The following is a 72,089-nucleotide window of genomic DNA, read 5'->3' on the forward strand; positions in this document are numbered from 1 at the left end:
GAGGTCTCACCTGCACCTTGCTCATCTTGCAACACCAAAACTGCGTAAAAGGTTAGTACGACGGCATGCAATACACACACAGAGAGCAAGAGTGAGCATAGAGAGGTCTCACCCACGCCTCTCACCCCGCAACACCAAAACAGACAACTCGCATCACAGATGAAGGTTAGTCAAAACACATGACATGCAACACACACACACATAGAGAGAGAGAGAGAGAGAGAGAGGATCCTTACTAACACTAGCAGAACGTGAGGGGAGCAGCAGTCGAAAGGCAAGAAGGAGTAGTCAAAGATGATGTAAAGTAACACCAAAGCAAAGACAACCTGCATAAAAAACACAAAAAAGGACATCAAAACGACATGCAGAGAGAGAGAGAGAGGGGAGAGAGAGAGAGGGGAGCCTTACTAACGCTTGGGTGCGACCAGTAGAGCATAAGGAGCACTCGAAGGCGAGAAGGAGCAGTTAAAGATGATGCAAAGCTAGAAGCTAGACGAAGGCACTATGAGAGGCGCATAGCGAGAAGGATGCCTCACCAAACTTGCCACCCCCTTCATTGTTGCTACGGATGCACCCCCTCACGGCGGCTGCATGAAGGCACGACTTGCTATAGGTTTTGGTGGCACTCGTTTGGTTCCTCGTCGAGGATGGACGGTGCATACATGCGAGAGGGGCCAAAAGAAGTTGCTTGGCAAAGAGGAAAAGTCAACTCTCCTCTCCCGTTATATTATGTAAGATGCGTATGTACTACTTCCACTAATACATCTTAATGGTACACATATGTACAGCCTCCAACAATACAGGGATAATGTCCAAGGATCTGCAACATATCTAATCATCAAAGAATAACATTCCAAAGTTTACGTGTATAAAATCAAATGGTCTAACTTCAATGGTATGATGTACAACTTGAATGGTATGCATACCATTATAATGGTGTCTGTGTACCATTACAATGGTTCGCATTGCAGGAAAAGTAAAAAGCTGACATGAATCTCCTAGATATACAGTCTTTCCCTACTATTATACTAAAAAATTATTTGCTCATAGTCCCCATCACCATGTCCATGTAGCTAAAAGGCATTCTGAGCATAAGCAACAACTTTAAAGACAAGCCTTGCCTTCTGGGAAAACATGAACAAACCCCTCATCAACTAGATAGGGGAGTCATAGCATAGAAGCATCGCCACCAAGATTCCCCAAAAAAAGGGATAAAGGATAAATGTTGAGGAAAGAAGGAAAAACAATCAAAGAAAGCATATGTGAGATGGAGCACACAAAAAGAAAGTAGCAAAAATTGGAACCATAAGATAGAGGAAATGTCAAGAATTAAAGGAGAACACACAAGAGCATAATCTAAGCATAATATGATCCTGAATCAAAGTAGGAGAGATCTTGAGCTTCAACAAGAGTAGGGAACTTAAAAAACTATAATGCTTTCATTTTCCTCACCTTCTTTATTCATTTTCATGGGAGCTTTTACTCCCTTCATTCATGACTTTTTCTACAGACTTGGCATTCTTTTAAGTCTTTTTAAATTAAGGCTTATCTCACCTAAGGTTTCCAAAGCTTATTCTTTTGCTTCAAGTTCCAAGGTTTCATGATGATTCTTCTATTTACCTCTACCCTTACTATTCCAAGGAGATTATAAACTACACCTTTTTCACATAACTTTTCCTGCTTTTGCAAGGTCTACCACTCCTGAGAATTACTCACAAAGCTTCACTTTTGAGTCTATATTTGAAGTAGAGAAATTTAAAGAGCTACGATGAGATTGAGGATGGTTTTAGATGCCTTTCCCATGCTCTTAAGTAGCTATTAGGGGTAGATGTTCATCAAACAGTCAAAGGTGGTGAAACATCGGCCTTATGAGGGAGGCTACCAACCCTATTCTATGGTTCTAAGGCTATAAGTCTTTAAGAATTGAGCCAACATTTAATTTTCATCAAAGGTGGGTCCTCTATATAAGACTTTCAGACAACTATAATTTACTTTACTCCTTATATCAAAAAGTTCTAATATTACCTTACTTTTATTTAGACAAATTCAAGGACTTAAGTTCACATTCTCGATTTTTTTTATATGTTTTTAAAATATTAAGATGATAAATTTTAAGAGGTAACATACCACAATCTAATCTTGAATGATAATTTTTGAGGATTTCATCGACTAGGTTAACTTTATGGTTCCATCATAGATGTACCTCACTTGTTTGAAGTCAGATTTAAGTTCTGATTGCATAGCTGAGTTTCTAAAACCAAAATAAAATTTTTCATTCAAAAAGAGTTTGAAAACTTAACTTTCTCTCACTGAAATGAATTTCTCTCTTTAGATTTTTACTTTGTAAATGTAAAGAATTTTACATATTTGTTGTGGGCTTAGGAATGGTGTTAGCTCATAGAATGGAGCTAAACTCACATGCATATAATGCTCAAAGAGAACAGAACACACATGTGTAGAGTGTGGGAGAGATTGGTGTGGCAAGCTAAAAAAAGAGAGATGAAGCTCTCTACAAGTACAAATAGAAAGTACAAAATGTTCAGCCACCCTAAATTAAGAATGAGGTTGCTTATATACTAACTAACCCTAAGGTGCACATTCACACCTAGATTACATACCTTCTGTTCTTGAGAAGGTTAGGAAAAACCATCTCGTTAACTCACATAAACTTCTTCTTATAAATCACCATTCAAGAATGTTGTTTTGATGTTCAATAAGTGCACTTTCCATCCATGATGAGCTGTAAAGCAATAACAAATAAGATAGTGGCCATACAAGAAGTGGGTGAAAAAGTTTCATCATAATCTATTGGGAATAATCTTTTCCAAAGTCCGGCCTCGAATCTATCAATGGATCCATTTGCCTTTCTCTTGATTTTGAAAACCTACTTAGTACCAATAGCTTTTTTGCCAAGTGGTAGATCTATTAAATCCCAAGTACCATTTTTTTGAATGGCATGGATTTAATCCTTCATGTCTTTTACCGAATTTGGATCTTCTTGAGACTCTTGAAAAGACTTAGGTTCATCTATATCATGTAGAGAACTAAGAAATGCAAACTCAACAATTTTTGCCAAAGAAGTGGTTCTAGAATTGGATCTAGTTTTACTTTGGAAATAAGCAAACAATTTTCTATCCTATAAGGTGCTTCTAACCCATCTAGACATAAGCCTAGATTCATTAATTGTGTTGATCTTTTAGCATTAACTGCGCACCATCCAGCTGATCTAAAGTTGGTGCATTAAATCCTTGAGCACTCCCCCCTTGCAAACAAACAAGGATCTGTAGGCAAAATCTGTTGAGAATTAACAGATAGTGGTATGGGCAATAACCTATTAAACGTGTCTAGGGAATTGGCATGAGCATGATTATTAAATTCCATCAAGAGATAGAAAGAATCCTTTGTAGAAAAACGTCCCTACTGATAATAATCTTCTTTGTAAGAGGATTATAGATATGATGACTTTTGCTTTCACCACTATAGCCAATAAAAATGTATTTCAGCATCAATGAAGGTAACAAAGCATGAGTTTCCTCCCACAGTAGTAGTCCTGATTGGACCACACATCACTATGTATGAGTTGTAATTTGTGATCATCTCTATCTGCTATATTATTTGGGAAAGGTTGGGGAGAAATTTTGCTAAGGATGCATCCTTCACAAACATATCCTGGTGGTGGATAAAGTTGAGGAAGATCCTCTAACATCCCGTGATTCTGCAAAAACATTAAACCACCAATAGAAGTGTGGCAAAACCTAGCATGCCATAATTGGGCATCTTTCATCATATTAGAAGAAGTGTCTGCTAGATAAGCAACATCACATTTATCATGGATGCATGTCCAATTTTAACAAACCACCAGTGGGTTAAAGATCCAATAGGTACAATATGTTTAGATCCTCTCTATCACACGGACAATGCATTTATCATTTGCAAATTTAACATTAAGACCCCCCCTTGCTAGAGTGGGCATAGAAAGTAGATTCTTTTGAACTCCTGGAATTCTGAAGACTAAGATCCTCACCACTAATAGTAGTGAGAGAACCATCTTACCAATATCTTTGGCTGGGTAAGAGAGGCATTATTGTTACACATAACAGTGTGACCACCTTGCATAGTCTCCATATATTTGACGAAAATTCTTTGAGAAATTATGTGCTTAGAAGATCCACTCTCAAGAAACCAGTTCTATTAGAGAAAATTTCACTGAGACATACATCTTGTTTAGGATTATAATTGTAAATATCCTTAAGTGAGAAGTCTTCACAGACATCGACATTAGTAAAGTCCTCTTTCTTGGAACTCTGATTGTCAGAAGTAGAACTACTGAATCCTTGTTGGATTCTTTTTCTTATTTTCTTTATTTTGAAGTTTGAAGTAAATTTCAATTGTATGGTCGGGATTCTTGCAATACCAACAAGTCACATTCTTGGGCTATTTGAAATCACCGTTAGCATTAAAAGTTTTGTTTGAATTGGTCTTCCGCTAAAATTTATTACCCTTATCCTTGGTTGTGAGAGCCTAATCACTGCTAGAACTCTCAGAAGTAATCTTTCTAGATTGTTACTCCTGTAATAGTAAGGTTAACAAGCTCCTGATAGGTAAGAGGGGCTGCATTGCCTCTCAAAAAGAGAGCCAGAGGGAGGTATTCTTTCTGGACTATTGCTCTTGCATAGAAAGATTAACAAGCTCCTGATAGGTAAGAGGGGTTGCATTGCCTCTCAAAGAGAACCGGAGGGAGCATTGAAACTCAGATAATATTCTTGCAAAGAGTTAAGTGTGACGTTAACCACTTTCTTATCAGGAGCGATCTTATCAATGCTGAGAAGCTATTCTCTTAAGTGCAACTTGGTTAAGTATTCATTCATGGACCCCTTATCCTACATTTTCTCAATATCAAGTTGCCTTTTGAGAAACGTGTTCATTCATGGACCCCTTAAGAGTGATGTTAACCACTTCCTAATCAAGAATGATCTTATCAATGTTGAGAAAATTGTGAACGATCTAACTTTTGGAATCATGAGAAAAGTGGAATCGATTGTTGTAGAATTGGGTGATTGCACCTGAAGATGATTGCTCATAGAACCAATCGATTCCATAGTCGATTATAGATGATAATTATTGCACGATTAAGTGATTACAAATTTGGGTGATTCAAGATGATTGACAGTAGTTGCTGAGATGAGTCATTCAATTGAATGATCCAACCGTAGTAAACTGAGCCAACTGGAATCATTTTGAAGAATCAATTGACTATAGCTACTGTAGTTAGGTTGAATCAATTGTGAGGATTTCACTGTGAATTAAAAAAGAAGAAATTGACTATAGTTAGGTTGAATCGACTATGAGGAGCTCACTACTGTGAATCGATTGTGAGGATCTCATTGTTAATTAGAAAATAAGAAACTGACTATAACAACACTTTTGTTTGAAGTAGAATCCTCCTTCACTGTTGTTATTGGGAGAGAAAGCTTCAATGGAAGCTTGAACAAGAAACTTCAAGTAGCACCACAATAATGAAGAGCTATAAATTGAGCAACCACTTGATGAAAACCAAAAAAAAAATCTATGGAAAGCTTGAAAATAGTGAAGATAAGAACTAGAAAACAAGATGTGGAAAGCTTTGATGTGATACCACTATTAGCTCATAGAATGGAGCTAGACTCACACACACACACAATGCTCAAAGATAAGAATACATAGGTTTAGAGTGTGAGAGATATTTGTAAGCTCAAAAGGTGAGACATGAAGATCTCTAAAAGTACAAAAAAATGTACAATCATCCTAAACTAAGGATGAGGTTACTTATATATTAGCTAACCCTAAGGGGCCCATTCACACTAGGATGGCCTCCTGGGAAAAACCCCAATGGGACATGGCACAAGTACATGTCCTCCTAGTGTAGTACTACCATATCTTTAATAGAGGGATCTTAAATCCTACCTCACTTGAAAAGTCTAGATGCCCTCCATCTGGGGATAGTCTCTGAGCGAATCCTTTTTGATTTCCTAATTGGCGTCGTCAATTGGGTAAAAATTCCATTTGGAATCCTCTTAAGGTCATGTTCTTGAGAGGCTTCTCTCTCCCAAGCATCCAAGATTTAGAGAAGATTTCACTCTCTGACTCTAACTTTCCAAGATCTGGGGAAACAACTTGCTCATCATTTAAGTACATGGCTAAGATTTGGCACATAATTTTTGAGTAAAGTGACATGAAACAAGTGGACTTTAAAATGTTGGGGTAGTAGAAGTTCATGTGCATGTTTCCCTATTTTTCTTGTGGGGTGACATATGGTCCATAGCATCTAAGAGATAGTATCTTGTACTCCCTAAGGATAGAGAGCTTCTCTGGTGGGTCATAAATTGGAGGAGTATCATGTATCCTTCCTTCAATACTCAACTTCACCTCTTTTGATCGGCATACTACTTCTGCCTATCTTGGCTGCCTTAATGTCCTTTTGGATAGTCTACATGTGATGATCCATCTCATCCAACATTTGTTTGGATAGCTCAACCCTTATAACTAGATATGACCAAGTAAATGGTGTGATGATATCCTACCCATAAAGAGCTTTGAAGGTACTCATTTTGATGTTGTGGTGATAGGAAGCATTGTAAGAAAATTCTACTATATTCAAGTAATTCATACATCTTCAAGGATGTCGACCACGAATGTCCTTGATTACTTGGTTTACTCTTTCTGTTTAGGTGAAAGGCGGAGTTGAGATCTAAAGAAGTTCCTACTACCTCAAAGAAAGCGGTCCAAAACCTAGAATTGAGCTTGGTATCTCAGTCACTTAGTGGAACACAGACCCTTGTTTGAGGTGGATGATCATTGACAGTTTAGCAATGTAACACATTTGGTGTGCTCTTACTTGCTCTACAACATGCATATCGAGGTTATATAGGGTACTATCACATTAGCTTGCCTACTGAGTCCATTTAGAGCATATGGAAAAACATCATAGACACCCTCCATGGCTAGTGGGAGAAGTTGCGAGGTAGCTCTAAGCATATGCAAAAGTGCCAAGAGGCTTTTCAGTGGATTTGGAGTAACATTCGTTTCCTCAAGGTCACAGATAGCGAGGTTACTTGGCATTACATGCCACCTATTTGGCTATTCCCCTTTAATTGTATGAGATAGTCTTCCTCCAAGAGTAGATAGAGCAAGGAAAAGCCCCTCCTCTATCCCTAATTGTTTTTCTTGTCTCTCTTAATTAAGAACTTAATTAAGAAGGGGTCATGTACTTAGCCATTTTTTGCTATATTTTTGGTAACTAATGGAAGGTTCTTTTCTAGGGGGAAAAAAGTAAATATTTCTAATGTTTGCAATTAGGCCATCAAATCAGACACTACCCATACAACAACTAGAGACATTGCAATTAAAGGCAAGTCGTCTCCTTCTAAATAAACCAAGTACTCTTGCTGAATCGGGGAAACTTAAGAGGTATGTTTCCTAATTAGCTCCCTAATTATTTAACTGCTTTGAAGCCACAATATAGAAGAAAGAGGCCAGATCCATATGGCTTTAAAGCATCATAGCTAGAATGAGAAATTTGTAGTCCCTTAGATTACTAGAGTAAGAAATTCAATCTTTTGATTGATTCTTGTAGTACTAATTATTTAATATCTCCTGGATGTTTACGTAAGTTAGTCCTAAATTAAAAATTGAGAGAGCCTATTCAAGTAGAGCTAGGTCCAATGGGAAACTCTTTTCATTTGCCATGAAACAGTCATGAATTAGTTTCTTCAGGATGGGAATTCTACTAAATGAGAGGCCAGATTCATGCGACTATAAAGCACAAAGGTTAGAATAAGCAATTTGCTGTAATTCAAAATCCTACAGATTATGATGTGTCATATGAATCTAGAATGCTTAGACCTCATGCAAGGAATTATGTCATCCATGGTTTTTATTTACTTGCAGAGTAATGGAGTGTATGCATTAAAATTATGGAGAGATTATCTCTTGGGGTAGAGATTCGCATTAATGACTAGTCATAGAGTCATAAAATGGATCTTTACTCAGGATGATCTTAATAATATGCAACAGAGAAGATGGATGTAGACCTTTAAAGAGTTTAATTTTGAGATCAAGTACATGCCAAGAAAGAAGAATGTAGTTGCCAGTGTACTCAGTACAAAAGCCTCCTTACTTGCAATATATATGGGCTCAAATCCCTTGTCAGCAGAGGTCAAAGAGATAATCAACCAGGATAACGTATTTGCACCCATTACTTCTTTACTCCTATAGGATATCAAAACTCCCAATGAGATAAAGAGAGTACAAGGGTAGATGGATGCATGCATTTCAATAATTGGCTGTGTATTCCCAATGTGGATGGGATAAAAGGAAGAATCTTGACTGAAGTCCATGACAACCCAATAGCAAGATATCCTATGACAACCCAATAGCAAGATATCCTAGTTACATGTAGACCTAATGTCTGTGAAGAAGAGTTTATTTTGGCATGGAATCAAGAAGGATGTATATTACACCACCATGTATGTAAGTGCCTAGTCTGTTAAAGAGTTAAAGTTAAACAGATTAAAATGCCTTGAAGGTTACACCCATTAGACATTCCTCAAATGAAATGAGAATGCCTAGTATGTTAAAGTTATAGTTAAACTCTCATCACTTTAAACAATTCATGATCACTCAATGGGGCAGTTATCGTTGTACTTGTTTATGAAGCCATAAAATCCAACGATTTTGGGATGTTCCAGTGGGGCAAACTCATGACCTCCTTTCTGTAAAAAAGATATTGGTTGTGGGACTAAATAATACATCTTTGATATGGGCTTAGGGTTTCCATATGATAATTGTCCCTTGAGCCAATTAGGGATAAAAAAAGAAATATCCACCACAAGATATATATATATATATATATATATAGAGAGAGAGAGAGAGAGAGAGAGAGAGAGAGAGATCCACCATAGGATTTAAAGAGAGAAAGAGGGAGATTCTACCAGTTGGAGAGAGAGAGAGAGAGAGAGAGAGAGAGAGAGAAACCATAGAATTTAAGATATGTATAACAAAATAAAAGAGAAAATAATTTAGTAAAAGATTGCAAAAAGAGAGAGATATTGAGAAATTATTTGATGGTCCATACCTCTAGAACTGCATGAATCAGATCGATAACCCTCCTTCTTGACCTCAATAGTTGTGTAATCCAACCTCTGTACCATGGTGACCTTGAAGGTGTAGGGAATGGCCGACCCATGGCCATTCTTGGCCGTCATGGGCAAGGGGGTGTGGGAGGATTTTGGAGTGCTGATGACAATGTGAGTATTCCAGTTGCTAAGTTGTCAGCATCTGCTTGCATTCCAGCCACTCAGTTGTGAGCATTTGCTGCATTCTAGCTGTTGAGTTGTCAGCATCTGCTTGCATTCCAGTATCTGAATGCATTGATTATTCTAGATGTTGATGTGGCAGCATCTTGTTGATTATGTTCTTGTATTCTGGAAATAAATGCTTGCTGAATGGACGGCTCAGATCCGCCCTCCCTTGACCCCTAACCATGACGGGTGTGGTAGAGCGATGAGTGTAACGATAGGCATAGCAGCTGCTGAAGTTAACGAAGAGGTGGCGGGACGGGTGGGCAGACGACGCAAGTGGGCGTCATAAAAAAAATCATCACCGGAGAGAGAGAGAAACCACATTGGAGAGAGAGAGAAACCACAAAAATTAAGAGATGTATAACAAAATAAAAGAGAAAATAAAGTAAAAGATTGCAAAAGATATAAATTATTTGATGGTCCACACCTCTAGAACTGCATGAATCAGATCGACAGCCCCCCTTCTTGACCTCAACAGCTCTGTAGTCTGCTGACCTTTGCACCATGGTGACCTTGAAGGGTGGTAAAGCGATGGGTGTAGAGATACGCGCAAGGCGTGGCAAAGAGAGGTGGCAAGTTCTTGGAGGCCGGATGCACTTTGGAACGGGTGGCCAATGTGTGAATGGGCCCGCGATGTGGAAAGCGCGCCAAGTATGGGTGGGCAGACGACGCTGGAATCTGTGAAAGCGCCACCTCGAGAGATTGATGTGTGCGAAGGAGAAAAAGTGACAACAATCCACACAAGCCATCGACAACACACTACCCCCTCAACACATTTCCAAAGCAGGCATGCTGTTCTACAGGTGGTGGGTGGGTTGATGCCGGAGGAACGTGGGATGCCGGCACAAGGAAGGAATAGAAGCAAGAAGGCGGCTATGCAAGAAGAGGGGCTACTCTACTGAGAAAAATAGAAATGCCGAAGCTGCTGGTGAGGAAACACGTGGGGAGGCGGGAGGATGGAATTCACCCCCGTCTCACCAGGCGTCCCAGAAAATCTGTAGCAGTCTTTTATGCCCAACAAAGAATTGGAAATGAATAGAATGAACGTTAGAACCCGAAAAACTTACACGTGCATGAGTTTTTTTGCACTACAAACAACTAATTACCTTCGTGTGGCCTAATAAGTGGGTTTTAAATAACTTTAAGGCTTTTAGACACCCATTTGCATATGGGATAACTCTCACGCACATCTTCTCTCGCCCATTTGCATATGGGATAACTCTCACGCACATCTTCTCTCTCCTTTCTTATTACAACCATGATTACAACTCACATTACAACCATGATTACAATTGACACATCCAACTCGCACATCCATGCAAACCCCTTGCTACTATAAGAATCTAGATTTTTCAAGATCTTCCTTTGCGTTTGACTACTTACCCCAATCATGTTTAGGGATGTGATGATGGGTCCCATATATGGACTTATCATCACCGCATTCTTGTTGGGGTAGTCCTTAATCCAATTTAATCTATGCCATAATGGTTACAAGTAGCTGGTGGCTTGTTCGAGGGCATAGCTTGGTTGAGTTGAGGAAACTTTATAGGATATTATGAAACTCGATGGGAACCTTGACAATGGTAACATTGAAGAGGCATTATCTTTCTTGTCGCATTGATGTCCTGGCCCCTTCCCATATGTAAGATTCCTCCCCAGTCCCTCAAGATGTCCAGCTTCTTCCCCTGTAATCAATCCCCTTTTCAGAATAATAAAAGATCTTCTTTCTACCTGTTTTGGCCTAGAGAGAGAAAATATTCTAGAGAGAGATAACTCAGTTTTTAGATATCTTTGGATGGAAAAATATCCTTTCTTATTAAACTAAATTCTCCCGAAACAGAAGTTTAAAAAGAATTTTCGAAGGTGCATTAGAGATAAATTATAATCTGCTCAAAAGGCCTTAGCCTAAGGGTCCAGATTTTCTGAAAAATTTTAGATTAAGGTTCTGAGGGACCAATTAGATTAATCCAAATGTAGGGAGGAGATAAATTGAAGAAATAAAGAAAAACCTCCCAAAAATGAGTAAATACTCACATAAGATGAAGAGTGGACTAAGGACCAAGGAAAATAGTTTAAAAACTGATTTTTGACACCTCAAAATGGGAATTTTCTCTCATGAAGGAGGCACCTTTTTTCTCATCATTACTCCCCATTTTAAATCAATAAAATGAGATATTTCATCTCCCCTCTATCCTATTTCAAGTCTAGTTCCAAAAAGTAAGCTGAACTGACCCAAAAATGGTCAAAAATTGACCAAACTGATCTGGAAAATTCTAGAATCAGTTTGCTTGGTTTGAAGCTCACTTTTTCCTATAAATAGAAGCCTCCCTCTTTGTAAAAGCTTAATAGTGTTTATGTACTGTTACTCTACTTCTCCCCAAAGCCAAAAACATTGAATTCACTTGTTTTTGACTAATTCCTCTACAAAGAGTTGGTGGCTACTCTTGATCCAAACAAGAGTAGAACCCTCAATCCCTCAAGCCAAAGGAAAGCTCACAAAACTCCATGTAAGTTATTAATTCTACTTTTTTTTAAATTCTAATCTATGGTTTTTTGAATTCTTTGCTTTTTAATGTGATTATGGATTATAAGCCTTCAAGAAAAGGCTTCCCCCTTCTCTTCATTAAGAATTTCAGCCTTTCTTTATCCTAAAATGAGTAACAATTAAATTGAGTTAAACTTTTTCTATTGATTACTCTTTAGAAGTGAAAATTTGATTAGATTAGAGTGCTTTATTTTATCTTGGGATAAATTTTAAAGTAAATTTAGAATGTAAAAATTGAGAAATGGTCAGCCATACAAAGGAGGTTATGGCAAAATTTTCTTAAATTTTATGGAAATAAGTTTTATCTTTATGTTATTCAAAAAGAATAATCCCCACCATTTGTGCATTCTAAAGGAAATTCTTTTTATTTTAAAAGTGTTATTCCTATTTTATGCATAAATAGATGCATATTGGATATTTTTTTTATTATAAAAGTGTTATTTTCATTCGATTCAATTTCTATGCATAGAAAGATGCATATAGGATATTTTTTTTATTATTAAAGTGTTAATTTCATTAGATTCAATTTCTATGCATAGAAAGATGCATATTGGATATTTTTTTATTATAAAAGTATTATTTTTATTAGATTTAATTTCTATGCATAGAAAGATGCATATTGGATAATTTTTTATTATAAAAGTGTTAATTTCATTAGATTCAATTTCTATGCATATTATATATTTTTTTATTATAAAAGTGTTATTTTCATTAGATTCAATTTCTATGCATAGAAAGATGCATATTGGATATTTTTTTATTATAAAAGTGTTATTTTCATTAGATTCAATTTCTATGTGTAGAAAGATGCATATTGGATATTTTCTTATTATAAAAGTGTTAATTTCATTAGATTCAATTTCTATGCATAGAAAGATGCATATTGGATACTTTTTTATTATAAAAGTGTTATTTTGATTAGATTCAAATTCTATGCATAGAAAGATGCATATTGAAATTCTTTTTATTTTAAAAGTGTTATTCCTATTAAATTGATTTTATGCATTATAAATAGATGCATAAAGAATTTTTATATCAAACTTAGATTCTCTTTAATTCTATGTTTAATTTTCATGAATATTTGATAATTGAATAAGTAAATACTCTGAAAGGGAAAATTCTATCGTTTCATATTCACTCGGTTTGTAAATAGAAAATTTAGGAAATCTATCGAAGTCAAAATATTCAAATAAATGATTAATTTATTTCTCATCAAAATTCGTTATTAATATAGAAATCAGTTAAGTGAATATTCAATGAATGAAATTCACTAAATTAGTAATTGAAATATCACCCCCTTTTCGAGAAAGATAATTCAGGAAGAAAAAGAGATGTGAGGTAAATAGATGTGAAGAGATGTGTGATGAGAATCAGATAGATATGAATGAAGGGATGAATAGATGTGATGTGAATAGAGATGATGAGATGTGAGGTAAATAGATGTAAAGAGATGTGTGATGAGAATCAGATAGATGTGAATGAATGATATGGGATGTGAGTGAATGTATGTAAAAGAATATGATGTGGATGTGTATGCAAAGGAATGTGATGTGATGAAAAATGATGTGATGTGACATGAATATATATGGATGTGAAGTGATAGATATTAATGTATGAATAGATGCAGGCAGTCGTACAGGTGAACGATTGGATGGATGTGTATGAATGAGATATGGTGTGGATAGAAGTGATGTGAAATGTGGATAGAATGTATGTGATGGGATGGTTATGAAAATGTATGTGGTGGTATGAATGAACGAATGTGATGGATATGAATGAATGAGATGTGATGGGTGTAAATGGATGCGATGTAATTGAATGTGATGGACGAGAATTGATGTGGTGTCATGTGAATTGTGATGTAAATGATTATGATGTGATGAGAAAGGGAATACAGATGAAATAAATGAGGAATGATGTGGAAAGATGAGATTTCGCTATAGAAACTGTATTTATGACCTGTTTTTTTTAAATGATTGTTTTACATAAAGAATGCTGGGGAAGAATTCTGACCGTCTTATGAATGAGGTCGTGGAGACCTAATCTAATAAAGTTACAATAGCTGACGGAGAGTCAATGGAGGATGTCTCCCGTAAGTAGCAAGGTCGGCCGAGGTCTTGACCAGCCTCGGCTCGATTAAAATGGTGAGCTTCCGGAATGGTGGATGAGGGACCAAGGAAGCAACCTCCTATGAGTGAAGCGCTAGGTGACCTACGAAGGATCCTAGAGGGTGCTGACAATACAGTGCTCGAGGGTCGCCGAAGATACCGACACGTGTGTCGTGGAAGATATTGGAACAAGGAGTAAGAGTTGTTTTCTGAATTCAGGCATGGATCTGGTTGATTGACCTTGCTGGTCCTCAACAGATGAGTCCATGGTTCTTTTATATGGATCTATTGGTTGATCTTGTTGATCTTCAACGAATATTTCATTTTGATATGTGAATATTGCCGAGTACTATGAGCTAGGAACCATCGAAAAGATCTCTAACTGGAAAGGTGGTGAGCGTTCTGGTTGCCAATGATGCCATAGGTACACTGAGGAAGGAATGATTGGAAATTAGAATTCAACCGAAAATTTTTGGAGGATTATGATCAGTGACTATGATTTCATTAAATGATTGTTTTAAAGAGAGCTGAATCTGTGAAAAAGGCAATTTGGGCGGTTGGAAGATGAGGGTACTCACTTTCGTTCACTCTCTCTAAAAGGGTGCGTCTATTTAGCGAGCCAAGAGCAGTGAGCACAGAGCAGTGAGTAGAAATAAAGTCCTTGTGAAAGTGAGCAAGTAGGGGCATGGTATGATGTTAAGCGAGCATGTAATGTTAAAGAGAAGAGTGAAACCATAGTGCAACTCTATAATGAACAGAACAAAGAAGACTAAAAAAGTTTAAAAATGACTATTACAAATAAAGCATTTTCAAATGAATGGTGCGGATATAAAAAATCACTACAAAACTCATACTACTTGGCTCGCTAAAAAGACGTTGAATTGGTCATTGAGCTACTAATAGAAACAAACTATTGTTGCAACCACATGGAAACCACAGCGACCAGAGAGCATAGAAATCAAGCCATTAAGATGCACACAAATTTTAATAGCCATACCACTGACACAACAATATAATACTCTTTAGAAACCATAACCATAGGATTTAAAAATTTTATAATCCAAATAAAAATTGTCCAACAATCAGCTACATGCTATTGTAAAAAACATTTAGAAGCATAACATCCATCAAAACATTACTTCCAATAGTCCCAAAAAAATAATTGTCTCAATTAAAAAAAAGACTATCTCTAATGGCATTTTGATGTAGACATGTGATCCTCATAACTGCAAGAGACACAAAGAAAAGAAAATAAGCTTTATCAATACAAAATTATTCTCTACTAACATATTTATCTTTTCAACATGCATACCTTTGCTGAGTATGGTTCTAACAGGTGATCATAGATCCGCTCATCCTTGTCTAACATTATGACATTGCGATCCATAAATGCTGCCACTAGCCCAAGAGTTCCAGTGCCAGCAAACAAATCCAAAATCGTGTCCCCAGGACGACTGAAGATGGAGACGATGTATTTGCTAAGCCGCTGACCTCTCTGACAACCGCCCCGCCATGGTCTACCCTTTCTCTTCACCAGATCCTCCGATGGCACTCTTGAAAATGCACACAAACCATTAACCATATGCCATAAAGATCACCGAAAATCATTTTAAATTCTATCTTGATTTGAATGCATATACATACATGTCAAAGATAAGATCTTGCCCTACATCAAGATCATCACCTAGTGCCAAATCCCTTAGTTGATCCCCATGCATCACAAAGCTTGTAGCAGGAGATGTTGAGCGAACAAAAACAGCCAATATTAAACAAGTGACCTACAAGCAAAGACGTTGTTCATGCATTTTCACCTTAAATGGGACAAAGAAGATTTGCACAAATGACAGGCCCAAAGAGAACAACACCAATACCTGGGTAGTAATCATTTGCCCCATCTTCTTCCCAATAGGTGGAGTACACCTCACAACCTGTCTATGATAAATGCCAAACCCAACGCTCTGTGCAACCTGCTCAATGGTCACTCCTTCTTCCATAGTGTAAAGGCATGTAAAAAAGCGAGAGACAAGAATCAACAACTTTAAAAGTAGAGTCATACATGCCATCCCCAATCTTATTCCAATATGGAACCTTGTTTGCAACACAACCTCCAATAATGATATTTTAGGGGAAGTCTGCAAATATCAACTCCACACAGTAATCGGACCCTCTACTCTTGACATTCCCTACTGTGCAAATAACATTCATGGCATCAAGCACTTGCTTTCCCAATGAGGATGCATCCTCCATGTTCACAAAAGTAGCTGCAAGGTCCTCAATACTGACATTGAAGGCATAAATGGTTCCTATAGACAGGTTTTTGACATTTAACACACATAGTCTTAAGTCAAAACAATCGGATCACGATAGAGATGAAGTAGGAAGCTCACATACCTGGAGCTTGCAATGTCTTGGTTATGATGTCAGTTGGTTGTATCCCGCCTGCACTACTATTGGATGTCTGTTGTTGACTCTGCTTCCTATTTGCTTCCATTGCTCGATTCACCTCCAATGCACGATTCACTATTTCCCTCCCTAAATTCACTGGCAATGACTTACGAAAAGAAGTCGATGCAATCGATGTTGCATGTGATGTGGATGTGGCCTCATTATGATCAATTTGCTGGCTACGAAGCTCCAATATAGACTTATGTTGGCGATACAGATCAAGCTCCTCCTCAGGCACATGGTTTCTTTCAAGGTCCAACCACCACGGGCAGAAACGAGACTCTATGCTTGACATGGCCTGTTCAATGACAAACATGGGTAAACACAACTCACCCTCAATATGAACATGTTTCTCAATCATGGATTCAAAATGACAAATTCAATCACTTACTCTTCCAAGCTTCAAATCGGCATACATATAAGATTGATTGTCAACACAAAGCCACACACTAGCGAGAGGGGGTAAAATATCCAATTGGTGCTCCTCAATTTCAGAAAGCAACCATCTGCAAGCCAAAGCCCAAATGATAAAACAACACACAGAAAGAAGCATGCATGTTTTTTAACAAGGAATATCTGGGTTATGTTGTAGGAAAACCTATAAACGACTCGCCGTGCAGCACTTTGTAGGCCTGGTTGATGGTCAATATCATGGCTAAATTTTATGCCTCCTTCGTGCACTTTGAAAGCCCTTTTGAAGTACTTTCTTCTGCATAGAACAACAAAAGAGGTGAATCGGCTCTCACCTAGCAACCTGACTCGATCGGCATTTTTAATATCATTTTGGATTCTCAAACCCAGCTCCGTGATCTGAAGCCAGTAGGAGTACATGTGCAGCCATTCCCTAACCTTTGTCTTATCATTTGGCATACCCTCAAGTGATCGCACTGCAGCCTGAGAGTTGTCCAATAGCTTGACAATGTGAGCCTTATCTATGTCTCTGATGCAAGCAGAACCTATCATATTGAGCTTTTCCTCTGTGGCCACATGATTGGTTGACGCGTGCCATGGGAGGGAGAGCATCGCACACCAAAAGGCCTCACCATTTGGAGGGATAAGCAATCCTTACATATTTTGATGTTTTTCCTCTGTAGAGAACTTCTACCTTTCGGAGTCACATTCTCCCTAGTAGACTCGGCAAGTGGTCCATTTGATGCCTCATCAATTTTTTGCTCCATCTCGTCCTTGAACAAGAGCCAAGTCATAATCTGGATTGGCAAATGAAGCCAACTAGGCCTTCCTCTGGTAGATGCACTCTGCATCTCTCTCTCAACCCACAGCTTGTCCTCATTGTCCAAATGTGCCATGAGAGTTGTTAGGTCGGACTCTCCCAATCTTCTTAGTTGAAATAGACGATCACCAAATGTGGTTGGCACAAATGCATAATCATGCGTCTTACAAAACAAAGAAAAAATATGTTAATATTCTTGAGTACAAACAACTTAGTTGACATAGAAGGAGACTCTGATAACAAATTAACTTACTTGTTCAACCTGGACAATGAAAACAAAAGCTCACCCACATCCCTCCGCGCTCGAACACATAAAATTTGCAGAGAACACAACAATGCATGGACAAATCCCCTTGAAACCCTGTAATAAAACACAAAATTAGGAAGGACAAAGAAGCATAAGAAACTATAACATCCCAATGAGAACTCACCTGTAGAAATGCAGTCCATCCAAGCATTGTGTCGATTATTACCATCAAGAATATGCACCATTTTTCGGCTCAAGTGTACGGACCCCAATCGGAGTCAAGTGCAAGAGTTTCCTCAAACTGTTGATTCACAGTCCTCCAATGCTCATCCCAAGATTCCTCCCTCTCTTGTGTCAATGGTGTCTCCTCCCCTTCCAAGTCCATAATTGATACTGTGAAAGCTCCCATGCTCTCAATGTACCCACCTAGTTTTTTGAAGCTTCGAGTAAGAGACTTATCTATTGAGGGAGAAACCTTTCGGATTGCCTCCGTCTGGATCATCCTACAGAGAGGAACACGTGGAGGTGGAGACCTAAATTTGACTCCTATCCTATCTAAAAAGGCTTGTGGAGTAGATGTCTCAAGAATCTTCCCAAAAATATCAACCTTATTTTTTTTCTGCTTGCTTCCTTCAGTTTGGGTTGTGACAACTGTTTCTTCTTGATCCTCTAGTGGATGTGTGTTCTCTTCCCCCTCTATCTCTCTCCCACTATCCTCAGTATTCTCACCTTCATCCTCATTATCACCACCTTGAGTATTCTCACCCTCATTTTGATCACCTTTATTTTCCTCAATTGCCCCCACTACATTTTGTGCATCCTCCTCATTTCTTTCATCACTATGTAGATGCTGCCTATCCATATCCACCTCCAGGTTAGTGTCATCTATGATATGTACCGCATGCTCCGTAGTAGGGTTTGAGGAGGCGGCTTGCTCCAAAGTGCTGGAAAAATCAGCTTGCCTCCTTGTGTGTCTCAATGAGCTCTCACCTGGGCCAACCTGTACACTCTTTTTCCGTTTAGCAAGAGGTAACTCATCCATTTTTGCACAACAAGAACCTTTCAAGCAAGATGCTCTAGTGAAATGACTCGAACTCATTTGAAAACCAGATAGCCATGCAAAAATACAAGAACAAATCTTCAAATAGTATTCTACTCGTATTGTATAATTAATTGATTATTTTAACAGCAAATTCAGTAATACGACACAAACTTAAAGAAAAGGTGGCACATTCACTAAAGAGATTAAATTCAGTACTGCAACACAATCATCAAACAAAGGTGGCACATTCACTATCCAACAAAACGGCCAACTCATTAACGAACACAATATCTTTGAGATTATCATATGGAGTGCTTTGGCCCAAATTCCAAGGCATTCAAAGCCGTATTGAATATTTTAAAAAAATCTTCATTGGAAAATATTTATGGAGCCCTTTTCAGGTGTTCAATTCAAGGCATTCAAATTTATTGGAAAATATATAAAGATTCGGTAGCCCAAATCTGAAGGCATTCAATATTGAGTACTAATAAAATTTAGAAGTGATATTTCGCAATCCAACACTTTTTTAAGGACAAACTTTTTTCTTTTTGTGCTATTGTTCTTTAGATGCACATGTTTGCTGGTCTCCTCTCTCGACTGTGTGAGCCGTTTCTCAATCAAGAAGACATCAAATGTGAGTTTTTTGAGCTTCTTGTATACTCAAAGTCTGCATAATATAGACAGTAGTAAGAGAGACAGTCTATGCAATGTGTTTGAGACAGCACCATATAGATAGCATGTTCTTACACTACTCTCTCCAAATTTCTGCCGCCGGGGGGGATCCAAGCTTGAAACGAACTCAAAATCGTGATGATTTTTTCAATGCTCAACAGCAAAACATCCTATTATTTTGTGCGCTGAGCGCACAAATTCATTCAAGAAAAATAGCAAGAAGTAACGCCGCACATCTCATACTGTGTCTGGAGTGTGGCGGCAGTAAAACATCCTATTATTTTGTGTGCTGAGCGCACAAATTCATTCAAGAAAAATAGCAAGAAGTAATGCCGCACATCTCATACTACTGTGTGTGGAGTGTGGTGGCAGCAAAACATCCTATTATTTTGTGCGCTGAGCGCACAAATTCATTCAGGCAAAATAGCACAAATTCATGGATGATGATACCTTTTTGTGTCTCTTTGTTGGGGAGAAAGACTGGAGTGGGGAGAGGGCCCTGTGCATGAGATCAGCATTCCTTTGCTGGGGAGGCGTATGATGCTTCATGATCGCTTCTCTGCGTGTGTGTTCGAGGGAAGATGCTTCTGTGCGGAGGACGACTAAAAGCCTTAAGTAATTGCTTCATAAGAACTAGCCGACTACTAAAAACCCTAAGTTAGGCACTGGACAAATTTTTTTATCCTAACACTAATGAATTTCAACACTAAAATTTAAGGGTTTGGTCAATATTTTTCTGATTTTTTTAAATCTATAGCACAGTTATGCTATGGCATCCAACTGGTAGAGTTTTTGAAATCTAATAGGAGATTATGAAAAAGCGCAAGAACTAATACAAAGCAAATATGTGTGTGTGTGTGTGCGTGTGCGTGTGTGTATGTGTATACATACACACACACACACAAACATATATACATATATACATGTACTCTTTTTGATACCCTTCATTATGACTATTTTTGCAATAAATATTTTTATTTGCTTCTACCCATAGTCTTAAAATGAGCCTGGTAAAATTGTATTATGGCTAGTATATGCTATTGATTATAGCAAGAACATCTAGTATTAAAATATTTTTGGCTAATATTCAATGTAAATTCCTTAATTGTTGTTGTGATTGCATTATGCAGGGAGGCTCGTGTTTTCCTCCAGACTCGGTGCATGCATCCGAGTCCCCTTCTCGAATGGCAAATGTCTTGTGTCAATCAACATGATCCGGGGGAACCTTGGAACTATTGGTGGGATAAATGTGGAGGCCTTACTTGAAATTGGAGGAGAGTATGAGCCCATTTGTCCTTTACACTTGTATGCAGGGATTGGAGATGAGGCATATTTTATCCTAGAGCATTCATTGTCCTCTGTATATATTGCCAAATCAGAGAATTATTTTGAGACCCCAGAACAAGGCCCCTCAACTATATTTCCTCCCGGTTCTCGAAAGAGTACTCCAATGTAAGTGGCATTAACTTTGACTTTGACATTTTTTGTTTTGCATTGTGCATTGAATTAGAGAGCATTGTGCTTTGCAGTGACTTGGACACTGAAGAGATAGAAGAAATCAATGTCCAAGCACATGGGTCATTGCAAGAGGAGATAGAGGACTCTCCTGTGAAAAAGTGCTTTCAACATTTGGAAGAGGAAGATCTTCAGTTTGATACTGCGGTCTCTTGCTTTCAAATAATCCGCATGTTACCTCCTACTGATGTCTTGCACACTTTAATCCATGATTGTGATTACAAAGGCAAGGTAAAAGAGCTTCCCAAGGTGTACCCAGAGTTCAGTATATATGAGCTTGAAGGTGGGAAAGGTATGGAAGGGATGGAGCAAAAATACGAGGGCAACATTTGGACAAAGCCACAAACGCAAACTAGGGCTAATAAAACTTTTGTTCTTAGGAAGAGCTTCTGTGGGGGAACCTTCCAGAATGAGCACTGCTCCTTTAGGACACGTATGAATCAACCAAACAAACTCCATTGGAATGGGCAGCTGATAAAATCTCCAAAATATGGGAATTTAGCAATTGGGAGCTTCGGGAACCTTGAGTGTTTTTTCTGCAAGCATGTGCCAATGTGTCTATTATTTTATGCCAAAAGAATCAATGCACAACAGACTATTTATTCATTATGGCAAACATACACACATGGTTTCCAAGGGAATGTGCTGAGCATCGATACGAAATATCAAGGCCTTTGTAGCACGTGCAGTGGGCATCGACCACAACGCTGGGCCCAGAAAGGTACAAATGATTGTGGCAAGGGAGGTGGTTTTAAGAGCATTCACTGATGATGACAAGGCACAGGGAGAATTCATGACAGAGAGGGAGCTACAGGAGATGTTGCAAGAGTTGCAAAGTTTGATAAATGTCAAAAAGTACGTAGGAAGTGCAATTTAGCAAAGAATAGTATGCAATTATCATCTTTAATACACTAAGTATGCTTTATGAATGCAGGGTGAAGCAGATGGTAATGCAAACACGAAAAACAACACGGCCTCTGAGTGAAGGATATGAAGCCATTCTTAATCTAAAAAGAACATGCCATTTTGAGTTCTTCCATGGTTCTCGATTTCCATTGCAAGCCACCACTACTACTGAGCGTTGCTTTATCTTTAAGATGTCTACTACTGGACCTGGTTCTGGGATTGACATTGTTCGACAAATGGACAAGGATGGTAATGGGGATCTTAATCAAGCATGGGTCTGCTTTGATCATGTGCATCGAGTTGATGGATGGCATACAATGGGAGCACATGTTTATGACCACATGTAAGTTACAAGCGGTAGAGAGCATTGCTTAATTTGTGTCTTTAATATAACTCTGTTTCCATTTGTGGCATGCAGGATTGGTGAGCTATTGACAATAGCAACTTGTGAATTTAGAGAAGAGGATGAGGATGCTCAAGTCATGTTTTGGGAAAATATGAATTTGGTAATTGTGGAGCACACAGGGAAGGTAGCAAATTTTTTTGGGTTTATGGGGCGGATGAGGTTGGCGCTAACTGGAATGTAGTGAGACGTGTCTTCAACGACGGAAAGGAGATGATTGAAAGGGAAAGGTCATGTTTATGGCATTGGGAAGACAACCTTCGTGTCCACACGCAGAGGTACATCTATAGCCCACATCAAGAAAAGCACAGGGAGATGTGTGAGAAGTGGAGGACTACCCCAAACAAAGAAAGTGCCCTTCAGCAATTTCGCAGGATACGAACATGGTGGGCAACTGGCAAGGCAGCTGATAGAAACATCCCTAAGCTTCTTAGCTGGTTGAGTTGGTGGCACTATAGGGTTAGTCGATGGGGTCATTTCATTTTAAAGGCAATGTTTGTAAGAGATTATTCATTGTATTATTGTGTGCCTCCTACTTATGTGCACTACATTGTTTTTAATCAATTTCTACCACTCTCTTGTAGGATGGAGAGCCTATTGTCAATGCTCTTGTCCCAAGGACAAATATGTCAGAGACCAAGCATGCAAGCTGGTTGGCAGGGGAGGGGTATAGGCAAAAGATTAGTCTTTATGATGCTTGTGTGACAGATCTAATCAATGCTTACTTCCAATGTGCCCGACAACTGGCTTTCTTGGAAGGAAAATACACAGGTTGTGGGCCTACTGTAAGATTCCTCTCCCAACCCCTTTTTGATGTCTAGTATCTTCCCCTGTAATCAACCCCTCTTCAGAAATATAAAGACCTTGTTTCTAACTATTTTAGCCTAGAGAGAGAAAATATTCTAGAGAGAGAATATTCAAATTTTGAATATTTTTGGATAGAAAAATATCTCTTATAATTCAGATGAGTTCCCTTGAAACAGAAATTCAAAAAGAATTTTCCAATGTGCAATTGGAATTAATTGGAAATAGGTATAAAGAACCTTAGTCTAAGGGTCTAGATTTTCAGAAATCTTTAGACTATGGTCCAATTAAGGTTCCTATGGGCCAATAGCATCAATCCATGTGTAGGGAGTAGATAAATCCAATTTGTAAAAAAGAAGATACCCAAAAATGAGTAAATGCTCACATAAGGTGAAGAGTTAAAAATGTACAAGGTTTATTAGTAAAAAACTATGAGCAATATTAAAAATATGAGATATTTTGGGAATAATGATTTTATTATGACACATATGTAAGGAAGGGGAGTCCCTTAAATGCTCACATAAGATGAAGAGTTGAAAATGTACAAGGTTTATTAGTAAAAAACTATGAGCAATATTAAAATGATTCCATTATGACACATATGTAAGGAAGGGGAGTTCTTTAAAGGATGTGCATATTTCACATAAGATGAAGAGTTGAAAATGTACAAGGTTTATTAGTAAAAAACTATGAGCAATATTAAAATGATTCCATTATGACACATATGTAAGGAAAGAGAGTTCTTTAAAGGAGGTGCATATTTCACATGCTTGAATGAGTTTTAAACTCATAAAAATTGAGATATTTCATCTCTCCTCTCTCCTCATTTAAGTCTAGTTCCAAAAAGTTAGCTTAACTGACCTAAAAATGGTCAAATATTGACCAAACTGATTTAGAAAATTCTAGAATCAGTTTGTTTGGTTAGGAGCTCAATTTTTCCTATAAATAGAAGCCTCCCCCTTGTTGAAAAATAGATAGTGTTTATGCATCGTTACTCTACTCCACCTAAGCCAAGAACTGTGAATTCATTTAATAATTCACTAGTTTTTGGAGCTTCCCTCTTTCTTCAATCCCCATTAGTGGCTCCATCAACATACTTAACCAATTGATTGGTTGGGGGCCTCTACCGTGAACAAAGAATCAAGCAAGTTGTAAGGTAATTAGTGAATATTGATCTTTCTATAATTTCTCAATGTTTCTCTCTTCTCAACCCCTCTCAAGCTTGAGAAGTTTAATTGGTATGGTTTTTTTTAAAAATGCTATTGAAGTTTGAATAGTAGTGAAGAGTTACATAATGCTATTGAAGTTAATTTTCATTTATGTTTAAATTCTAATGATTGTTATGTAAATTCTCTCTCTCACTCAAGAAATGGTCATACTCATGACCCATTCTCAATCCAAATCAAGCTTTTCATAAAGCTTTTCCTTAACCCAAGATTAAGCTATGCTTGAGACCAAATTAATGGCTTTTTTCTATGCTTTTAGTTTATGTATATTAATGATTCAATCCATTATGGATTAATAATCCAATTAGAGATTATTTTAATTATTTTCTTAATGATAAGCATTATCCCTTAGAAAAATTGAGATTTATCAGTCATAGCAGCGGAGCTATGGCAAAATTTTTATAAAAATTATGCATAAAATAATCTCATTCAAAGCATAAAAAGAGGACTTCCTACCATATTCTAGGAATTATCATCCTAGATTAATTGAAAGAATTTCATTACAATCATGGAGAAATTGAATTTTAATATCATGCATAAAGGATAAGTTTTTATATCAAAAGTGTTATTTTTACCATTTTTATTTCATGCATAGAAGTATGCATAATGGATAAATTTTTATATCAAAAGTGTTATCTTTACCATTTTTATTTCATGCTTAAGAGTATGCATAATGATAAATTTTTATATCAAAAGTGTTACTTTTATCATTTTTATTTTCATGCATAGGAATATGCATAATGATAAATTTTTATATCAAAAGTGTTACTTTTATCATTTCTATTTTCATGCATAAGAGTATGCATAATGATAAATTTTTATATCAAAAGTGTTACTTTTATCATTTTTTATTTTCATGCATAGGAATATGCATAATGATAAATTTTTATATCAAAAGTGTTACTTTTATCATTTTTATTTTCATGCATAAGAGTATGCATAATGATAAATTTTTATATCAAAAGTGTTACTTTTATCATTTTTATTTTCATGCATAAGAGTATGCATAATGATAAATTTTTATATCAAAAGTGTTACTTTTATCATTTCTATTTTCATGCATAGGATAATGCATAATGATAAATTTTTATATCAAAAGTGTTGATTTTATCATTTTTATTTTCATGCATAGGAATATGCATAATGATAAATTTTTATATCAAAAGTGTTACTTTTATCATTTTTATTTTCATGCATAGGAATATACATAATGATAAATTTTTATATCAAAAGTGTTACTTTTATCATTTCTATTTTCATGCATAAGAGTATGCATAATGATAAATTTTTATATCAAAAGTGTTACTTTTATCATTTTTAATTTTCATGCATAAAAGTATGCATAAGAGTTGATTATTTTATTATAAAAGTGTGACTTATATCATAATTGAATTTCATGCATAGAGGTATGCATAAAAGTTGATTATTTTATTATAAGAGTGTTACTTTTATCATATTGGATTTCATGCATATAGGTATGCATAAAAGATATTCTTTTTATACTAAAAGTGTGATTTTTCTCATAAATGGATTTTATGCTTAACTTAGATGCATAAGAGAAATTCTTTTATTCTAAAAGTGTAATTTCCTACCAAACTGAATTTATGTATAAGAAGATGCATAAAAGCTTGATTTTAATTTCGAAAGTGTTAGTCTCCTTAAATGGAATTTATGTATAAATAAATGTGTAGAGAAATCTTATATCAAATATAAGAATTCTCTTTTTTTTTAAAAAAGATATGAAATGTGATAAGATGTGATAAGAGGTGTATGAGATGTGATAAGAATTGATAAGATGCGTATGGAAAGTGATAGGATGTGATAAGATGTGTATGGGATGAGGTAAGAAGTGTATGTGATAGAATAGGATGTATATGGGTTGTGATAGGGCGAGAATGGATATGATGTAAAAGATTAGATGTGAAGACATATGGGGTTACATGAATGGGAATGTGGAAATGGATGTATGTATGTGGATGTGTGGATGTGGAGATGGGAGTATGGATGTATGAATGTGAAAGTGGATGTATGAATGTGAAAATGGATGTATGCATGAAGATGTATATGCATAGATGTGAATGTGGATGTAGATGTGGATGTATAGATGTGAATGGGAATGTGGATGTGGATGTATGTATGTATGTGGATGTAGATGTGAATGTATAGATGTGAATGGGAATGTGGATGTGGATGTATATGAATGTGGATGTAGATGTGGATGTATAGATGTGAATGGGAAGTGGATGTGGATGTATGTATATATGTGGATGTAGATGTGGATGTATAGATGTGAATGGGAATGTGGATGTGGATGTATGTATGTATGTGGATGTGGATGTATGTATGTATGTGGATGTGGATGTATGAATGAGGACGTGATAATGGATGTATGCATGTAGATGTGGATATATGGATGTGAATATGAATGTGGATGTGGATGTGGATGTATGGATGTGGATATGGATGTGTATGTATGAATGTAGATAAGGGATGTGGATGTATAAATGAGGATGTGAAAATGGAGGTATGCATGTAGATGTGGATGTATGGATGTGAATATGGATGTGGATGTGGATGTATAAATGAGGATGTGAATGTGGATGTGAATGTGAAGGTGGATGTGAATGTGGATGTATGGATGTGGATATGGATGTGTATGTATGAATGTGGATATGGGATGTGGATGTATAAATGAGGATGTGAAAATGGATGTATCCATGTAAATGTGGATGTATGAATGTGAATGTGAATTAATGTGTCGTCGATATGAGGAAATGGATGAGAATGAGTACACATATAAATGGAATGAGGAATAAGTAATGTGGATTATATGAGGGATAATGTGGAAAAATTAGAGTTAATATAGAAATTGTATTTGTAAACTGTTTGTAAATGCTGTTTGTAAATGCTGTCTGTAAATGGCTGTTTTATGTCAAGAATGCTGGGAAAGCATTTTGACCATCTTGTGATTAAGGTCGTGGAGACCTAACTGATAAAGTTGCAACTGCTGACGGAGAGTCAATGGAGGACGTCTCGCGTAGCAAGGTCGGTCGAGGTATTGACCAGCCTCGGTTCGATTAAAATGGTGAGCTTCCGGTACGGTGGATGAGGGACCAAGGAAGCGGCCTATGAGTGAAGCGCTAGGTCACCTGCGAAGGATCCTAGAGGGTGCTGACCATACGGTGCTCGGGCTCTCGGTCGCCCAGGATACCCACGCGTGCGTCGAGGAAGATATTGGAACAAGGAGTAAGAGTTGTTTTGTGAAAACGGGCATGGATCTGGTTGATTGACCTTGCTGGTCTTCAATGGATGAGTCCATGGCTCTTTATATGGATCTGTTGGTTGATCTTGCTGATCTTCAACGAGAGTCCATCTTGATTTTTATAAGTGATTATATTGCCGAGTATTATGGGCTAGGAACTATTGAAAAGGCCCCTGTGTGGACAGGTGGTGAGCGTTCTAGTTGCCAATGATGCCATAGATACTCTGATGAAGGAATGATGGGAAATTATGAATCAACCGGATAAATTGAAAGATTGTGATCAGTGGTACTATGGTTTCATTAAGGGATTGTTTTAAAGTTAGCTGATGCTAAGAAAAAGGCAATTTCATATTGGGTGTGTAAGTGGTGTGGCTAGTTTTATGTTTGCATGAACTTCCGGCTAGGGGGTCTTGGAACTCTTTTCCTTGGTACCCGGGACAAAACCTAACCAAATTCCAAATTGGATCCCATCACTACAGTGGTTGGGCGGTTGGCTAACCCATGGGATCGGATGGGGTTAGGCTGGACTGATGGATCCGTAAATCGAGACTCAAACTTTTGTTTTTACGATAGATAAAATAAATCCCGGACAGTAACTGTTCTATGGATAGGAATCAACGGCTGTGCCTCTTGAATGGGAAAAAAAGCGTTGATCCCAATGATCCAAGTGCAAGTTTCTTCCTTAATCTGACCATGTATCTTATAGATGCAATTGGATCAGCTTGAACAGAAATGTTCTTGACTACGTTAGAGTAAAAAGTTATCCAGGTGGAATCGCCCGTGCTTTCCGGTAAAGGAAGTTTTTTCGGGTTCGGTTTTGGAACAACCGACGGATTAGTCTCTTATCCGGATATCCGTGGGTGAGGCCCCGAATGTGGGACCCCTGTCCCGCGCGAGAAGTGCTACTTCCGTTGCCAGTATCGTGAATCCGTTGCTCGGTGGGAACAGGGATCTCACAGTTGGTATCAGAGCATTTGGTTAATAAAGATCAACTGAGAAGACAAATATGTCAAAAATTTATCAAGAAACAAAAAAAGGTTGTAATTGTGTGATATAAGTCATACAATTTGATATTCAAACTAAAATTCGTAATTTGGTAATTGGGTCTTCAGATGGAAGTACCACAATTATATAGAATCCCTGACTTGCTTGAGGCCTAGACATGATGGTATTTACCTTATAATTCCAAGGGCCGTGACTACCCGTATATACCGAGAGTATACTGCAGCTCTTTACTGACAGTATATATGAGTAAATCTAAGACTTGAAATTATAAGCGTTAATGCTATCCAGAGGATGATTTCGAATGTGGTTGATATGATTTTTAATTCTATTTGAGAATTGATGAATTGAATTGGATTCTGATTGAAAAATGATGATCCTTGAAATTTGGTTGAAATGTAATAAGCTGAGCGAAGCCTCAATGAGGATGAATGGGACGAGTCCCTGTGATGATATTCATAACTGGAATGATGATAATGATTTCAGCAAATCACTATGAGATTAGTGGATTGTGCTGTCAGATTGCTACTATTAATACTTGACCGTTAGATCAAGTTAAGGGATGACAAATTGAGAACTTACTTGACCAAAATTTCCATGGAGGAATGTTCAGAAGGAAATTTTTCGGTCTAATGGACCATTATCATGTTAAAGATATGAATGATATGATCTGAATGAATTGTTGATAAGTTCTAAGGGATATTTATCCTAGTATTCTGTTGGGTTGATTAGAATATAAGGAACCCCAGAATAAAATTGGATCTTAAGAAAAAGAGTTGTTCTCTTCCTACGAGATGAGAACATCTCGCGCTTTTTTTTAAGTGGGGTAGAATGTAAGAATTCTCCCCAGTTTTTGAGGTATTCAAAAATAAGAATCTCCTCTCTAATCTTATAACTATTCTCTCTCTAATATATAAAATTTTGACAGAATCATGAGACGAGGAAATCGTAGCCGTCGCAGCCAGACCCTGTCACTGAAGATAACGAACTTGATCCTGATGTTCGCAAGGCTCTTCATAGGACTCAACCAGGACCCTTCAAAGGATAAGGGGAGAACATAGGTGAGACTGTGGAGAAATGGGTGGAAGCCATGGAAGAGTATTTTGATGTCACAGATTATAATGAGCTGAGCAAAATAGCTCTTGGCCGGTTGAAAATAGTGGAAACAGCCAGAGTAGCATGGAGGAACCACTGTGACACCAACCGTCTAAATAGAAATACCCAATCTTGGAATGACCTAAAAACCTATTTGAGAAAGAGATTCTGTCCCCCTGGATTTTTGGAAACCAAAATGAATGAATTTTTAGAACTAAAGCAGGAGAACAAAACCATTGAAGAATATCATCAAGCCTTTGCTCTTCTACTCAAATACTCACCACCTCTAGATGAAGAACAGCTCATGGCCAGGTTCATTCGGGCAATGAACGAACCTTTGGACACACTGGTCAAAAATGCCAAACCAGTGTCCATGGCTGAAGCAGTAAAAATGGCAAAGGATTTTGCCAAAGCCTTTGTAGTAAAGGTCCCGCCAAAACCTGCACCCTCTAACTTTAAAAGATTCCAAGCCCAGGAAGGTACTTCAAACTTTCCACCTCCTAAGAGGCAGCAAGGACCGTTTCAGAATCAAGATGCAGGAAGATTCCAAAGTGAAGGAAGATCCTTCCCCCAAAATACTTTCTCAGGAGGACCATCTATTTTAAGGATGCAGAACAATGAACCCAGAAGTGAGAACCGGTGTTTTGGATGCCAAGGTTTTGGTCATCAGTTAAAAGACTGCCCAACTCCTGCCATGTCAAGGGGACAGGGAAGTCTAGGACCCCGAATTCAGAGACCAATTCCTTCATACCAGTCTAATCAGGGTCCGTCTCACCCAAGCCAGGGTAACCCCAGAAGAACTCCAAATCAACCATCTGCCTCTACCCTGAATAACCTTAGAACTCCTTTCCAGAACAGGGGCAACCAAAGAGAAAGAATTCCACCTCAGACTGCAACAGCCAGAGCAGTCACAATTTCAGAAGAAGTAGAAGAGGAAAGAAGGGCAGATCTTTACTGCAATTGAAAAACTAAGGACTTAACAGACAGTTCTCAAGTCATCCATACTCCAGCAGAATACCAGGGAAAAATCGACCGTCCACTTCCAAGGCGTAAAGTTGAATGTGATTGAAGAAGAAGAAGATGTGATGAAAGAAATCATACTCCACCTGCGAGATGAGGACATCTCGCGTTTTTTAAGTGGGGTAGAATGTAAGATTCCTCTCCCAACCCCTTTTTGATGTCTAGTATCTTCCCCTGTAATCAACCCCTCTTCAGAAATATAAAGACCTTGTTTCTAACTATTTTAGCCTAGAGAGAGAAAATATTCTAGAGAGAGAATATTCAAATTTTGAATATTTTTGGATAGAAAAATATCTCTTATAATTCAGATGAGTTCCCTTGAAACAGAAATTCAAAAAGAATTTTCCAATGTGCAATTGGAATTAATTGGAAATAGGTATAAAGAACCTTAGTCTAAGGGTCTAGATTTTCAGAAATCTTTAGACTATGGTCCAATTAAGGTTCCTATGGGCCAATAGCATCAATCCATGTGTAGGGAGTAGATAAATCCAATTTGTAAAAAAGAAGATACCCAAAAATGAGTAAATGCTCACATAAGGTGAAGAGTTGAAAATGTACAAGGTTTATTAGTAAAAAACTATGAGCAATATTAAAAATATGAGATATTTTGGGAATAATGATTTTATTATGACACATATGTAAGGAAGGGGAGTCCCTTAAATGCTCACATAAGATGAAGAGTTGAAAATGTACAAGGTTTATTAGTAAAAAACTATGAGCAATATTAAAATGATTCCATTATGACACATATGTAAGGAAGGGGAGTTCTTTAAAGGATGTGCATATTTCACATAAGATGAAGAGTTGAAAATGTACAAGGTTTATTAGTAAAAAACTATGAGCAATATTAAAATGATTCCATTATGACACATATGTAAGGAAAGAGAGTTCTTTAAAGGAGGTGCATATTTCACATGCTTGAATGAGTTTTAAACTCATAAAAATTGAGATATTTCATCTCTCCTCTCTCCTCATTTAAGTCTAGTTCCAAAAAGTTAGCTTAACTGACCTAAAAATGGTCAAATATTGACCAAACTGATTTAGAAAATTCTAGAATCAGTTTGTTTGGTTAGGAGCTCAATTTTTCCTATAAATAGAAGCCTCCCCCTTGTTGAAAAATAGATAGTGTTTATGCATCGTTACTCTACTCCACCTAAGCCAAGAACTGTGAATTCATTTAATAATTCACTAGTTTTTGGAGCTTCCCTCTTTCTTCAATCCCCATTAGTGGCTCCATCAACATACTTAACCAATTGATTGGTTGGGGGCCTCTACCGTGAACAAAGAATCAAGTAAGTTGTAAGGTAATTAGTGAATATTGATCTTTCTATAATTTCTCAATGTTTCTCTCTTCTCAACCCCTCTCAAGCTTGAGAAGTTTAATTGGTATGGTTTTTTTTTAAAATGCTATTGAAGTTTGAATAGTAGTGAAGAGTTACATAATGCTATTGAAGTTAATTTTCATTTATGTTTAAATTCTAATGATTATTATGTAAATTCTCTCTCTCACTCAAGAAATGGTCATACTCATGACCCATTCTCAATCCAAATCAAGCTTTTCATAAAGCTTTTCCTTAACCCAAGATTAAGCTATGCTTGAGGCCAAATTAATGGCTTTTTTCTATGCTTTTAGTTTATGTATATTAATGATTCAATCCATTATGGATTAATAATCCAATTAGAGATTATTTTAATTATTTCCTTAATGATAAGCATTATCCCTTAGAAAAATTGAGATTTATCAGTCATAGCAGCGGAGCTATGGCAAAATTTTTATAAAAATTATGCATAAAATAATCTCATTCAAAGCATAAAAAGAGGACTTCCTACCATATTCTAGGAATTATCATCCTAGATTAATTGAAAGAATTTCATTACAATCATGGAGAAATTGAATTTTAATATCATGCATAAAGGATAAGTTTTTATATTAAAAGTGTTATTTTTACCATTTTTATTTCATGCATAGAAGTATGCATAATGGATAAATTTTTATATCAAAAGTGTTATCTTTACCATTTTTATTTCATGCTTAAGAGTATGCATAATGATAAATTTTTATATCAAAAGTGTTACTTTTATCATTTTTATTTTCATGCATAGGAATATGCATAATGATAAATTTTTATATCAAAAGTGTTACTTTTATCATTTCTATTTTCATGCATAAGAGTATGCATAATGATAAATTTTTATATCAAAAGTGTTACTTTTATCATTTTTTATTTTCATGCATAGGAATATGCATAATGATAAATTTTTATATCAAAAGTGTTACTTTTATCATTTTTATTTTCATGCATAAGAGTATGCATAATGATAAATTTTTATATCAAAAGTGTTACTTTTATCATTTTTATTTTCATGCATAAGAGTATGCATAATGATAAATTTTTATATCAAAAGTGTTACTTTTATCATTTCTATTTTCATGCATAGGATAATGCATAATGATAAATTTTTATATCAAAAGTGTTGATTTTATCATTTTTATTTTCATGCATAGGAATATGCATAATGATAAATTTTTATATCAAAAGTGTTACTTTTATCATTTTTATTTTCATGCATAGGAATATACATAATGATAAATTTTTATATCAAAAGTGTTACTTTTATCATTTCTATTTTCATGCATAAGAGTATGCATAATGATAAATTTTTATATCAAAAGTGTTACTTTTATCATTTTTAATTTTCATGCATAAAAGTATGCATGAGTTGATTATTTTATTATAAAAGTGTGACTTATATCATAATTGAATTTCATGCATAGAGGTATGCATAAAAGTTGATTATTTTATTGTAAGAGTGTTACTTTTATCATATTGGATTTCATGCATATAGGTATGCATAAAAGATATTCTTTTTATACTAAAAGTGTGATTTTTCTCATAAATGGATTTTATGCTTAACTTAGATGCATAAGAGAAATTCTTTTATTCTAAAAGTGTAATTTCCTACCAAACTGAATTTATGTATAAGAAGATGCATAAAAGCTTGATTTTAATTTCGAAAGTGTTAGTCTCCTTAAATGGAATTTATGTATAAATAAATGTGTAGAGAAATCTTATATCAAATATAAGAATTCTCTTTTTTTTTTAAAAAGATATGAAATGTGATAAGATGTGATAAGAGGTGTATGAGATGTGATAAGAATTGATAAGATGCGTATGGAAAGTGATAGGATGTGATAAGATGTGTATGGGATGAGGTAAGAAGTGTATGTGATAGAATAGGATGTATATGGGTTGTGATAGGGCGAGAATGGATGTGATGTAAAAGATTAGATGTGAAGACATATGGGGTTACATGAATGGGAATGTGGAAATGGATGTATGTATGTGGATGTGTGGATGTGGAGATGGGAGTATGGATGTATGAATGTGAAAGTGGATGTATGAATGTGAAAATGGATGTATGCATGAAGATGTATATGCATAGATGTGAATGTGGATGTAGATGTGGATGTATAGATGTGAATGGGAATGTGGATGTGGATGTATGTATGTATGTGGATGTAGATGTGAATGTATAGATGTGAATGGGAATGTGGATGTGGATGTATATGAATGTGGATGTAGATGTGGATGTATAGATGTGAATGGGAAGTGGATGTGGATGTATGTATATATGTGGATGTAGATGTGGATGTATAGATGTGAATGGGAATGTGGATGTGGATGTATGTATGTATGTGGATGTGGATGTATGTATGTATGTGGATGTGGATGTATGAATGAGGACGTGATAATGGATGTATGCATGTAGATGTGGATATATGGATGTGAATATGAATGTGGATGTGGATGTGGATGTGGATGTATGGATGTGGATATGGATGTGTATGTATGAATGTAGATAAGGGATGTGGATGTATAAATGAGGATGTGAAAATGGAGGTATGCATGTAGATGTGGATGTATGGATGTGAATATGGATGTGGATGTGGATGTATAAATGAGGATGTGAATGTGGATGTGAATGTGAAGGTGGATGTAAATGTGGATGTATGGATGTGGATATGGATGTGTATGTATGAATGTGGATATGGGATGTGGATGTATAAATGAGGATGTGAAAATGGATGTATCCATGTAAATGTGGATGTATGAATGTGAATGTGAATTAATGTGTCGTCGATATGAGGAAATGGATGAGAATGAGTACACATATAAATGGAATGAGGAATAAGTAATGTGGATTATATGAGGGATAATGTGGAAAAATTAGAGTTAATATAGAAATTGTATTTGTAAACTGTTTGTAAATGCTATTTATAAATGGCTGTTTTATGTCAAGAATGCTGGGAAAGCATTTTGACCATCTTGTGATTAAGGTCGTGGAGACCTAACTGATAAAGTTGCAACTGCTGACGGAGAGTCAATGGAGGACGTCTCGCGTAGCAAGGTCGGCCGAGGTATTGACCAGCCTCGGTTCGATTAAAATGGTGAGCTTCCGGTACGGTGGATGAGGGACCAAGGAAGCGGCCTATGAGTGAAGCGCTAGGTCACCTGCGAGGATCCTAGAGGGTGCTGACCATACGGTGCTCGGGCTCTGGGTCGCCCAGGATACCCACGCGTGCGTCGAGGAAGATATTGGAACAAGGAGTAAGAGTTGTTTTGTGAAAACGGGCATGGATCTGGTTGATTGACCTTGCTGGTCTTCAATGGATGAGTCCATGGCTCTTTATATGGATCTGTTGGTTGATCTTGCTGATCTTCAACGAGAGTCCATCTTGATTTTTATAAGTGATTATACTGCCGAGTATTATGGGCTAGGAACTATTGAAAAGGCCCCTGTGTGGACAAGTGGTGAGCGTTCTAGTTGCCAATGATGCCATAGATACTCTGATGAAGGAATGATGGGAAATTATGAATCAACCGGATAAATTGAAAGATTGTGATCAGTGGTACTATGGTTTCATTAAGGGATTGTTTTAAAGTTAGCTGATGCTAAGAAAAAGGCAATTTCCTATTGGGTGTGTAAGTGGTGTGGCTAGTTTTATGTTTGCATGAACTTCCGGCTAGGGGGTCTTGGAACTCTTTTCCTTGGTACCCGGGACAAAACCTAACCAAATTCCAAATTGGATCCCATCACTACAGTGGTTGGGCGGTTGGCTAACCCATGGGATCGGATGGGGTTAGGCTGGACTGATGGATCCGTAAATCGAGACTCAAACTTTTGTTTTTACGATAGATAAAATAAATCCCGGACAGTAACTGTTCTATGGATAGGAATCAACGGCTGTGCCTCTTGAATGGGGAAAAAAGCGTTGATCCCAATGATCCAAGTGCAAGTTTCTTCCTTAAACTGACCATGTATCTTATAGATGCAATTGGATCAGCTTGAACAGAAATGTTCTTGACTACGTTAGAGTAAAAAGTTATCCAGGTGGAATCGCCCGTGCTTTCCGGTAAAGGAAGTTTTTCCGGGTTCGGTTTTGGAACAACCGACGGATTAGTCTCTTATCCGGATATCCGTGGGTGAGGCCCCGAATGTGGGACCCCTGTCCCGCGCGAGAAGTGCTACTTCCGCTGCCAGTATCGTGAATCCGTTGCTCGGTGGGAACAGGGATCTCACACCTACATTAGAGCTTTTGGTTGAGAGAGCTCTTTCTCGACAGAAAGCAAGTCCATCCCCAATAGCTACCTCACGAGAAGTGGATGATGCAGTGGCGGGGACCCCTATGTTTTGAAATAGGGTAAAATTCAAGGGTGAGAATAAAACTATTCGAGCCAAAAGGCCACTACACGACTCGACAGAAGAAAACTTTGGCAACTCTAGCCATAGGCCTGAGTTTAACTATGTGACAAGAGAGAGGTTAGAGCATGCAATAGAGGTCGATGAGCAATGCAAAGTTTTAGAGAGCCTTGAAAGTGATGTGCATGATACAAATTGGGCCTTGCGGAGGATACCAACAGTGAGTGCAACCACTGGGCATCGGGGAAAAAGTGTAGCTCAAGGTTGCGAGGGGGTGATGTCAGTCCTTGTTTTTGGAGTGATTGTCAACTATCCTCCTGGAAAAAGGAGAAGTATTGCTATTTTTGTAATACAAATGTTAGGCACACTTGGAAAATTACAAAGACAATATTACATCCACCAGAGGATGTCCCTTGTGTTTGGCCCATTGCTAAAGGTACCAAGTTATAAGTGAAAGAAGCCTGCAAGCTTATTAGAGCAGGATATGACATTGGTATTCCTCTTGAGTTTTTTCTAGAAAAGGAGCTTGCAAAAGGCACTAGCGAGACAAACAAGGAGGTGAAAAAATTTCCATATCGACGAGGAATTTCAAAGGCTGCATTTGGTCAAATCACTGCGGCCTTAGATATGCATGCAGAAGTTGTAGGCAGCCATATACATATAGAGGGGGTAAAGGAAACATTTAGTATTAATCCATTGACCAATGGGAGCCAAGACACACCTCTGATAGAGGTCACTATTCAGAAGAATCCAATGTGTTCATGTGTGGAGTTCAGAGATAGAGTGGCCAAGAAAAGACCATATCTTGCATGCAAGCACATATACTTTGTGTTCTTAATGATTCTTGGACAGGATGTGAACAACAATATGCATATTCATCAAGTTTGTATTTCTGAGAGAATTGTAAAAGACATGCTAAGTAAGCTATTAGAAGTCATCCTCAACAGCTTTAGGAGCCTGTAACCCACTTTAGTTGAAATATGTATGGGGGTCATGTCATACCAGCTGAACCGTAGTACGAGTTTATTAGTTATTGTTTTGGAAATGTTTTGGTTATTTTATAAATGTTCCTGTCTATTGTCTTTTGTTTGCTAATGGCTCTCCAACATTGTGAATACTATAGATTCAACATCTTTTTAGCGAGCCAAGCAATATGGGTTTAATAGTGATTTTTTGTATCTGCACCATTGGTTCGAAAAAAAATTTATTGCAATGGTCATTTTAGAACATTTCATGTCTTGATTGCTACAGAATTGCACTGTGGTTCCACTCTTCTCTTTAACATTTCATGCTCGCTTAACATCATACCATGCCCCTATCTGCTCACTTTCACAAGAACATGAGCTCTACTCATTGCTTTGTGCTCGCTGTGCTCGCTGCTCTTGGCTCGCTTTTTGACCATCCCCCCATCCATGCATCTCGGGCGGAGTACCTCGATCGTGATATCGCCATCAATTAAAACACGACACGTGCCTCCCAAGCCTAAAGCAACATATCTCGAATGAGATACCAACTAATGCCACGCTAGCAGGTTGAGGTTTCCAGTCATCATCCATGTCACCAATAGAGGTCACCGCCACCACACTATCTCGATCGAGATATTCATGCCACTCGGATCCACATCAATGCCACAGTGTATCCCCCTAGGCATATTTGACCAGCCCATCTCCACCATCCACATATCTCGAACGAGATATTAAAATAAAATCTCGACCATTCATTGAAATACCTCATTCGAGGTATAGAGATGCAATCTCCACCGTCCACATATCTCGAACGAGATATTGAAATTAAATCTCGACCATTGAAATACCTCGTTCGAGGTATAGAGATGCAATCTCCACCGTCCACATATCTCGAACGAGATTGAAATTAAATCTCGACCATTGAAATACCTCGTTCGAGGTATAGAGATGCAATCTCCGTCGTCCATTCACACACATTGGAAGATGCGATCCTAGCCGTTTAAATATCTCGATCGAGGTATTAAATGAATCTCGACCGTCAAACATACCTCGATCGTGGTAATGACTTAGAATCTAAGTCATCCATGTACCTCGAACGAGATACTAATTTCAAATCTCAGTCGTCGATCCTTCACTAATCCTAAAATTAAGTGTGTATCTTGGTCATTTGCCTCACTAACCCTAAAATCTAGAGCGTACATCTTGCAAACCCTGAAGTGCATGATGCCACCGAATCTCGTTCGAGGTTATAAAACTGGGAAAAAAAATTGCCTCATTTTCAAAAGTCATTTTCACTTTCCTTACTCTCTTGATTTGGATTAGCATTAGTGGGCCCATTAGCATTGTTTTATAGCTTCATTAGTGCTACTTAGCACTAAGCATTGGACCTTTCACATTGGACCTTTGTGTTAGGCTTAGGTTTTAGCATGGAGTCATGTGAGGAGGGCTGCTCGTCTATTGTGGACCTCATCGCTCGTGGAGATAGACCGCGAGTTAGCGGCTATCCGGTAGGAGCGCTAGAGACACATCGTCTACATTACATATCATGGTAGACTTGGAGGCGATGCTTTCGTCCCTTCATAGCCTTCACAATATTGTTTATGTAGATGAGTGGATAGCCCACCATCACACTGCTCCTGTGTCACATGGCCTGACATATCATCAGGTCTGTGATCTTGGTCCGATTAGGGATGGAGCCTACTTAGATCTTTTTCTCGATATTCGTGGGATGAGGCATGGGGCGACGGGCAAGCCCCTTACTATTTCACAGTGTTCGCATCCTCGTATGGCGGCACATATCTATAGTTGATATCTATAGTAAGGGGCGGCGGGCAAGCCCCTTACTATTTCACGGTGTTCGCATCCTCGTATGGCGGCACATATCTATAGTCGATATGTTGCGCATATGGGAGGATGCCGAACAACCGCCAAATTCCCATATACTTTGCAAAGCAATTATATGTGGAGTTTGTCTTAGGGGAGGAGGTGGATTACACTAGCCATCGGCCGGGTGTGGTGGTGCTGGCTAAGGCCATCTCCAGGACCAGGGTAGGCGGCCTCCACCAGCCCTTCGTGTAGCTCCTATAGATCCTTCATTTGTGCCTATGTCGACATTCGAGGCTCTTGGCACCTAGTTGGCATCGACGTATGGAGTACCACACGGAGAGCATCTAGCACGTGGTGCGCTTGTTCTCACGATCAATACCGACGAGACAGATGTCGAGGTATTTGCATATTTATTACTTCTTAAGTTTTTTTAGTCATTTATTTACATGTTTATATGTACTTTTCTATATTTTTACATGAGCGACATGGTTGATTGTGTCACGTAGGGTCCCACACCTACCACTGAGAGACTCACTCAGGAGTTGGTAGAGGCGAGAGCAGAGATTAACGGCCTTAGAGCTGCATTACAGAGACGGCAGAGTAGCTACTGCTGCAGAGGCACGGCATGTGAGAGAGTTTGACATCCAGCAGGTAGGTTTCTCTTGCACGTAAAAGAGTTATAATTAAGGTCCTAAGTTATAAATTTCTTTAAGTAATACCTAATGAGAGAGACTAATCAATTATTTTTATGCTTTACTTTTTTGCGTAGGCTCGGACTGAGGTAGAGAGTTCTAGAGCTGAGGCGCAGCATCACATGATTATGGAGCGGATTGCACAGCATAGGGCAGAGCAGTTGATGTTGCATGTTCGAGAGTTTCGCAGATCCTTAGACGAGACAGTGTCCTACTTGCCTTTATATCCACGGCTTGTTAATAGAGGTTTTTTGATGACCTCTCCCCCCTTAGGATGCACCACCATTCCTCCATGATGCCTACTGCGCTCTCTATATCGAGGACATTGACAGTACTTGTGGATATGCTCTGGGATGTGGACATTTTTTCCATTTGTCTTGCATCACCTAGGAGCTAGTATGCTTTTTCGCATGTCCCTCTTGCCGTGCACGCGTCGACCTAGTGACATACAGAGTTTTGGGCATTGATGATCTTCACCTAGGCTTCGCTCGAGTAGATGCTAGGACTGGGCAAGCCTCTTGATTTTACCTTAGCTCTACTGACTTGGGACTCGACGCCGTTGATGACAGAGATCAGGAGCCTGAGGTGCCTCCAAAAATTGAGTGGAGTGCACATGAGTTTGATGCATACCAGAGAGTCCATGAGAGCCAGATCACAGCATACGAGCGTGTGGGTGGTGTTGGTCCTAGTGGAACCTCGTGCTAGCAGCAGTGCTGCTTCTCATGAGCAGCGTGTCCTTACAAAGCAGAGGAGCTTACATGAGCACAGTGGGGCAGACACGTACCATTGCTGATTATAGATTTTGGGTTTACAGACAGAGACGTCTTGCAGTAGCATGACGTAGAGAGAGGGAGAGGGCTATAGCAGCTTATGAGACTCGTGAGCTCCCGAGTATACCGGCACCAGCTCATGATCCTACCTTTGAGGCAGACCTCCTCGCAAATATTCGACGACCCCCGTAGATAGCCGAGACGAGGCCTCCTTGACGTGCACAGCAGCCTCGACGCGCACGTTGACCAGCAGTTAGAGATGACAATTTTGATTAGGTTGCCATTGATAGTGACTAAACTCGGACTAGCTGGGTTAGCTCACTTACATTGTACTTAGATTTATGGGCAGTGACTAACCTCAGACTAGCTGGGGTAGCTCATTTTCATTCTGATGTACTTATTTGATGTTTATATCATTATGAGTTTTTTCATTATTGAGTATCATTACATTTTAGTTGATGTTCTTGATTTTTTTAATTTTTTTAACACTTTGGCTATCATATTGTTTGTTGAAAATCTCCATGCCATCGTACCCAAACATGCTCCGATGGGGGGAACCAAACTTTGCAAGCATATGGGGGGGAGCCCACCCCCACATGCTTGCAAAGTTTGGTCATGATTGGAGCATGTTTGGGTTAGTAATTAGCACCCAGTGTTGGATTTTTCAAGTCTCTTGGTGCTTAAGAGGCCATGGAAAATCCGGGCCTTCCCCATACCATCATACCCAAACATGCTTCGATGGGAACCAAACTTTGCAAGCATATGGGGGAAGCCCACCCCCACATGCATGAAAAGTTTGGTCATAATCCGAGCATGTTTGGATTGGTAATTAGTGCCCAATGAGGATTTTTCAAGTCTCTTGGTGCTTAAGAGGCTATGGAAAATCCGGGCCTTCCCCATACCCATCGTACCCAAACATGCTCCGATGGGAACCAAACTTTGCAAGCGTGTGGGGGGAGCCCACCCCCACATGCATGAAAAGTTTGATCATAATCGGAGCATGTTTGGATTGGTAATTAGCACCCAGTGAGGATTTTTCAAGTCTCTTAGTGCTTAAGAGGCTATGGAAAATCCGGGCCTTCCCCATACCATCGTACCCAAACATGCTACGATGGGAACCAAACTTTGCAAGCATGTGGGAGGGGGGCCACCCCCACATGTTTGCAAAGTCTGGTTACAATCGGAGCATGTTTGGATTGGTAATTACCGGCCAGTGTGGATTTTTCAAGTCTCTTAATGCTTAAGAGGCCATGGAAAATCCGGGCCTTCCCCATACCATCGTACCCAAACATGCTCCGATGGGGATCAAACTTTGCAAGCATGCGGGGGGGCCCCACTCCCACATGCTTGCAAAGTTTGGTCACGATCGGAGCATGTTTGAATTGGTAATTAGTACCCAATGCGGATTTTTCAAGTCTCTTGGTGCTTAAGAGACTATGGAAAATCCGGCCTTCCCCATACCATCGTACCCAAACATGCTCCAATGGGGCCAAACTTTGCAAGCATGTGGCGGTGGGCCCCTCCCACATGCTTGCAATGTTTGGTCATGATCAGGAGCATGTTTGGGTTAGTAATTAGCGCCGCCCAGTGTGGATTTTTTAAGTCTCTTGGTGCTTAAGAGGCCATGGAAAATCCGGGACTTCCCCATACCATCGTACCTAGACATGCTCCAATGGGAACCAAACTTTGCAAGCATATGGGAGGGGCTCACCCCCACATGCTTGCAAAGTTTGGTCATAATTGGAGCATGTTTGGATTGGTAATTAGTGCCCAGTGCGGATTTTTCTAGTCTCTTGGTGCTTAAGAGGCCATGGAAAATCCGGGCTATCCCTATACCATTGTACCCAAACATGCTCGAATGGGTACCAAACTTTGCAAGCATGTGGGGGTGGGTAACTCCCACATTCTCGCAAAGTTTGGTCACGATCGGAGCATGTTTGGGTTAGTAATTAGCACCCAGTACGGATTTTTCAAGTCTCTTTGGTGCTTAAGAGGCCATGGAAAATCCGGGCCTTCCCCATACCATCATACCCAAACATGCTCTGATCGGAACCAAACTTTGCAAGGATGTGGGAGGGACCCACCCCCACATGCTTGCAAAGTTTGGTCACAATCGGAGCATGTTTGAATTGGTAATTAGCGCCCAGTGCAAATTTTTCAAGTCTCTTGGTGCTTAAGAGGCCATGGAAAATCCGGGCCTTCCCCATACCATCGTACCTAAACATAGTCCGATGGGGACCAAACATTGGTAACTAGCGCCCAGTGAGGATTTTCCAAGTCTCTTGGTGCTTAAGAGGCCATGGAGAATCCGGGCCTTCCAAAACTTTGCAAGCATGTGGGAGGGGCCCACCCCCACATGTTTGCAAAGTTTTGTCACAATCGGAGCATGTTTGGCTTGGTAATTTAGCGGCCAGTGTGGATTTTTCAAGTCTCTTAGTGCTTAAGAGGCCATGGAAAATCCGGGCCTTTCCCATATCATCGTACCCAAACATGCTCCGATGGGGACCAAACTTTGCAAGCATGTGGGGGGGACCCACCCCCCACATGCTTGCAAAGTTTGGTCACAATCGAAGCATGTGGGGGGGACCCACCCCCCACACGCTTGCAAAGTTTGGTCACAATCGAAGCATGTTTGAATTGGTAATTAGCGCCCAGTGCAAATTTTTCAAGTCTCTTGGTGCTTAAGAGGCCATGGAAAATCCAGGCCTTCCCTATATCATCATACCCAAACATGCTCCGATGGGGACCAGACTTTGCAAGCATGTGGGGGGGACCCACCCCCACATGCTTACAAAGTTTGGTCACAATCCAAGCATGTTTGAATTGGTAATTAGCGCCCAGTGTGGATTTTTCAAGTCTCTTGGTGCTTAAGAGGCCATGGAAAATCCGTGCCTTTACCATACCATCATACCCAAACATGCTCCGATGGGAACCAAACTTTGCAAGCATGTGGGAGGGGCCCACCCCCACATAATTTAAAAGTTGGGTCACAATTGGAGCATGTTTGGATTGGTAATTAGCACCTAGTGTGGATTTTTCAAGTCTCTTGGTGCTTAAGAGGCCATGGAAAATCCAGGCCATCCCCATACCATCGTACCCAAACATGCTCAGATGGGTACCAAACTTTGTAAGCATGTGGGGGTGGTCCCCTCACATATTCTTGCAAAGTTTGATCATGATCGGAGTATGTTCGGGTTAGTAATGAGCGCCCAGTGCAGATTTTTCAAGTCTCTTTGGTGCTTAAGAGGCCATGGAAAATCCGGGCCTTCTGCATACCATCATACCTAAACATGCTCCAATGGGGACCAAACTTTGCAAACATGTGGGAGGGGCCCACCCCCACATGCTTGCAAAGTTCGGTCACAATTGGAGTATTTTTGAATTGGTAATTAGCACCCAGTGCAGATTTTTCAAGTCTCTTGTTGCTTAAGAGGCCATGGAAAATCCGGGCCTTCCCCATACCATCGTACCCAAACATGGCCCGACTTTGCAAGAATGTGGGAGGAACCCACTCCCACATGCTTGCAAAGTTTGGTCACAATCGGAGCATGTTTGGATTAGTAATTAGTGCCCAGTGTGGATTTTTCAAGTCTCTTGGAGGCCATGGAGAATCCGGGCCTTCCCCATACCATCGTACCCAAACATGCTCCCATTAGAACCAAACTTTGCAAGAATGTGGGAGGACCCACATTCTTGCAAGAATGTGGGGGGACCCACCCCCACATGATTGCAAAGTTTAGTCACAAACGTAGCATGTTTGGATTAGTAATTAGCGTGCAATGCGGATTTTTCAAGTCTCTTGGTACTTAAGAGGCCATGGAAAATCCGGGCCTTCCCCATACCATCATACCCAAACATGCTCCGATGGGGACCAAACTTTGCAAGCATGTGGGGGGGACCCACCCCCACATGCTTGCAAAGTTTTGTCACAATCGGAGCATGTTTGAATTGGTAATTAGCGCCCAGTGCGGATTTTTTAAGTCTCGGTGCTTGAGAGGCCATGGAAAATCCGGGCCTTCCCCATACCATCGTACCCAAACATGCTCCCATTAGGACCAAACTTTGCAAGAATGTGGGGGGGGACCCACCCCCACATGATTGCAAAGTTTAGTCCACAAACGTAGCATGTTTGGATTAGTAATTAGCGCCCAGTGCGGATTTTTCAAGTCTCTTGGTACTTAAGAGGCCATGAAAAATCCGGGCCTTCCCCATACCATCATACCCAAACATGCTCCGATGGGGACCAAACTTTGCAAGCATGTGGGGGGGACCCACACCCACATGCTTGCAAAGTTTTATCACAATCCGAGCATGTTTGAATTGGTAATTAGTGCCCAGTGCAGATTTTTTAAGTCTCTTGGTGCTTAAGAGGCCATGGAAAATCCGGGCCTTCCCCATACCATCATACCCAAACATGCTCCGATGGAAACCAAACTTTGCAAGCATGTGGAAGGGTCCCACCCCCAAATGTTTGCAAAGTTTGGTCACAATTGGAGCATGTTTGGATTGGTATTTAGCGCCCAGTGTGGATTTTTCAAGTCTCGTGGTGCTTAAGAGGCCATGGAAAATCTGGGCCTTCCCGATACCATCGTACCCAAATATACTTTGATGGGGACCAAACTTTGCAAGAATTTGGGGGTGGGCCCCTCCCACATTCTTGCAAAGTTTGGTCATTCGGAGCATGTTCGGGTTAGTAATTAGCGCTCAGTGCAGATTTTTCAAGTCTCTTGATGCTTAAGAGGCCATGGAAAATCCGGGCCTTCCCCATACCATCATACCTAAACATGCTCCGATGGGAACCAAACTTTGCAAGCATGTGGGAGGGACCCACCCTCACATGCTTGCAAAGTTTGGTCCTAATCGGAGCATGTTTGGATTGATAATTAGTGCCTAATGCGGATTTTTGAAGTCTCTTGGTGCTTAAGAGGCTATGGAAAATCCGGGCCTTCCCCATACCATCGTACCCAAACATCCTCTGATGGGGGCTAGATTTTCCAAGCATGTGGCGATGGGCCCCTTCCACATTCTTGCAAAGTTTGGTCATGTGATCGGAGCATGTTCGGGTTAGTAATTAGCGCCCAGTGTGGATTTTTTAAGTCTCTAGGTGCTTAAGAGGCCATAGAAAATCCGGGCCTTCCCCATACCATCATACCTAGACATGCTCCAATGGAAACCAAACTTTGCAATGGGAGGGACTCACCCCCACATGCTTGCAAAGTTTGGTCACAATCGGAGCATGTTTGGATTGGTAATTAGCGCTGAGTGCAGATTTTTCTAGTCTCTTGGTGCTTAAGAGGCCATGGAGAATCCGGGCCATCCCCATACCATCGTACACAAACATGCTCGGATGGGTACCAAACTTTGCAAGCATGTGGGGGTGGGCCCCTCCCATATTTTTGCAAAGTTTGGTCATGATCGGAGCATGTTCAGGTTAGTAATTAGCCCCGAGTGTGGATTTTTCAAGTCTCTTTGGTGCTTAAGAGGCCATGGAAAATCCGGGCCTTCCCCATACCATCATACCCAAAAATGCCTAGATGGAAACCAAACTTTGCAATCATGTGGGAGGGGCCCACTCCCACATGCTTGCAAAGTTTGGTCACAATCGGAGCATGTTTGAATTGGTAATTAGCGCCCAGTGTCAAGTCTCTTGGTGCTTAAGAGGCCATGGAAAATCCGGGCCTTCCCCATACCATCGTACCCAAACATGGTCCGATGGGACCAAACTTTGCAAGAATGTGGGAGGAACCCATCCCCACATGCTTACAAAGTTTGGTCACAATTGGAGCATGTTTGGATTAGTAATTAGTACCCAGTGTGGATTTTTCAAGTCTCTTGGAGGCCATGGAAAATCCGGGCCTTTCCCATACCATCGTACCCAACATACTCCCATGGGGACCAAACTTTGCAAGCATGTGGGGGGGACCCACCCCCACATGCTTGCAAAGTTTAGTCATAATTGCAGCATGTTTGGATTAGTAATTAGCGCCCAGTGCGGATTTTTCAAGTCTCTTGGTACTTGAGAGGCCATGGAAAATCCGGGCCTTCCCCATACCATCGTACCCAAACATGCTCTGATGGGGACCAAACTTTGCAAGCAAGTGAGGGTGAGCCCCTCCCACATGCTTGCAAACTTTGGTCATGATCGAAGCATGTTCGAATTAGTAATTTCAAGTCTCTTGGTGCTTTAGAGGCCATGGAAAATCCGGGCCTTCCCCATACCATCGTACACAAGCATGCTCCAATGGGGATCAAACTTTTCAAGCATGTGGGGGGGGCACCCCCACATGCTTGCAAAGTTTGGTCATGATCAGAGCATGTTTGGGTTAGTAATTAGCACCCAGTGCTTTTGCAAAGTTTGGTGATTTTCAACAAACAATATGTGATGGTGATTTTCAACAAACGATATGATAGCCAAAGTGTTAAAAAATCAGAAAACCATGAACATCAACTAAAATGTAATGATCCTCAATAATGAGAAAACTCATAATGATATAAACATTAACTAAGTACATCAGAATGTGAGCTAACACAGCCACTCTGGGTTTAGCCACCAGGTATTTTGAAAATGAGCTACCCCAGCTATTCTGAGATTAGTCACTCCCAAAAAAATCTAAGTATAATGTAAGTGAGCTAACCTAGCTAGTTTGAGTTTAGTCACTATCAAGATAGAGATCTAGTGAGTAGCATCCTCTCTAGCTCTCAACTGCTCTAGAATGCTCTCATGGTCATCTTGAAGTCGAAAATGAGGGTGAGAACTGTGTTTTCAGCTCTGTACTCGATCAAGAGTGAGCCTGGTAGCAACCACTAGATGAGAGAACTGAAATGCCTCTAACTCCCAATTTCACTACTGGAACTCAAGACTCCCCCGATGAAGTCAAATCTGCTGGTAGAATCGGCCTACCACAATCATGCTATGGGCGTCAAAAGAAAACCCATGATCATCTCTACTGTATCCTGGTCAAGGATGCACTTTGGCCTAGTGCAACTCATCAGATAGTAGTCTACTCCCTCGCTATTTCCCTCACCGCGGCAATAACAACAAATACATCACCCTCCTGTAGCAAATCTGTCCGATCATTCATAACTGACCATGAAGGCAAGACCTGTGTGCTCATCAGACAACACTGGATGTGAAGGATGCTCAGGGGAGAGGAATGTCTATATCCATGCATCTGCCCATCCTCTCGAGGCACAATGTGACCAATCGCCATCCATACATGCTCCACAGAAGCATGCAAACCGTCGTGTGTAAATCGTGGGGACCGCCACGCACGTGCTTCTGATGGAATGTAAGCCCAAGGTGCCAGGTACTGTTTTACAATCATGGGAGGCTCTATGATGAATCATGCCACCATCCACATGCCAAAAAAATCTCTTGACAATCCCAGCATCACGTTTGGGATACAATGATGCTGCACTCCCACACAAATGTTAGGAGCACCACTCGACTACGTGGCCCGTATCTCTGAACCGCTCAGCATCCTGCCACAGCTGATGACGCCTCCTCAGGGCACGTTTCACACACGCGCTTGCACCATCATGCTCTCCCTTCCCATTGACCACTCTCAAAGAATGACCAAATCACTGGGATACTAGACTGCACATGCCACCTATAAATCCATAAAACAAAGTCTTAGTTATTGTTTTCTTTAAGATGTTCTAGTGAATTTAGTTTATTTGCGAATATAAGAGAACCATAAGTACTACCTGTAGAGCCAATAGAATTATCATGACGACTTGAACTGTGCACCACAACCATTTGACCAAACCCATCGCTGGCCACGTACGATCCCACAATCTCGTAAAAAATCATCATGGAGACGAAAACAGTGTTGCTGCACAAAATGTGCATCATGTGAACGATCACTGATATAGAAATGATACTCTCGAATAATGACACGAGTCTCGGGGGTACTCGCTATCCCATCTACATGAGCCTCTGCATGTCGATAGCTAATGTGGACCATAATAGCAACTTGGTGAGGTAAGCAATACAGACGATTAGGATACAAAAAATCAAATAAGTAATATAGCTCAAACACGAAACAAATATTATGAAATATAACCATTACCTACGCTGAGAAGTAATACTAAGATTGTATCTCTCTTGAAAAGGTGTGAAGGTATAGTTCTCTGCAAAATCAATCACAGAGACGACCACACCAATAGGAAACTCTACCATGCATGCTCAGAACTGATGATCTTGCTACTTGGCACAATGACTGTGCCGTATATGGGGGTAGATCTGCTCCCTAAATGTGGCTGTGAAGTGACAACGTGGTGTATGTTTTTCCATGAGCTACAACTTCCTGGACTGTCGACCACTCTGGAGCTGGTGTGTCACATACTCATAACATTGCCGTGGCACTATCTCTTGGTCACTTGCATCAAGATCTACCATCTGTAGATGTGCAAGTGAACCACATGATGTGCAATTGCTCTCCACACAAGGCATCCTATGGAACTGGGCATCTCTTGGTCACTTGCATCAAGATCTGCCATCTGTAGATGTGCAAGTGAACCACATGATGTGCAATTGCTCTCCACACAAGGCATCCTATGGAACTGGGCATCCTCCGTGCGTGCACACAAAAGAGAGTGGATGAAATCACGAGGACTACGAGGCAACTCTCTATGCCCACTAAGAGAACGGAACACATCATAAAAAAGTTTGAACTCAACATGGTAGGAACAACAACATGTGTCATGCTGACGTGAGTACCTCACAAACCAAGGCTTACACCCCTCAAATGACCTTTGCCCAAAGCCACAAACTAAGAATACAACTGTGTTTGGGTCATTTCAAGAAAGCAAGCACCGTGCTCAATGAACACTCCTCTTGTCACTCTCTTACGCAAAGCTTTCTTGAAAACTGGCGGGCACGACAATTCTCCTTCCAAAAACTTTCTATCAAGGCTCTAGTGGTTTCATCTAGTAGGCGATCATGCCTAGCTACACGACCACTACTCGTCCACAAAGCACCAACCTCATTGGCATCTAAACTTTGTCATCTAATAGACCCAACTCTAAGTGCGTGTGGTGCTATGGAAAGGATACAAGATGTGGCACTCACCTTACCCTTCATTTGGGAGCTACTTATGGCTGCCACAATAGCTCGTCGAGTAGCCAAAGATTCCGCAGAGTTCCTCTTCTTGTTAACTATATAGGAATGACGAACACTTTGTAGCACCGCCATGCCAGCTCTCCTCTCTCTCCACCTCCAATGTCGGAAAGCGCCCTACAGTTGGCCATGTTGGGAAGATCAATCAAAGCATCAAGCACACATGCCTGTGATGAAGGCGTGAGGTCTTTGAAATAGGAATGGAAGATTGCATGGGCACGACAATGTGCCCATGACTTTGATAGTTCTTTCCTATCCACACGATGGGCGCCCAAAGGAGGGGGGGTGGGTTCTTGTAGAAGAGAAGGGGAATCAGGAAGGGCGGGTTCATGTGGATTATCTAAACTAAGGGGTAGTGGGGGGGAAGAGGGCGGAGGGAGAGGAAGTGGAAGAGGAGGAGCAAGGCTTGGATCATCGCCACCAACAGAAGGTGTTGCTCGTTGACGTGCTCTCCACTCTCTCTTTCTCTCACGAGCTACCCTTTTCCTCTCCTCCTCTTGAACTTGGTGGACGAGGGGAAGTCTAGTCCTATCACATTTCCGACTCCTACGACTTTGAGAACCCATTCTCAAGGAAGCTAAGAGAGAAAAAATTATGAAGACTCAATGATGGGATAGTACTAGAGATAAGTGTGGGATAGTACTAGAGATGTGTGATTATATAGGAAAAATAGGCTATCCACTTCAAATCTCATTGGATTTCCTATCTAAGATTGATTGGATAATTAAGATAAACATAAAGATAATTAAAGATAAACTATTATCCACTTAAAAATCAATATTATTAATAATATTTATTAACAAGTCTAAATATTTATCATTACTAGATATATAAATATATCTTTAAATTTATCTTTTATTTTATAATTATATAATTATTTTTTTTATAATGTATTTTTTTTAAATTTTATTCAAAGGTTTATTCTACACAAAATATTTTCAATAAATATTAAATTTAAAATTTTATTTTTTTAAATTGAATAACATGAACTTTAAAAATAATATTATTGATCTAATTCTAAAATATAATCCTTTAAAATTAGTGATTTTAAATTCTTTTATTTAATAAGTTATATATATTTTATTATTTAAAATTCTATATTCTATTTCTCTAAATTACTAAATTAATTTTTTTTAAATATATTTTTAAAAAAAAGGAAGGTGGGAAGGAGGTGCCACATGTCACATGCGTGCATGACACATGGCATTCTCTTGACATGTGACACTATTATGGTTGATGTGGCAATTCCATGATGTGGCATGCCATGTCACCAAGTGCAAGGTGGCATGCAAAGGTGGCAAGAAGATGTGGCATTAATGATGACTAGGATGATGAGGTGGGGAGTCAACTAGGTTGACCATGTTGACATGGAATGTGGAGGTGGCAAGGTGAGGTGGCAAGCTGCTTATGTGGATCATCTCAAATCTGCTGATGTGGACATAAAGTGGCATGCATATATAAGATTTGTGCCTACCCAAGCCTCACACATGGAATGATATCTAAGCTTTGAAGTTTACCAAGCCTAGATTTCCAAACCTAACTAGGATTGGCTTTAAACTTGAAAAGGGGAGAGTGGACACAATATGGGAATTTTCGCTTGGGAGGATTGAAAATGGACCTTCCTATACTCAAATTAAGCTAAATTTTTTTAATAAATTCATGGCAACAAGAGTATTGATCCCTAGAGTTTTTAGATTGAAAGATTCAATATTTGATTTTCTAGAATTAAATTACAATTGATTTAATGGGCCTCTGACAGTCATAACAAATTTTCCAAAGTAAATCTACAAAATTTCAACCGTTAGATTTGTAATTTTACCTTATACCCACATTATACTAATCTTTCCCAATCTAATCATCACTAGATCCATACAATCTGAGCATTTAAATGGCAGATGTTGTGGGAGGACAAAATAGTATGTTTTTTTAACAATTCTAAAACCTTTTAAATAATATAAAAAATAGTAGAACACATCAAAAATTACTCGATAAATCAAGTTAAGCTCTATGCTATTTGTATTTGTGATATGCAAAGTGTTTGTGATATGTAAAGTGGGAACATCATATGAGCAATAATGTAAAAGTTATAGGTAATTTACTCACATTCATTGTACCTGTCTAAACCTCCGACAAGGCTTGTATACAATTTTGGTTCCCAAAGAAAAGGGGATTTGCAATTATTGGATATTCGATCAGATTATAGTTTTAGGTGACCAACTTTGCATATGATGTTTCATTAGAAGACCTTGAAGTGAAACTCCTTGGCTACCTAGCAGAGAATAACTATTCTTCTTGAAAAAATGCCTGTTTTCTGGCTAAAGCCAAGGGCGCCCACTACATGAAACTAGATAACCTCATCTTGTAACCACCCATTTCATATTGGGTGTGTAAGTGGTGTGACTAGTTTTAAGTTTGCATGAATATCTGGCTAGGGGGCCTGGGAACTCTTTTCCCTGGTACCCGAGGACAAAACCTAACCAAATTTCTAATTGGAACCCATCACTACAGTGGTTGGGTGGTTGGCTAACCCATGGGACTGGATGGGGTTAGGCTGGACTGATGGATCCCTAAATTGAGACTCAATTCTGTTATGGTACGCTAGATGAAGTAAATCCCAGACAAAAATTGTTCTATGGAAAAGAATCAACGGCTGTGCCTCTCAATGAGGGAAAAAGTGTTGGTCTCTATGATCCAAGTGTAATCTTTCCCTGATTTGACTATGGGACTTACGGGTTCGGTCACATCAGTTCAGTTAGTTAAGACTTTTTGACTACGTTAGAGAAAAATTATCCTAGAGGAATCGCCCGTGCTTTCTGGGCAATGGGAAGTTTTTTCGGGTTCGGTTTTGGAAGAACCGATGGATTAGTCTCTTGTCCGGATATCCGTGGGGGTGACGCCCCGAGTGAGGGACCCTGGCCCGCACAAGAAGTGCTACTTCTGCTGCTGCTAGCGGCCCCGAATTTGTTGCACGGTGGGGATAGGGACCTTACAGCTGGTATTAGAGCAAATTGGCTAAAGTGGATCAAATGATGAGCCAAAAATGTCAAATTGATGAAGTAGCAGTAAAAGGTTGAAATTGTGTGATAAAATTCATACAAATTGTTATACAGACTGAAATTCATAAATTGGTAATTGGGTCTTCAGATAGAAGTACCGCAATTATATGGAATCCCTGACTTGCTCGAGGCCTAGACATGATGGTATTTTCCTTATAATTCTAAGGACCGTGACTACCCATATATACCGAGGGTATAACTGCAGCTCTTTACTAGTAGTATATACAAGTAAATCTAAGACCTTAAAATTATAAGCATAAATGCTATCTAGATGATGAATTCGAATGTGGTTGATATGATTTTAAAATTCTGGTTGAGAACTCATGAGTTGATTTGGATTCTGATTGAAAAATGATGATTCTTGAATTTTGGTTGAAAAGCGATAAGCTGAGCAAAAACCACAATGAGGATGAATGGGATGAATCCCTGTGATGATATTCGTAACTGGAATGATGTTAATGACTTTAGCAAATCACTATGAGATTAGTGGATTGTGCTGACAAATTGCTACTATTAACACTTGACCCAGTGGATCAAGTTAAGGGATGACAAATTAAAAATCTGTATAATTAAAATTCCCATGGAGGACTGTTCAGATGAAAATTTTTGGTCTAATCGACCATTATTGTGTTTGTGAGGAACTAACCAATCTAAAGAACCCCAGAATCAGTTGAATCTAAAATCGGATTTGAATCATAAATAAAGGGACTTAACAAGAATTTTCGTATTGATAAGAGCATGGATCGAGGTCATCGTGGTAGAAATGATAACCCCCAAATCGACGAGGAAGAGCTCGACTTGGATGTTCATAAAACTCTTCATAGATTGTAGCCTGGACCTTTCAAGGGTGAAGGGAAAAACTTGGGTGAGGCTATGGAAAAGTGGATCGAAGCAATGGAAGAGTACTCGATGTCACCGGGCACAATGAGAAGAGCAAAATGGCTCTTGCAAGTCTGAAGATAGTAGAAATAGCCAGAGTGGCATGGAGAAACCACTGCGAGACAAATTATCTAGATCGGAATACCCAGACATGGAATGATCTAAAAAATTACCTAAGGAAGAGGTTCTGTCCTCCCGGCTTTTTGGAACCAAAGATGAACGAATTCTTAGAGTTAACCTAGGGGAGCAGAACTATTGAATTATATCACCAAGCGTTGGCTCTCCTCCTCAAATTCTCGCCACCGCTGGAGGAAGAACAGCTGATGGCGAGGTTCATTCGGGGACTAAACGAACCTTTGAATATCCTGGTGAAGAATGCCAAGCCAGTTTCCATGGCTGAAGCAATGCGGATGGCGAAGGCTTTCACCAAGGCCTTTGATGTCAAAGTGCCGCCGAAGCTAGCACCATCACCTTGCAAAAGGTTTTTAATTCCAGAAGGTGATTCCAACCTTTCGTCGCCTAAAAGATATCAAGGTCAAGCCCAAGATATGGGAAGTTCCAGAATGGAAGAAATGTCCTTTTTCCGAAACTCAATCCCCTGGAATTCAACTTTAGAAGTTCCACCCTTGAACAAGGGAGTGAAATGCTATAACTATCAAGGATTTGGACATCATAGTATGGATTGCCCAACTTTTTTTGGATCAAGGTTTTCGGGGCAGGGAAATCAGGGATCAAGATTCTAGACTCCAGCTCCTTCCTTCCAGAGTAATCAGGTTTCTTTCTGCCAAAATCAAGAAAATCCCAGAGGTAGACCCTCTAACCAACCCGCAGTCTCAATCCAAAGTAATGCAAGACCTCCGCCTCAGAATAGGGGAAGGCAAAGAGAGATATTTCCAAATCAACCATCCACTTCCAAGGCAGTAACGCTGGAAGTAATTGAAGAAGAAGAAGAAGATGAAAGAGATCATACTCCACGTGCGAGATGAGGACATCTCACGTTTTTCAAGTGGGAGAGAATGTAAGATTCCTCCCCAGCCCCTCAAGATGTCCAGTTTCTTCCCCTGTAATCAATCTCCTTTTTAGAATAATAAAAGATCTTATTTCCACCTGTTTTGGCCTAGAGAGAGAAAATTTTCTAGAGAGAGATAACTCAACTTTTAGATATCTTTAGATGGAAAATATCCTTTCTTATTAAACTAAATTCTCGCGAAACAAAAGTTTAAAAAGAATTTCCTAAGGTGCATTAGAGATAAATTATAATCTGCTCAAAAGGCCTTAGCCTAAGGGTCCAAATTTTTAAAAAAATTTAGATTAAGGTTCTGAGGGACCAATTAGATTAATCCAAATGTAGGGAGGAGATAAATTGAAGAAATAAAGAAAAACCCCCCAAAAATGAGTAAATACTCACATAAGATGAAGAGTGGACTGCCAAGGAAAATAGTTAAAAATTTGATTTTTGACACCTCAAAATGGGGATTCCCCCTCATGAAGGAGGCGCATTTTTTCTCATCATTACTCCCCATTTTAAATCAATAAAATGAGATATTTCATCTCTCCTCTCTCCTATTTCAAATCTAGTTCCAAAAAGTAAGCCTGAACTAACCCAAAAATGGTCAAAAATTGACCAAACTGATCTAGAAAATTCTAGAATCAGTTTGCTTGGTTTGAGGCTCAATTTTTCCTATAAATAGAAGCATCCCCCTTTGTAAAAGCTTAATAGTGTTTATGCATTGTTACTCTACTCCTCCCCCCAGAGCCAAAAAACATTGAATTCACTTGTTTTTGACTAATTCCTCTACAAAGAATTGGTGGCCACTCTTGATCCAAACAAGAGTAGAACCCTCAATCCCTCAAGCCAAAGGAAAGCTCACAAAACTCCATGTAAGTTATTAATTCTACTTTTTTTTAAAATTCTAATCTATCATTTTTTGAATTCTTTGCTTTTTAATGTGATTATGGATTATAAGCCTTCAAGAAAAGGCTTCCCCCTTCTCTTCATTAAGAATTTCAGCCTTCAAGAAAAGGCTTCCCCCTTCTCTTCATTAAGAATTTCAGCCTTTCTTTATCCTAAAATGAGTAACAATTAAATTGAGTTAAACTTTTTCTATTGATTACTCTTTAGAAGTGAAAATTTGATTAGATTAGAGTGCTTTATTTCATCTTGGGATAAATTTTAAAGTAAATTTAGAATGTAAAAATTGAGAAATGAGTAACAATTAACCTAGAGGCTGAGGAGGAGACGAAGTGAAGAGATGAGGAGGCTGAGGGGCGGTTTGCGTCAAAAGAAAATGCAGCCCTGATTGTCTTAACGAACGTCTTTGTAATCACATTAAAGGCAAGGTATGCTTAAAGCTGAGCTAGGAATTGATCAGAAGCCAGGTAGAATTTTTCTCTATGTCTAGTGTGTTCTTGTTTTGTCCAAGCAAACCCCCCGTCTCGAAGAGAACTAGGTAGATGGCTACAGGAATCTATCTTACATGACTGTGTTGTTTCTAAGATCTTCTATCTTGGTAAGGGATTTTTCAATTTTTTGTTTATCAAAGGGAAATCTGTGATTGAACTATTTGCCAAGGGTCCTTTGTTCTTTGGTCAAAGGCTAATTCATGTCTTTCCCTTTGACCTACTGTTTGATGTTAATAAAATTATGCAAAATGCATGTCTTGTTTGGGTCGAGGTGATAGGATTTCCCCCTTGGATGAGACCTGCTTTGCGTGACATTGCTCAATCTCTTGGCCCGATGTTGTTTGTCCCTGGTGATGAGGTAGGAGGAAAACAAGAGAACAGTGTATGTATTATATGTAATCCATCTACTGGACTCCTAAATTTCTTGAAGTTGACTTGGGTCAATTAGGGAGCCTTAAATTTGGTGCATTCCCTAGAGCTTGTTTTAGGTGTGGGCCTTTTGGGCATATTGCCAAAGACTATTCGATAGTAGAGACCTCAAGAGGATATCTTAAAGAGGAGTATAGGGGAGGAAACGATAAGGAGAAGGGTCTTTTGGAGTCTTAGAAAGTTGATCCAAAGGGGAAGGAAGTGATGCTAGATACTGGGGAGAATGAGAAGGAAAGAGGATGGGATAAAGTCAAGACTAGAGCCACAAGTGATTTTCATTTAAATATTCTCTTAGGTCATATATTCTCTCTATACGGCTTACTTTACAATCAAACGCAATGTCCTATAATTGAAAACTTTCTAGTGTAGCCAACCTTGCCACTAAGGTATTAAACACTATTTATGTGCACACACAAAAAAACATCACAACATTCACATTTTCCATTCCAATTTTTAATTTTGAAGCATTCAATGAGACAGTGAGAGATATACAAAGTATTTTAATATGCGGTGTCCTCTCTCTCTCTCTCTCTCTCTCTCTCTCTCTCTCTCTCTCTCTCTCTCTCTCTCTCTCTCTCTCTCTCTCTCTCTCTCTCTCTCTCTCTCTCAACTGCAAACACACAAATAGATAGACAAAAAAGGACAACAATAATACCTACCTCAAGTTGAAGAGATATGATATTCGAAACACTAGCTTTGCTCGCTAGCAACCTTGTGCCTTGCCTCTACAAAATCACACACACAAACCAAAACAACAAAAAACTTATGATCTCTCTCTTTCTCTCACTCTCTCTTGATTTCTCAAAGGTAAAGGCTAAATATTTGTGTGTTACATGTGTCTAAAAACCCTAAAAAACCCAATTGTGGAGAGAAGAGCATATCCGATAATTTTTTATTTTTATACACCAACTTTAATATGTCTACAGACATATCTCTACAATGAGCAAAAGAGGGAGAGTATAAGAAAAGGGTTGACAAACAAATAAAATACTTAAAAAGACCTTGTGTAACACCAATGATCACAAAAGGAAAAACAAACCCATATTTAATATTTAGCTAATTAGTGCTTCGGAATACATTTGATAACTATATCAAATACGTGTCGTCTTTCATCTTTGTCACAAAAGCCCATATAATATATTCGGTAAAGATCTATCAAGCCTAGATTTTCTTTTATATACATGAGGGCTATATTCTCCTCTAATGTTTTTGGACATAAACGTATAATAATATTAAAAACATCATTCGATCCACCTAATTCAACTTGCCATCCCATCCCCTGCCAAACCAGTAATGCTCAAACTCTATAGCTAGATTCACCCTTTCCCTTTGAGGAAAGGGTGCTCCTCATGTGCAAAAAAAAATGCGAGTCACCTCTTCCATCTGGTGAGCCATACATACATACATATGTGGAAAGATGTAAGACATATGTATATGGATGATTTTCTATATGAGTATGTATGCACACACATACATACATGCATGCACTCTTATACACACACACACACACACACACACACGCATCCACACTCCACATAACCTTTCAACACACTGAAACTTCACTACAAATATATATGGCACAATATATATCACTCATATAGACCATTATCATAAAATCCTGCATATACTATTAATCAAAGCAAGATATAGAGAAAAGAGTCTTTAAAGACCTAACCATGAATATAAAGAAGTGCAACGTAGATTCTCTCTCTCTGTCTCTCTCTCTCTCACACATATTAAGGGACTAAGGTTATGTAGAAGGGTGAGAGAAGGGTGTGAGTGTGAATAGACTTGAGGTCCACTTGTTCACCGATTTAAAGGTGAAGCCATGAGGCATTTTGTATGAGAGCAAGGCCTAGTTGTATTCATAAACAACTTAATAAGCAAGATATTGTTCTTGTATTTTTTGAGTCTCTCCTCCCCACACACTTGATCTAGCATGAGCACCACGTTTTCTCAACATGGTATCAGAGCTTAGGTGATTTGAACCACTTGTGGTGTAGATTAGGTCAAAAAAATCCATTTTTTCCTTATCTTTCTTATGTGGAGCTCAACCCTCTCATGGTGGAGGAGCTACAGCAGCCTGTAGAAGCCATTTCTCTCAAAACTTTCTTCATGGGAGATGGAGAACATACCCGGGCGTTACCATTCGTATGACTAATTGCATGATTTCTCCTGGCGCTGCACGACGGCATTGCCCACGGAAGGAGTCATCTGCAGTTTCTGTTGCGCCTGCTGGTCGTACAGCCATAGCCCGACTGTAGACCACAATAGGCTAAGCCGTCTTAGGGCTATGGTAGCCCATAGAGTGGAGGACTCACAGCTTAACTTTGAGCTTCAACCATCCACTGTAGCGTTGGTTGGTGGAAGCAAAAGACCAGGTGCCATTTTTTCTTCCCCTCAAGCTCTCCATTAAAGCTTGATTTTTAGAGGTTATTTTAAAGTGTTCTTAAACACTAATAGTGTTATTAAACACTAACGGTGAGTTAATCACCAAAATAAGTGTTATTTTACACTAAAAATATATTTTTAGCATTAATTATATTGTTTAATACTAATTACTCTGTTAATCCAGCAAAGGGAAAGTGTTCTTAAACATTAATAGTGTTATTAAACACTAATGGTGAGTTAATCACCAAAATAAGTGTCATTTGATACTAAAAATGTACCTTTTAGCACTAATTATATTTTATACACACTAATGGTGATATTAATCATCAACTAAAGTGTTGCTTAACACTGGTCTTAACCATCAAAGGAGGAGGTCATTTACATTAAGAAGGCTCTTCTTCATCAACATGGAGGCCGGGCACACACCATAAGTGCCACATTCAAGTCTTCATCGACAAACCACTTCTTCCAAAAAGAAATTAGGAAAAAAGGGAGCTCATTTTGGAGCCTTGTAAGAAATTCACTATTTTTTGATTTATTTCTCTCCTAAAAGACCTCAAAAATAATAAAATATGGAAACGTGGCTCAAAACTGTCAGTAAGGACTACCAAACTGTCAGTTCAGAAAAGAATAAGATAATCTTTTGTCTAACTAACACGATTTTGCATTAAATATCTCCTTATTTTTTTTTTGTTTCTCAAAGATTCCGCATCTCTTTTGACGACGTGTGCAGGCCTCTCATAAAGAATCCATCACACTGAACTTAATGATTGTATGGATACCGCCACACTTCCACGATTCATGTTACAAACAGACTATGAGATTGACAAGCAAACTTTGCAACCTCAGAAGCACAAAAAATGGCCGATACTAGTGAGTTACAATCTCAGAAGAAGCGATTACACCATCTTCACATCGACTTAGAAGAACAATATGCTCCAGCACAAAAAAGACGAAAGGATACGGTGCTGAATGCTCAACAACGGGAAAATATGAGAAGAGAAGGGCTCCAACATATTGACTTATGGTGTGATGGAAGTATATATCCAAAATGTCTAGTAAAAACTCTACACCTCCATTTGTCAATCCAACCACACTACTGAGGTTTGCGGGCGATGGACAAAATGGACTTCTTGGTTATATTTCAGCACAGTCTGCATTTGCAGAAACATATAAAACAATGTACCTACAAGAAAAGGGGGCCAAGATTCAAGAGATAGCTATTCGTGCAAAATTGGAGCAGCAGTTTGCAGAATGAAATTGAGGAGCATTCAAAAAGTAAAAAAGAGTTGACAAGATCAAGAAGGAAGAGAACCGTGCTTGGAGACAGACAACGAAGCAGGAAGATTAAAAATATTACAAATTTGAAGGCTGGGACTGGTGGATGCAAGCGAAGAATTCAGGAAGCAAGGCTAGTTTGTAATTTTTTATTTTTCATACTAAAAAATGCTCTCAAATGACTATATCTATTTTGTCCATTAACGCAAAAAAGGATTGGAAGTATTGAATAATATAGGCATATTGTGTTGTTACTATAGGAAACTATTGGAGCCTGCAAAAGAAAATATGGATCCCAACCTTCTTCCAATTAAACAAATGAAAGGATTGCTTTCTTGTGGTGTAGCAAAAGGTTTGATTGAAGAAAAAAAAAACAAAACAATCAAACGCAATGTTGTAGAGGACTTTATATCCAATAATCAAGTTGATGGTGCTACAATCCAAGAGGCTCTTGATGTTAGTGGAGTTAGCAGGAAGGGATATAGTTCGATTTTCCATGCGATATCCTCAACTTTGAGAGATCAAAGGATTAAACGAGTTTTACTGCCAAATCCAGCAACAGTGTGGAAGATAAGAGGTCATTTGAATGAAAGTATAGATGAGTTTATTGGACAATATATCCATATTGAAGAAATATTTCATGGTGGTAAAGGAACCACTGTGTATGACCCTTGGAACGATATATTTGTAGATCTACAACAACTTCAAAGAAGAATGGTCGAGTTTTATGGAATAACATTTGAAGAGTGCAAAGGCATTTTGAAATTTGTTATCAAACTGGATGAGTGTGAGGTTGTAAAGGAAAAGAAAATGGAAAGGATTACTATTACATTGATGAATGGAGCACTTGATACATCATTGACTGAAGCGAGTTCGAAGTATTTTAGTGTGCAGTCGGAGAAACACATATGGTGGTTAGGCTCGTTCCAGGTATGATCATTTTTTGTTTCGTACTTGATTTTAGTCAATGTTTTCAAATCTTTTATAGTAAGACTTTTGTTTTGTATAATCACAGGTGAAGACAGAAGACCATAAAACACTAGATTGGGTGTTTCACCACACGGAAATACCAAGAATAATTAAAAGACAAGTGCAAGGAGAGAATCTCCATGTTGCAGGAAAAGGTGATTTTCAAGTAGAGTGGCACATGGCGGGGGATCTTAAAACACTTAAGTGCATGTATAACGTTAGTAAAGGAGGTAACTCAAAGTCTCCTTGTCTTTACTGCAAAGAATCAGCTCAAGTAATGGATTCCAAATGGTGGAAGAGAGCACCTAATAGAGATAAAGTTGACCCTGACTTCAAGGCCATTCTTGACATTCCACTACGTAATGTTCACATATGCACATTGCATGCTCTATGTCGAATTATTGAGAAATTGGTATTTTTGTATATTGGATTTGCTTGGAAACTCCGTCCCGAAAAAAATAGAAAGGATGCTCTTCATGCATTGGAAAAAGTGTTATCCGATATAGGTCTGCATGGAGGTGATGTTCATATCACAAAGGATTTTAAAAAGTCTACCAATGGCAAGGAGGTACCAATCAAGCCCTCTATTGGTGGTGTTAAGGCAAGAAGATTCTTGTCTCGACCCAAACACAGTAGTAAGCAAGTAAGGCAAGGTAGAACAGTTTCAAAGATTAGTTATGGATTGTGGAAGCAAGTCCATAATGCCGTGAAAGATCATGAGGCATATGGGGAAGCACGAAATGTGAAGGCAGAGGTGTGGAGGTCTCTTGATCAACTCTTCATGTTCTGTGAGTGACAATGTAACATGGACAAAGAGTGATTACAAGAACTTTGAAGAGGCAATTAAACATTTTGGGAAGCCAATGAAAGACGCGTGGACAGCCTGCAATATAACTCACTACATGGTAAAGTAATGTCTTCTTCTTTTACTTAAGTGTGATCCTCTTTTCTTTTATAACTTAATATGCATTCTTATGTCTCTGTGAAAACAGCATATCATCTATAACCACCTTCCCTATTTTGTCAAAAAGTATGGATGCCCAGCAATTTGGTCTACCCAAGGCATGGAGAAGTCTCACTACATGGCACGTAATGCATTTTTCAGACACACACAACACTATGGAGGGAGTCAAAAGGCAAATAGTCTGAAGGAAGTCTTCCAATGGTTTTACCGAGGCATTCTACAAAGGCTGTATGCTAAAAGAAAAGTTGCTAGTTCCAAAGTCAAGCTTGCTTTTATTCTAGCCCAAAAGCAAAGACGAAGACAAACTTTGGACAATTCAATGGCAACAGAGAGACATAGACAATGGAGGGATTCGAAGATATTTAGAAACCATAAATGGACAAGTAAACATGAATAGCAGTTTGTAACTTATTGGTGTTATGTCCACATGTTTTCAAACTCAATCAATAGATTTTTATTCTGTGGAACAAGTGACTCTTGGTGTTATGCCTATATGTTTTGAGACTCCATCAAAAGTATTTCTTTTGTGAAACATGTGATCTATATTAACAAGCATCAATACATCCATGAGCTACACACAAAAAATTCAATCAATACTACTTAATTATGCTAGACACACTATTGATCCTTACCAATAAGGTACTGAGTGTCAAACGCTTTTAGAAGCTACTGAGTGTGGGAAGAGTACTGAAGTGTCGTACGGTGATGGGACAAATGCAAAAGGGTACGATCGTCCGTACGGACAAGGAACTGATGAGGATCAAAGACTTTGTACAAATCAGTTCAACTTCAACATAATGTTTGTGCTATATTTGACGACTAAATCCTATTACTCCCAAGGCCTGCCAGTCGGAACTCTCTTTTTGAACTTGATTGGACTCTTTTTCTTCCTTGTTGGATTGATGTCGACTATCTGTTTGTCAATGCTTGCCTCTGTTGCTTGTCTGAGAGGGGTATCCTTGTCTTCAGCTATCTCCACGTGTTCTTCTTCTTGGATTGTGTGGCCTGATGCAATCATGGGTGGCTCTCGAAACCTTATGAGCTTGTGTTTTCCATAGCCCTCCAGACATTTGGGCTCCTTAACACCACATGCTAATGCATAAGAAGTGTAAGACAAAAAGTAAGAGGCCCTAGAGGCCTGCTTATTCACATAATCCCCAAATATATCTATGGCGGACAACCTCTCTATTAAAATGATCTTTTCCTTTTGCCATGGAAGATCATGTCCACCTAAAACCCTAGACAAACATTTAAAGAAGTAAACAATGGCTTCTCCATTGTTGCTCAACTGCCTATGGTAAATCAAGATCTTAGCACTGCCTAGATCATGAATATAATGAGCTAGGCTTGACATTTTGCCAAACCCAGCCGGCCTGCTTCCACTTGTTCTCTGGAGGAATGTGTCATCCTCAATTTGTAGCTGCCATGTATCAAAAGATTGGAGTGAGACAATAATACATAACTACAAAACATTTAAACACAAGATAAAGTATTTGATTTGAAGTAATAATATCATACCTTCTCATTTTCATCAGCACTAGGCTCCTTCAACTTTAGCCATGTGCTTCCTCCACATTTCACATTCCAACTTATGGTGGCCTAGGGAATGGCAATAAAAACATGTGAAAACAGGCCATTGGGCGCACCGGGTGGGCGGGCACATCCTTGGGAGGAAACTTCCCACAGGGACAGAATTGTGGTCTGTGGTATGGATCGAGTGAAGCCATTGGTGGGGTGGGTTGGATGCCTACCACACCGTTGTATCGGCATGCTTCTATGGTATGAGTGGCGGTTCAACACCAAAGCTCATTTAAGCCGCACTCTTCGGCTCCATTCCCATGATTACGACACCTCGCACACCAAGTGACTAACTAGACCTTGGGATGGGATTTTGCACTTTCAATGGTCAACTCAGCCATGGTTGCCAATTCCTTGGTTTTCTTTCCTGCCTTCTTGCTTTTTGACCATGCCTTGTGATCTTCCTCCTCCTCCTCCAATTCCTCACTTGCTCGAGTTATTAGAATCATTGTCCTCTTCTAAAGATTCAGAAGCGGGCCATTTGGACTTCTTTTTTCTCTTGCTTTTTCCCTTTCTTTTGATAGATCTGACCGTCCTTAGAGCTGATTCTACTAGATGCTCTAGAGTTATGGTGGAAAGATCAGCACCGGCTACTGCTCGTTTGAGCTTTTTGTTTTGAGGCCCTTCATGATGAATAAGAGTTGAGGATCTCCTTCGTTGGGGCCAATTGGCTGCATCCAGTCTACATAGAAGAGACAAAGAAGCTTCTAAAATAGTCCTCCACCATCAAGTTTTTTTAATTCAATTGGGTCACATATCAAGCACATGCACGGAGGTCTTTTCCTCCCTGAATCTTTGAAGGAAGGCATCTCTAATGGTATCATAGGTGGGAAAGTGGGTGTACTCGTACTAAGCAACCCAGCTTCTGTAGTGTTGGGAAAAAGGCTTCTTTTTGAGATTTTCGTCCATCAGGTCGAGGATGTTTATGTGCCAAAAGCACTGTCAAACAGAAGGATGTGAGCCTTTGGATCCTCCGAGGATTTCCAAGAGAACTTGGGATAATTTACTGTGACGGCTAGTTGTGGAAGCATGTTGTAGTTCAAAAGGCAAGGTTGGGGTGGTGGGGGTATGAACAGTGGTAGGGGTGGGGTTAGGTAGAGGTTGTGGTGTGGTGAAGGGCTTCTTTAGGTGTGATGAACTGGAGTTCCCAAACTTTAAGCCGTGCTAAGTAGCATAGTTCACGTGCAGACATGAATGATTGATTCAAACACAAGGGATATTGATTTGAACATAAAAAAAATCAAGAAACAAGAAAAATAGCACAAGAAAGAGGCAGCAAGATGCATCGTGGTCACCAAAGTGTTATCAGGGAGGATTGACCACTTTCTTAAGAAATCTGCTAATAAGCAGCTCTGGTTATGCGTGCACAGCATACACCAGTTGGATACGAGCACAAGATGAACAATCATAGCCTATCGGCTACTACAGGCGACTGTTCAACGAAACTGACTACTAAGACTACTCGACTCATGTGGATGATTGCAATCGTTGTGTAAAAGAATACCGAAAAACTTAATAGGTAGAATCACCAAAAATGATAAAATACAAGACGATTAAGTAGACAGATGGACTGACTCGGAAGATGCACAGAGATGATACAAAAGGTGATCTTCCTTTATTGCAAAGAGACAAGAATATACAGAGAGTAATCTTACAAATCCTTATCAATAGCAACCTTGATAGTGTTCAGCTTACATCCTTTTATATTGCTCACTCACAGTCCTAGTGTAGTGCAGAGATATCACCGTGTTTTGAACACATAGGCTTTACAGAGTTATGACCTATTAACTAGTGATAATGTGTGCTCCTTTTGACATTTGATAGTGCCTAGGTGGCAGTCCATCTACGATTGTTCGGTGAGATGAGTGGCAGTCCATCTACGATTGTTCGGTGAGATGAGCGGCTGGCCAATGGCCAACAATGTGTTCTGTACCCTTAGTGGAGAAAATGGGAGTCCAACTAGCCCATGAGATTTCATACACTCTCTTTTGTGTCCATATAAGCTACATGCCTTATACCATTACCTTTCATGCGTCGAGGGGACATGTGGTGCATGTGGGATGTTGGCAGAGCTACCTATGCTTGAGGGAGATGTTAGTGACATCAAGGTAGTGCATTGGTGGCAATATGAGTATGTAGTGTGCCAGCTCAATGATGGGGAGAAATCCAAGAGGTTGCAAGAAAATAGGGTTGACCACTCAAGGCATGGAGTGATATCATTGGTGTGGGTCACCATCCTCACATCTCATATGGGAGAAGTTCACCATGAAAGCTTGGGCATGAGAGCTCCAAGAAAGATAATAGTCAAAATGATCATAAAAGTGTGTACAATGCCCATGATCCCAATGTATCATATAGCCCAAGGCCCCCAAAGGCACACATGTAAATGACCCTAAGCCCAAGTGCCTAGGCCCCATCCCCCATGTTCATGTGACACCAAATCTACTTTGTTACAAACCATCCCCTCCTACAATGATTTTTTCCTCAAAATTGAAGGGTGGTCATGCACAAACATATACAAGAGGCTATATATAAAAGCCAAAAATGCACTCATAGCCTAGATGTATCCGCCATCCAAAACATGTCCATGATTCCCACCTGGATTGAATGGAAAGGATAGGAGGGTGTCATCAACAGTGAGGCTAGTGATAATGATTCCTAGATCGAATGGAAATCCAAGACATGCCTGACCCATGACCATATCAATCCTGCATCCTCATGGATCAAATGGATGATGTAATGCACCACATCCATCAATGAGATACATGTCCAATGTCCTCGTGGGTCAAAAGAATAATGCACCCATGCATAGGATCCCGCAGGTACATGACAACCCATATAGCACCACCCACTCGGATCATAGGTAAATACATCATGTCCAAGAGTAAATTCCTAGTAGACTATGTTTGTATCAATGCATAGGCATCCATGGGTATCAAAAGAGAATGCCTCATACCCCATAGCATGCTCCATCAAATGTCAATCCATGTCCTCACTGCATCCATCACTATTATGCATAGGTCCATAGGCACGATCCACATCACACATCACGCATAATCCCTATGTACCAAGGCATAATCCACATCACTGTCCATATAACCCTCATAGAGGTCACAATCATAGACTCTCCACTCATCTCTCAAAAGAAGAAAGGGTCATAGAATGGGTTCCCATAGAACCTCCATGAAGTATCCAATAGCTGCTTACTACTAGATGCGTGAATATCCTCATCATCGATGTCATCCAGAGGTCACAATCATAGACTCTCCACTCATCTCTCAAAAGAAGAAAGGGTCATATAATGGGTTCCCATAGAACCTCCATGAAGTATCCAATAGGTGCTTACTACTAGATGCGTGAATATCCTCATCATCGATGTCATCCATATCTTTAATATCATCCACATGGATAATGTCATCCACATGCTCACTAGCATCATAGAACTCATCATCATCATATGTAGCATGTGTATGCATACTACCATCATCTACATCAACATATATTCTCTCCTCATCACAAATAATGATGGTAGATGTATCATCAACACTTGCACAAGCATTATCATCAAGATGCCTAATGTCTCCACATGATCAACAATGCATATGTGTTCACTTATCACCATATGTATAATATTCATCCCCATGTGCATGGAATATGTCAGATGCATCCTCATAGTAGGCATGTGCATCATCACATGAATCATCATTCCTTGTGTCAAACATAATTGCACAAACATCCAAAATATCCACTATGATCACGTCTTCATGATCTCGTGGCATCATATCATAAGCTGAAAACGTATCCCCATCAAAGCACTTATGGAGGTAGTCCAAACATTTCCATTTTCAACTTCTGCATTCCCATTGGCCATGAATACATTGGTGGTGTCTTGTCGAGAGAGAATCAGCATCAAGATCTCCTCATGTACTTACTGTCTAGAAATTACAGCAAGTGTCTCATCCACTTCAACACCCACAATGTGTGCATAAAGTCCTACCTAGTCATACTCTAGGCAATGACCAAAAGATTAAGTGAGCAGGTAACCTCTTTTATCATTCTTGATATCCCAATCTTTCAAAATGAGCTGAAGCATTCCATCCCCATTCAAACATGAAGTGTAACCAAGAATGGGTACCGCCAATTAAATCATTCCTATCTTGCTTAGCTCAACAAACATGCCCTTGTGATTGACCCTTTGGGCATGCATGTGGACAACTCCCATCAACACCATGATCTCATCTAGACCAATGTCCTCATCAATTTGAAATTTTTTTTGAGATACTTGCATGAAATCTTTGTCCAATCTTTTGCACAAAACCCTCTATACTTTCCTTCTCTTTGATGTTGGTAATGAAGAAGGAAAGGTACCAATATTTCTCCATATAGCTAGATAGAGAGTCCTCATGTGAGAATACCATGCATCCATCTCTAAAGAAATTTTTCTCTTGGGTGGTCACAAAGTATTGCACAACATCATATGCCAAATTTTGCCAATCCCAATCATAGTTGTGCATCCTTTAACCACCAAAAGCTCTAGCTCTTCCTTTGAAATGAGAAGTCACTTTCTTCATGTTGGCAAGCTTGTCCTCACAAGGAAAGGCATGAAAATAAGCACCCCAATTATGAATCTATTCCTTGAGTCCCATGCAAGTGAATCCTTTGCCATTGAATGCAAGTGAATCCTTTGCCATTGAATGCAAACAATCTTTGTGCAAATGGCTCTCCTCTTTTGAACCATAAACTATTCACTTGAGTAGATACCATATAATCAAGAAAAGCTTGCACTTTCACTGATTCCAACAACCTTGTATGCAAAAGTACATGCATCATGGCAAATCTAAGCCTTACTTTTGCATCATAATGTTCTATAATCCTGATGTCTTAAAACGCATATTGTTCTTTGTCTTGACTCTCAAATGATAAAGGCCTTTGATAGGCATTTCTATCCATTGCCTTTGAAAATGAAGAAGCTCCAGAGCTGGCCTTCCTTGAGAGAAGCTTTGTCCTTGTACAAAAAATATGCTTGAAGAAGGTTTCTTGGAAAAAAATATTTCTTCTTACTTGCATGGCCTAAAAAATTCTACAAGATCCTCATTCACCATTTCCTTATCTTCCCTTGTCTCTTGAAATTCCATTGCTTACTTGAATGGGCGCCCACTTGGTATAATGGTTGGAAATGGAAAATGGCTTGTAAAAGGCTTAAATGGTGTCAGAATTTGATAATCTAGGGCTCTATTGAAAGATATTGTGGCATAGAATGCAAATATGCAAGAACAAAATATTTTAGAATAGCCCTAATATTCTTTATTTTAGGGTTTATGCGGCACTGCTGAAAATAGGACTTAGGCCATAAAGTACTCAAAATTAATCAGATTTAGATAAAATTTGGCATATGGGCTTGTGATGACAAATACTAACTATGCGCCTAAGAGGGTTTGACCCAAAATCCAAGTGCAGATATCCTCTGTTTTAACTTTTTGAAAGTCAACTTGCTAATTTTGACCCCTCAAACGATGTCCAATAGAGTGGTTCTTGGCTCATTGGATAGCCCTAAGGGAGTATTACGAAGAACTCCAAACACTTTTTTGACAACCCTAGGGGTCTATTACTGAATTAGGGTTATCAGTTTACTTCTAAACCCTAATTTGGGTGCCCTACGGGTGTCTGATTCAAAAGATTAATAGCTCCCTTTGTAGCTTCCAATTGGCTCTTCCAAGGGGTGTAATATCCTAATAGAGACTCTTAATCACCAATGAATGATTAGTGATTTTATTGATCAGTTGTGGAAGACTTTTGGGAAAAATTGGGTAGCATCTCCTCTTTATTTTGGATAAAATCTCAATGTAGATATGTCCACAATCTAAATCCACCATTCACATCAACTTTTGTCAACACCCCATTAACCAATTTGCATCATTTTGCATCCCCACAAACGCATCATTTTTCCAATCATGCAGGTAACATAGGCTCATGCAATGCCATTGCCATTGCCATTGCCATTGTCCTTCATCACTTTACCATGTGACATAATTGCATTTGCCCATGCAATACCAAATGTAAGATGTTGTTGATGCTAGAATCAATCCAATTATTGTTGATGTAGTGTGTTGATGCTTGCCGATCTCCCGGCCAAGCACTTCCCACCCTTGTACCTAGGTCAAAATGAGGCACAAGTTGGGGCCATTTCTTCACATCCATTACCTAATCCTCTTCCTTACCGCTTTACCATGGCACTCATGGCAAGGAAGATTCAAGTCATGCTCCCCTTGGCCTCTCCAACCAAATCCCAAGGTACTCTCACGCACATCAAGATTCTAGGAATAGAATGTGGGATACAAAGTGATGTGATAGGTGTGATTTGAACTTCAAAGATGTAGGTATGATGACTTACAATGCTTTGCATGAACTCATGCACAATCCATTGTTACATTAGTATGTACTTATGCTTGTATGATTCCTCCCTCTAGAGGTGGTGTACAGGTGTAAGAACCTCCCCTTTTGATCTTGTAATTATTCCCCTCTCTGAAATAGAAGAAAGATCCTATTTTACCCTCTTTTGGCCTGGAGAGTGAAAATGTCTAGAGAGAGATAATCCAAAATTGAGATATTTTTGGATATAAAAATCCTCCTGGTGTCTAAAATGGTTTCCCGTGAAACAGAAATTCAAAAAGAACTTTCCAATGTGCAATTGGAATTAATTGAAAATGTGTATAAAGGACCTTAGCCTAAGGGTCTAGATTTTCAAATTTTTTTGGATTATGGTCCAATTAAGGTTCCTATGGGCCAATCCTAGGATCAATCCAAGTGTGGGGAGGAGATAAATCCAATGAATAAAATAGAATACCCAAAAATGAGTAAATGCCCACATAAGATGAAGAGTTGATTGAGTACAAGGTTTATTAGTTAAAAACTATGAGATATTACTAAAAAAATGAGATATTTTGGTATAATGATACATTTTTGACACCTTGGTAAGGAGAGGGGGGGACTTAAAGGAGGCGCCTATTTCACACATGTGGTGGATTTTTTAATTTAATAAAATTGTGATATTTTTATCTCTCCTCTCTCCTGGATCAAACCAAATAAAAAGGGAGCCAAACTAGGTCCAAATCTTGTCCAAATTCAGCCAAACTAAACCTAGAAAATTCTAGAACCCAATTGGACTTTGTTAGAGGCCTCCCTCACCTATAAATAGATCCTTAGTCCTTTGTAAAAAGAATCTGTGAACTATACCATGCCAGTATTATACTAAAATAATGATATTTTTTATTATCCCTTAAAAATCCTCTACTTTTGGAGAGAGGAGCCTCTCTCTCTCTCTCTCTCTCTCTCTCTCTTCAACCATCCTTGGAACTTTCCTTTCAACACACAAACCAATTGATTAGTTGGGGGCTTCTTCTATGATAGAGAAGCAAGAAAAAACAAGAGGTAAAGTGTAATTTTATGGTTTTTCTCTACTATTCTCAATGTTTTCACTTCTCAATCCCTCTCAAGCTTGAGAAGTTTCTTACTTAAGTGTTTATAATGAAAATCAAGCTTTTATTAAGAGTTGTAATGAATAATTAAGAAAAGTTTACATTTATTCTTAAATTAGGATGCTTTTATGTTTATATCTCTCTTTCCCAAAGAATGGTCATTCCTATGACCAATTCTCTATTCAATTGATGCTTCTCATGGAGAAATTCTCAATTCACAAATCAAACTCTAGGCTTGTGAAGCTAGAGGTTAAGAAAATGGTTTTTTATACTTATATGCTAGTAAATTATGGTAATTTTATGAGTTAAATCCATAAATTGGATTTAAGGCTAAAAGATAGTTATACTATCATAATTACATTACTAAGTCTTATTCTTTTCAGAAATATTAAAAATTATCAGTAATAGCAGCGGAGCTATGTCAAAATTTTTAAGAAATTGACACATAATTCATGCTTATGCATAACGTGAAAAGAGAACTTCCTACCATATTCTAGGATTGAATATCCTAGGCTAAAAGAATGATTTTCATCACATTCAAGGAAAAAATAATTTTTAATATTTATGTAAAATTAAATAATTAAGAAAAGAGAAAATTATGGTAATTTTATTTAAATGATAAGAGAGGAATTCCCATGATATTTGGAATTCAATCATTTAAATAGGAAGAGTGAAATTTCTAGCATATTGAAATTAATGGGTATTTTATTTAAATTCAAAGATTAATT

General features: G+C 39.0%; 1 protein-coding gene across 1 annotated transcript; it reads right to left on the reverse strand.

Moving 5' to 3' along the window:
* Positions 1-15,176: 15,176 nt before the first annotated feature.
* On the reverse strand, positions 15,177-58,957 carry LOC147610045 (uncharacterized). Its single transcript, XM_086787251.1, has 3 exons — positions 58,842-58,957; positions 15,304-15,544; positions 15,177-15,217 (listed from the first exon to the last, which is right to left on the reverse strand). The coding sequence occupies exons 1-3, from the start codon at positions 58,955-58,957 to the stop codon at positions 15,212-15,214; spliced, it is 363 nt and encodes a 120-aa protein (XP_086643377.1). The 3' UTR covers positions 15,177-15,211.
* Positions 58,958-72,089: the final 13,132 nt, after the last annotated feature.

Source organism: Cibotium barometz, chromosome 50, assembly GCF_041138505.1.
Source record: "Cibotium barometz isolate CiBa-2024 chromosome 50, ASM4113850v1, whole genome shotgun sequence".
NCBI lineage: Eukaryota > Viridiplantae > Streptophyta > Polypodiopsida > Cyatheales > Cibotiaceae > Cibotium > Cibotium barometz.

Bases quoted from the DNA above. Each gene is read 5' to 3' on its own strand.
- LOC147610045 (XM_086787251.1), bottom strand. From the start codon at position 58,957: ATGGCTGTACGACCAGCAGGCGCAACAGAAACTGCAGATGACTCCTTC. The intron at 15,545-58,841 runs GTATGTTCTCCA...TGCATTTTCAAG, and splicing joins ATACGAATGGTAACGCCCGG to AGTGCCATCGGAGGATCTGG.